Source organism: Brassica napus, chromosome C5 (genome assembly GCF_020379485.1).
Source record: "Brassica napus cultivar Da-Ae chromosome C5, Da-Ae, whole genome shotgun sequence".
In the NCBI taxonomy this organism is placed as follows: Eukaryota; Viridiplantae; Streptophyta; class Magnoliopsida; order Brassicales; family Brassicaceae; genus Brassica; species Brassica napus.
The window spans coordinates 24,295,572-24,354,940 of record NC_063448.1 but is presented as its reverse complement, the minus strand read 5'-3'; the positions used below and the strand labels follow the sequence as shown (position 1 = coordinate 24,354,940).

Sequence of the window (59,369 nt, the reverse complement as noted above, 5' to 3'; positions counted from 1 at the left end):
TAGAAAGTCTCAATAATAAATATTTATATTAAAATATACTATATATTTATGTCAATATCTTTTAAATATAATTATATACCATATAAAATAAATAAAATGTTTATTTTGATTTATTTACCATAAATATATTGTAAATAAACAAGATATATTATTTTGATTTATGTGATTGCTATAATTTCCTATAGATTAATTGATAAACAATTGATTACTCTAGCAAGTGTAAGATTTTATTAATTAATATTGTTTGAAAATCTTACAAGAGATCCATGCAACTAAGATTTATTTAGAAGTTATTGAAATCATCTAGCGAAAACATGGATTGCACAAAATTTTTCTTTCCTAACCCTAACCCCCTTTCTATTCATCACAACACCGACATAGAATATTTGGAAGTGTCTATTGATAATCTGATGTGGTAACTTTTTTTTTTAAGTTCAGCTTTTTTTTTTCTTAAATGAGCTTAGAACAGTTTTTAATGATGAACAAAATGGACCACATACATAATAAAATATGTTTTGGTTTAAAATTTATTGCATACCCAAAATAAATATGAGTCATCATCATTTTTGTTTAAAATTTTGTCACAATAAAAATATATGGTTGGACAAAAAATCTGAATCCAAAAAAACGAACCAAGGCCGATCCAAACCAAAATCTGAATAGTACTGAACTTTAACCAAAATTGGTTATATATCCGAATGGGTTCAAAATTTTGGTATCTAGTGAACCGGAACCGAACCTGATCCAAACAAAAATATTTTAGGTATCCGAATATATCTGAACAAGATTTATATACTTAAATATATTAATTATTTTAAAATTTAATATCTAAAAGAATATACAAAATATATAAGACGTTTTTAAGTTGTCCAAAATACTTGAAAATATATATAAATAGTTATAAGTACATGTTTAAAAAGCTAAATGATACTTATAATACCTAAAATACTTAAAATATCTATTGATTTTATATCCAAATATTTAAACTAAACCAATTTTTATGTTAATTTTAAGTATTTTGGCATACATTATTCAAATTTATATGTTATATATTATTTTTAGATTTAGATTTTGAAAAATTTAAAGTAAATATGAACTTTAATTTTTGAAAAAAATTTAAATAAGTTATTCGAATCCAAACCCGAAACAAACCCGCAAAGATCCGAATCAAACCAAACTCTCAAGAATTCGAATCGAACCAAATGGTACGCGAATGTCTACCTCTAATCAGATGTAAAAAAAATTATTGATAACAAAATATACATAGTTTATAATATTTAAGTACAATATATTTTTAAAAAAAGTCACCCGCGCGCAGGGCGTATGTTATCATCCAGTGTACACCAAGAAACTCAATTCATTATTTTAAATATAGTTTTAATTTACATGACTAATTAAAAAATATTGAAAATAATCATTGGTGGAAACACAATAATCATCCAGTCTCGTTTCGTTTATAAATTTTGTATATTTTTCTCTCTTTTGAATTTTCTAAGCACACTACTGACCAATGTAACGGTTATCTAGCATATCAACAGTGCTTTGTCCCTAGTTTTATAATATACAGTGGAGAAAACATTTTTTTAAGTTGCAGGTTTGGTGAGATGATGAGTTTTAACATGTTAAAGGGGGTGATTGGTGGTGTCTGTAGAAATTGTGGACAGCTTTTTAGATTTCTAGAGCCATATTTTAAAATAATCATGTTTTTATTTCAGAAGCTGTAGACAGACTTTTAATTTCTACGGCTATTTTTAAAAACAATCATGTTTTTATTTTTAAATTGAATCCAAAGCCAAAACATTAAAATAGGAAATATGTTACCTTTAGAAAGAACTTTCTCTAGAGTTTTTATTTAGTGATTTGAAAAAATTTCTACAGCAAAATAAATTAAAACCAAAACTAAAAAATTAAAACCTAAATCTTAGAGCAAAAAATAGAAAGCTACAACTTTAACCAATCAAACCTTAAGTTTTATATTGTGTATCAAAAATGATACTTTATTACATAAAATTATATAGTTATCTAAGGTTTATATTTTTTTTTAAAGATAAACATTGAAATATTATAAAAATTAATCTAATTATATATTTTAAATCAATGTATTTATCTTAATAATTTTGAATTTTGAATTTCACTAAAAGATAAAAATTTAACTTAAGCTGTAAAATTATATATATCCAATTATATATTTTAAATCAATATTTATATTTATCTTTATTTTTTTGGTGTGAAATTTTAACGGTGAGATTTAATGTTGTATCCGTAGAATTTTAGCTGTACAGTTTTTTTTTAAGGAAAAACATGATTGATAAATATTATTTCTACATATTAATTTATCTATCATTAAATATTTTATGAACTGATTAATTATTATATAATTATGAAATTTTTATTTTAAGTAAAAGAATACAATTGTTAAGTATCATATATAATCAACATAAGTAAGTTTTCAAAGCAATAAAATGAAATAAAAGTTAGTTATTGCTGTGGGTTTTAAAATGTAAAGTAAAGTTTGATTGCTTTAATATTTTGGCTGTGGAGAGAAATAGAGCATGTGTGCAGCCATCGGAGCTCTCACCAATAATCACCTGAACCTTGTTAAGATGTCTTTTTATATACTAGGGGCATTGTCCCCGCGCAAGCGCCGAGTTGTAGACATATTTCTTGTTTCATCTCAATATTTGTTAGGGTTATTGTAGCTGTGAATTTTGCGTTTTGGGTTGATCATTGTTTTTTAAGTTTTTTATTGTTATAGGGTTAGAGTTGTGATGATGTACTGTGTATGCACTGTTCTCCACTCATGAAGAACTAAACTGTGTTAGTAATGTGATTGATATAGTTCGTGTTGTTGATTGCTGTGTCACTGAGACTTATTGTTTGTTTGTCTTTTTAATTTGTTACTTGTACAGTTGAGATTACATAAATTATATTAAGGTTGTTGAGAGTACCATTTGTTTCTGGATATTTTTTCACCAGTTTAGTTGTGTAAGTTGTGTGTATTAAGTAATAATTTGTTTTATTCTTATTATGTTGGTTATATGTTTTTTTACTTTTAAACTTGTTGTTTTTACCGGACCTTTAAAACAAATATATGAAGACTTGAAAAATGAGTGACAATTAGTATTTGGGTCTTAATGGGTTTTAAACGAATATATGTATTTCTCATAAGAAGACAATAGCGTTGGCATGTTGACATTGAGCATATAAGCTATTTTTATAAGACAAGAGGAGTGAGCAGGTGGAGATGTTGTTGCCGCTTTTGTGTCTGTTGGGATTGTCTCTTGTATCTCCTAGTGTGGCTGTGTTTGTTTTACTTTTATTTGATGGGTAATATGTAAACAAAAATCATTGTTAGTTGTGTTTATCAGAGTTTGTAACTTACTCTGCTTTTTTGTTTAGGCAATTTCACTGATCTTGGTTGTCGTCTTCGTCTTCTTCGTAAGCATCTGTGAAAGTAAGTTTGTAAATTGTTAAATATTTGGCCGTGTAGTTTATATTTGTTTAGCTGGCTCAATGTATGTGTCGTTGAGTTTTAGTTGAGTTGATTGGTTTGGTATATTTGTTTTGAAGTTTATTTGTAAGAAGAGAGGTGATCATTAATGATTCGTCTTTTTTGGGATTCTAGTTTTTGGTGTTTTGATTGTTTGGGTTATTGTGGTTTCTTTTAATCAGTAAAATAAAGATTTGTGTAAAATTAAATTGATAAGTAAGGGAGATAAATAGACGACCACAAATCTTGGGTATGAAATATTTTTGATTATTGATGTTAGCACAATATAGACAGTAGTATAAAGGGAATTATGTGTTGATTGTTTCTTACGGATCAATGAGGAGACGGATAACGACTCGGGTTATTTCTTTGGTGAGGCCAGTGCCCTGGACAGAATGAATTTTCCCAACCACATCTGTGAGTTTAAATATCAGTTAAGATATCAAAACATAATATAAACCCAGATGCAATATGATAATATACCTGGAAGTTCTAGGTTTGTGTTCGCAATCACTTTGAGATTGTCGAACAGTCTAATCTTGACTGAAGATTTATCTCAGGAGCACCCGTGATGACTTCATCAATAATGGTTAGTGAGATGAAACGAATGAGGAATGAATGATCAGTTATCTTGTACATGCTTGAGCACCTACAAACCTCAACACGATCGACTTTCACAATGGAACCAGCTTTCAAAGATGGCATGTAATGATTAGCACGTCCGACGGGAGTAAACCCATGAATCACGGAATCTGCAAATAATATTATCCAACAAAGAATCATGAAATAAATTAAAACAAATATGTTAAATAAGTGTTATAGATCAAAGATTAACTTACCTTTTCATCAAGGAAGAGAACCGTGATTCCCACAAACTCCCTGTCTTTCTTGAAGTTCAGGGAGTCCCAGAAGCGAGGAAGCCAGAGGCTATGCTCTGACTACTACGACCAAGACGGAGATATTCGAAGGTTGAGTGACGGACGCCGAGACGCCGGTTTAATAAATTGGAGAGGCAGAGAGAAACATTTTCTAGAAGTTGGTTAAATCTAAGAGGAATCAATGAGTTTTGTGGAGATGCAGATTGGGTTCATCAAAGATGAGAATCATATATATAGGGTTTATATAGGGGCTACAAATCAGGAACATTTATGATCAAGCGATTTAAGATGTGGACATGAAGAGTTCACCGGTGAAAAAATAGATTACGAACAGACACCTGGTGCAACTCTGTAACTCAGATTTGTTTGAGACAGTGAAGAAAAGAACTCAAACTCATGTTAAACGACAACAATTTACAATATGAGAAAATTATAATTGTTGCAAACTTGAGCTTTTTTTTTTCATATAACGTGATGAATCTCATTTAAAAATGAAACCCATAACGCACTTGTGGCCCGACCCTCAGAGGAAGCCGAAGAAGCAAAGAGCTTCCGAACTTCATAAATATATATTAGGTTCGACCATCAATGTACAAAGTATCATTTAGCTTAATGGTATAAATATTGGTGTTTATATCTCAATAACTCCGGTTCGAGCCATAGACTTGACATTTTTTCACACTTTTTAAAAGTGGAGCCCACAAAATGCTGACGTGGCGCGCTGAGAAGTGAACAAAAACTCATCTATTATAATATAGATTGCACAGGTGTAATTTTCAAAATCAAATTAAGTCGGTGTATTTTTCAAATTTGAAAACATAAATATGGTATTTTCCTAATTATCCCATTTAAAATTGCTTACAAATTAAACTATTTAATATAATATTATTTAATTAAAATAGAGATAACCGGGGGGGGGGGGGGGGGGCTCAGCACAAGTGGGCGAAGAGACAAAAGTCGGTCATCTCTTTATTGATAGAACCTTCTCTCTTGTCCATACAAAGTCTCGTAATCCATTTCCCTTAATTAAACGAAGATGAATAAGACTATGATGTGTTGTCCCGCAGAATCACAGCCACGTCGTTTCCACCTCCATGGCTACTCCTTTAGTCACCCCTCTCTTCTCTCCGTTAGCTCTTTCTTCATCAAGAAACCGCCATTCATGTCCCAAGACCCTATTCCAATCGAAAAATGGGAAGACTTCCGATTCTAGTGCAACCCAGAAGTTAAATCAAACAAGATTACGTAAAACCGATGGACAGAGAACGAGGTTTCTGCAAATGGGTTCTCGAGAGATGAGCTTCGGTAGAAAACTCTCAACTCAAGCCATGGATGGTGCAGGAACAGAAAACACGTCAGCAACGATCTCTCGTAAGGTGTTTGCGACAACGCACTTGTTGGTGTCGCTTGGGATCATACTTGCGGCAGACCAGTTCTTGAAACAGGCTTTTGTAGCAGCGTCCATCAAGTTCCCTAGCGCTCTGTTCGGGATGTTCTGTATTTTCTCCGTTCTTATGATATTAGATTCCGTTGTTCCCGCTGCTGCGACCGGTATGATGAACTTCTTCGAGCCTGCGTTTCTGTTCATCCAGAGATGGCTTCCTTTGTTCTACGTCCCTTCTCTTGTGGTTCTCCCTCTCTCCTTCAGAGATATTCCGGCGGCTTCAGGCGTCAAAATCTGCTACATTGTAGGTATACAATCACTCTTTTGTTCTTCTTCTGTTCATTCTGTTTTGTTTAGTTAAGAGTTATAAAATGCGCTAGGCGCTTGTTAGGCGACGAACCTTTTAGCGCCTAGCTGTATATGTGGGGGCCTAAAGTGTATCTAATGTGTGATCAAATGCTTGTACAGCTGGTGGATGGTTGGCGTCTCTTTGTGTAGCAGGTTTCACAGCTATAGCAGTGAGAAAAATGGTGAAAACCGAGATGACTGAAGCTGAGCCTATGTCAAAACCTTCACCATTTTCAACACTTGAGCTATGGAGTTGGAGTGGAATCTTTGTTGTGTCGTTTGTTGGTGCTCTGTTTTACCCTACATCACTTGGGACAAGTGCAAGAACTTGTCTCCCTTTCCTTCTTTCTTCAACTGTTCTAGGTTACATTGTGGGATCAGGGTAATATTCAAATCCCATTCTCAAGTCTCTCTCTCTCTTCAGTCAAAAAAAAAAAAAGTCTCTCTCTCTCTTGATTTTATATTCTCATCGTCTTGTCTTTCTTTTTTTTTTTCCAGGTTGCCATCTTCTATCAAGAAAGTTTTCCATCCGATAATCTGCTGCGCGCTATCTTCGGTACTCGCTGCTCTAGCTTTTGGATATGCTTCAGGGTCTGGACTTGATCCTGTTTTAGGTAAAGTCACACAAACAATAGAGAAACCCTTTAAATGACCTAAACCAGAATGTAAAACTATTCTTTAAATGGATGCAGGAAACTACCTAACCAAAGTAGCATCAGATCCTGGTGCTGGTGACATATTAATGGGTTTTCTTGGCTCTGTCATTCTCTCTTTCGCTTTCTCCATGTTTAAACAAAGAAAGGTAAAAAACAGAAGCAAAAAAAACATGTTATGTTTTGCTTTAGGAAGCTGGTAACGATCTGTTTGCTTTGCCTCTTGTCATCTTCAGCTCGTGAAGAGGCACGCAGCTGAGATCTTCACATCTGTGATAGTTTCAACACTATTCTCGCTCTATTCCACTGCTCTTGTTGGACGTTTAGTCGGTTTAGAACCATCTTTAACGGTTTCAATCCTACCTCGCTGCATCACGGTTGCATTGGCCCTTAGCATTGTATCACTCTTTGAAGGTATAAAAATACTATTCCATCTTATTCTTCTCCTGCGCAGAGTACATTAAAGAACATTTCCTAACGACTTTCTTGGAAATTTTCAGGAACCAATTCGTCTCTTACAGCAGCTGTAGTCGTTGTGACTGGTCTGATTGGAGCTAACTTTGTACAAGTTGTTCTTGACAAACTGCGTTTGCGCGACCCAATTGCTCGGGGGATAGCCACTGCTTCAAGGTGACTCCTCTTTCACATTTTGAATCAGAATTAGGCAGAATCTGCGTTCTTTGATAACCATTAGTGCTGTTAAGATAAAAAAACATTAACTTTCTTGTTTCTATGGACAGTGCTCATGGACTTGGAACAGCAGCTTTGTCGGCTAAGGAGCCAGAGGCTCTTCCCTTCTGTGCGATTGCTTATGCGCTCACCGGAATCTTCGGATCCTTATTGTGTTCTGTCCCTGCGGTCAGGCAAAGTTTGCTGGCTGTCGTAGGCTGAGGGGGATGATGATGCGACACACAACTGGGAGTCTCAGAATCTGGCAAGTTACTTTTGTAAATGTTGTGAATTTGTAATGGAAACAAAATTTGTAAAGTTAATATACCAACTTAAAAAAAAATTCCCAATAGGGACTATCCACCTCAGCAAATTAAATTAACCTATGGTACACAAGTTTTATGCCATATCATCACATCATTTGTCTCACGATTAATTGTCAAACGCACGTTAGGATTATCGTTTCCTCTTCTCTTATTTTAGGCTTCTAAACCTCTCCAAAATTTATTCATCGCAGTTTCACTGTTTTCTTCACGATCCTTTTCTCACATCTGAATCTTTTGCCAAACAAACAAAATTATCCAATCATAAACACATAGCCATATTCTCTACCAATTGGCCTTCGCTGTGAATCGGAGTGGAAAGCTGTAGGATTTTGATGTCGTGTTGCCAAAACGGGGCCTGGAGATAAAGACAATTCTTTGGATCAAAATTTTTATGTCGATTTTGACGCATCATCTTATTGCAGATAACTTTTCAAGTAAAATTTCCATTGAATCATGGTTTCCTTTTTTTACAACCAAGCTTCCACATACCGGACAAAAGAAGAGGAAGAGTTTTCAGAGAAGAAAGCTATTTAGGCAGAGAGGAATCACAAAAATAAAGAAGAGACCCGGGAGAGAGCAGAATATAAAGCTGCTACATTGAGAATGAAGCAAGAAAAGGTCTTGCGATGAAACCTGAGAAAGGACCTGATGATACACAAGTTACTTCTCCTTTCTTTGCCACTCATCACTGTAGGAGATGAATTTCATCCCTCCACAAGGCCCATCGAATAACGATCTGTAGCCCAACAAGCCACAAGCTTATCTGGCTTAGCGAGTAAAGCTGTCGGCTCAGTCCGAGAGTGCCTCTAGCCGTCGACTAAGCCGACCAAAAGCGCACAGTCCGAGGGGGATCTACCAAGGCCCATATATTCGGCCTTCTCACCAAAAGGGCCCAGAAGGAGACGGGAGCTAGGGCACGCAAGAAGGAAAGCCTATAAGAAGAGAAGAGAGGGCAACAAAAAGAGGGGAGAGAGACGAGGCGGCTAGATCTAGAGTTTAAGTCATTCCTTTACCCCGAACCGATTTGTATCTTTTCCGGCTCGTTCTTCCAGCTCCGGCTGTTTTCTTTGATCTCTTGTCACTCTTGTAACCCCTTTTACCAGATCTAATAAAACGTCTTTAGTCATCCCATTTTTCGAATTCTTTCAGCCCAATCGACTGAATCCCGTACAAACAATTGGCGCCCACCGTGGGGCCGACTAAAGTAACGTTCTAGATCTACATGGCTCAAGACGACGCCGTCTTCGGCGCTCCAGGCGGAGAGCCAACCCCTACGCCTGAAGCCGCGCCACCCATCTCCGCATATTTCTTACGCCGTCGCCTTTTCAACACTAACCCTACGGCGAGGGGAGGCAACCACATTTCAGACGACTCGGAACCTAATGAAACTCTTCTCGCCGATGCTTCCCCGGCAGGCTCAGATCTCGTAACCATATGCGAGATCGACGAGCTCAAACTCAGCTTCCAGCAAATGAGCGAGAAGATTCATCAGGCTACTAGCGCGGCTCCACAAATCGAGAGCGTACTCGCAGCAACATCGCGCACCCCCTTTACGAGCGCATTTACCAGTGTGCAACTCGGGAAGATAGAGAAGCTGCGCCTACCCGAGTACAAACCCGGAGGAGACCCGGTAGAACACATGGCAGCTTTTAATATCGCGATGGCACGGGCTCGACTCTCCGACGAAGAAAGGGATGCATGCTACTGCCAACTGTTCGTCGAGACTCTCCACGAGCAAGCCCTAACCTGGTTCTCCCAGTTAGAGAAGAACTCGATCGGAAACTTCCGTGACTTATCAACAGCTTTCCTCAAGACGTATATTATGTTCACAAAGCGCAGCGCCACTACCTCCAGCCTGTGGAACCTCAACCAAACCAAAGACCAGAGCCTCCGCGACTACATGTGATAACTCATAATTTAAATAATATTTAGCATTTTATTTAGCTCATTTTAATCATTCTAGGTTGCATTTAAGTCTCAGTATTGCATGTACATGCATAATTGCATAAATATGGGCTAATGTGCACACTTGAGAAGTTTGGGCTGAAATCGTGAGGTTAATCATGCAATTTACAAAGTTATGGGCCGAACTGAGAACTATAAAGAGGCGGGGGACCATTCTGCAAATACTGAGGGTCTGGTATGCACAATTGGAAATTTAGAGGCAGAATCAGAAGGACGTTTCTACAATTTTGATAGTTTTGGGGTCAAATCGTAATTATTCGAAATATTAAGGACCATAAGTGCAAAAACCCCAAATTCCACCATTGCTGCTCCTCGAGCTTTCTCCTGCGACTGAAGAACGACGAGCGCGACGGTGGTGGCGGATACCACGGCCTGGAGATCCGATCACGGCGAGGAGGCGACGACCTGTACATGAGAAGTTTCGATGAGGAGTCTCAACGGTGAAGCTCGACTGTGACGGCGAGAAGCACTCCGGCGCTTCAGGACAAGCTGTCATGGCTCGATCTCAGGCCACAGCGGCGATTCTTACCACAGCTGCGACTTGTTGATGACGACGATGGCGTGTATTGCGGTGGAGAGGGAGAACTCGTGGCTGACCACGACGGAGGAAATGAAGCTCGACGACGCGGGTTGGAGGCTCGCGGGGTCGTGAAACCGCACGCACGAAGAAGAGGGAGCGTCGACGTCTCAACTCGGGGTCGAGAGACGCGGGGAGCCGAACCCGCGCGCACGAATTGTCTGAAGTCGCGACGTCTCGACTCGGGGTGAAGGCCGCGGGTTCCATTACCCGCGCGCATGAAACAGAGCTGCTCGACGGTCCAACGCGGGGAAACCAACTCGGGTTGTCGCCCGTGATTTCTACCCGAGTCGCGTCTTTGCCTTAGTCGAATTTTAATATTTTTAAAAGGCTTTTTAAACTTTTTAATGAAAACCATTAAATTTACCAAAGACATATAAATACTAATGTAATCCCAAAGTGGGGGATATCTTATTTTCTATCTAATCACAAAATAACTTTGAGTTGAAAAATCATATCTTGATCATAAGTTCTTATCTTTATCTTTGCTTGATTATCTTGCTCTCTAATCATGTTTAACCTTGAATCATCCATGGTTTTGGGGTTATTCATATCTATTAGTGAGTAAACTAATCTTGGATTCATGGGCTAGGGTAATTAAGGGTGATTAGAGAAGATCTAGGGTGTTTAGTGTTAGATTTACTTGTTTCCTTGCTTGTTGAGGGTTCTCAATGCTATTTTAGTCATCTTCATACTAAAATAGATCTCTAAGCATTTCATGCCCACAAGGTGTATGATGAAATACCTGAACCAACTCTTCAATGCTTTTAGCTTGCTTTACCTAAGAGATTAGTTGCTAAAGGAGTTAAGATTGCTATTAGACTTGTTCTCCATGTTTGTTTTAGTAACATTCAACCTAAGAGATTAGATGCTTCAGTTGCTTTACCAAAAGAACATTCATCTAGAGATAGAGCTTGTTTAGCTTAGTGTCTAGGCATAAGGAAAGTGTTTGATTGATACCTTGCCACCCTTAGATTGGATCTACATCACCCAAGATCAAATGCCTAGCCCCATGAGTCCTCTTGATTCAAATTGAGAAAGAAAGATCATTACTTTATTGCATTAGCTTATTAGTTCTTAGTTCATACCATCTTAAAACCGAATCGCACTTAGCTTAAGCATGAACTTGCATTCCCTTTGCTTTAGAATCACTTAGGATTGGTTCGACAATCTTTTATACTACATTGATTTGATCTTAGACCCTTGAAAAGTCTTGCATCAACATGGAGAAGTTCAAGGCAGTAGTCTCGAGGATTGAAATCCCGGACGGCATCGCCATTGACGCACTACGGAACACTTTGTGGGTTCGCTCAAAGTTTCGAGAAGACATATACCAAAATCCAACTACGTCGCTCCAAGACGCAATCGCGCGTTCGGATAACTTTATTCGAATGGAAGAAGATACTAATGCAATCCTCCAGCGGCGAAAAACGCCAACACGCGACAAGAACCGCGCCAGCACACTCCTAGGGAAAAAAACGGCCGCAAAGATGGATATATGTATGTCGTCAACGAGAATAACGTGCCGGTCTCAACTCTGGTAGTCCGCGGGGAAGGTTGGAACAAATGGGTCAGAGAGCTCGACTCGTCTGACAAGCCAGTCGATACTGTTTGCACGACACAACCTGCAACAGCAGCAGGTCCAACGGCAGGCTCTTCCAGAACTGTCGATCTCACCAAACATTGCAAATATCACGACGTCAAAGGGCATGATACAACAGAATGCAAGTCGCTCTACGCACACTACCTCTCGTCTCTCGCAAGCGGCGACTTCCAATTCGAACCTCTAAAAGCTAAGCCCAAAAATGGTAAAAGCTGGGGCAAGAATAAAGAAAGAAGAGCCCAGCGCAAAGCTACCGACAAAGGCCGCCAAAACGAAACGCAAAAAGATGAAGATAAAACTTCGAAATATGACGGCGAGGAAGACTCCTCGGCCGACGAATAACATCCAGCTAACCGCAGGCGCATTGAGGTTATACTCTCTCAGCAAATCTTATCATCAGACAACGATAATGACGATACACCTAAACTCGGAGATCTGAGAGATGTTCTGAAACGAAAGCTCGAGTCCGAAGACGACAACAGTTCCAAGCATAGTGATCTCCGGCTAACGCTGGATGCAAAGAAGTCTCGCCGAATCTCAACGGATGACCTTGACCCCAAAGAGCATCAGGAGTGCTCCAACGGTGACCTTTGAGATAAACTCAACGCTGGCGCATGCGATCTTCGCATTCTTCTCAATCGCTCGAAACCCAGACCTCAGAAGACGGTTGGAACAAGCCAAGACGTCAAGCAACACTACGCTGTCGAAAAACGACAACAATGTATCAGCCGACCTACGCGCCTTCTTAGACTCCAAGCGAGTAAAAACGAGACAGCAACTAAATGTCATTATGGGCGGCTCTCGTCCCTGCAGAAATTCTGTTCGCTCCGTCATGGATTACCGCCGGCAAGTTGCGACTTTGCAGAGGTGGCCGATTAGGCCGCCAAGTCACCCACCGATAACTTTCTCGCCTGATGACGCCGAAGGGATTCACATTTCCCACAACGATCCCCTCCTTGTCGTCTTTGGAATTGGGGAGTACGACGTCACCAAGGTCCTTATTGATACAGGGAGCTCCGTCGACCTCATCTTCCGAGGAACCCTGCAAAAGATGGGAGTGGACCTCGACGACATTAAATCGTCCTCCAGAACGTTAACCGGCTTCAATGGATCTTCTGAACCAATACTAGGAACAATCCGCCTTTCGGTACGCGCATGTGGAGTTACTCGGACAGTCAAGTTCGCTGTCGTAAGCACAAAGGCACCTTACCATGCCATACTTGGAACCCCTTGGATACACTCAATGCAAGAAATTCCATCTACTTATCACCAGTGTATCAAGTTTCCCGGTACAGACGGCAAGATCAAAATGTTGCGCGGGGATCATAAGGCCGGTAGGGAATTACTGGTCGCCACCGTCAAGCTCCAACGCTCCTCTCTACCCGTTAACTCTGTCTCTCCTTCGACCTCAAAGGTCTGTTCCCAAAAAGACGAAGTTCTCGAAATACCTATTGACGACACTGACCCTAACCGGACCGCACGAATAGGCGCATATCTATCTGAGGATATGCAGCAATCAGTCCTCAGCTTCCTCAAGAAGAATGTGTCTACGTTCGCGTGGTCCATGGCGGATATGAAAGGAATCGATCCAGCCATAATGACTCACGAGCTAAACGTCGACCCGACCTTCAAACCCATCCGACAAAAGAGACGAAAGCTTGGGCCTGATAGGTCAAAAGCCGTGAACGAAGAGGTTGACCGGTTACTCGGTGCTGGATCAATCGCTGAGGTACGCTACCCTGAGTGGTTAGCAAACCCAGTAGTAGTCAAAAAGAAGAACATGAAGTGGCGCGTTTGCATCGACTTCACTGACTTAAATAAAGCTTGCCCGAAGGACAGCTATCCTCTCCCCAATATCGACCGTTTAGTCGAATCTACAGCCGGAAACGAGATGCTCACGTTTATGGACGCCTTCTCTGGATACAACCAGATCATGATGCACCCTGATGACCGCGAGAAGACGGCCTTTATCACAGATAGGGGAACCTACTGCTATAAGGTTATGCCATTCGGCCTGAAGAACGCATGAGCAACTTACCAACGGCTTGTGAACAAAATGTTCGCAGAAAAGCTGGGCGTCACCATGGAAGTATACATCGACGACATGCTTGTTAAGTTGCTACACGCTGCCGACCACCTCAGCCATCTACAAGATTGCTTCGAAACTCTCAACAAATACGGAATGAAACTAAACCCGGCAAAGTGCACATTCGGAGTTTCTTCAGGAGAATTCCTTGGTTACATAGTAACACAACGAGGAATCGAAGCCAACCCGAAACAGATCTCTGCGGTCCTAAACCTCCCAAGTCCAAAAAATAGTAGAGAGGTCCAACGGCTCACGGGTAGGATTGCTGCACTCAATCGATTCATCTCTAGATCCACCGACAAGTGTCTGCCATTCTACGATCTCCTACGAGGTAACAAGAAGTTTATCTGGAATGAAAAATGCGAGGAGGCATTCGCCTAGCTCAAACAATATCTGACTACGCCGCCTGTACTCGCCAAGCCAGATGTTGGCGACGTTCTATCTCTTTACGTCGCAGTGTCACAAGCAGCAGTCAGCAGTGTTCTGATAAAAGAAGATCGCGGCGAACAAAAGTCAATCTTCTACACAAGCAGGCGCATGACGGGACCGGAAACGCGATACCCGACTCTGGAGAAGATGGCGCTGGCCGTCGTCGAAGCAGCAAGAAAGCTTCGCCCGTACTTCCAGTCACATTCGGTTGAAGTATTAACCGACCAGCCCCTCCGAACAATACTTCAGAATACCAACAGGTCCGGAAGACTAACGAAGTGGGCTATCGAACTCGGCGAACTCGATATCACGTACAAAAACCGAACGACAGCAAAGTCCCAGGTTCTTGCGGATTTTTTAGTCGAACTAGACCTGGAACTGGAGCAAGACCTCGCGCTCCCAAACCCAAACTGGATACTTCATGTCGACGGATCTTCGACCAACAAAGGCGCAGGGGCCGGAGTCCAATTGCAGTCTCCGACAAGAGAACTTATTAGACAGTCTTTTAGCTTCGGTTTTCCGGCTTCGAATAATGAAGCAGAATATGAATCTTTGATCGCCGGACTCCGCTTAGCAAAAGCTGTCAAGGCTAAACGCCTAAGCGCCTACTGCGACTCATAGTTAGTTGCCAGTCAGTTTATCGGCGACTACGACGCCCGCAACGACCGGATGGACGCCTACCTTAAGCTGGTACAAGGTTTAGCAGCAGAGTTCGAGTTCTTCGAACTCACCAAAGTTCCCAGAGGGGAAAACGTCTGTGCCGATGCTCTCGCAGCCCTTGGCAGCAAGCTTCGAGATCAGGTTAAACGAACCATCCCAATACATCGCATTGAGAAACCAAGTATCGATATCTCGACCGACCAAACTGTCAACGTAGCTCCAGTCACCAAGGCCAACACACCAAATTCTGATGGGTTCGGCCCTGACTGGAGAACTGAGTTCATCGACTACCTTAGAAAGGGAGAACTTCTAACTGAGAAGTGGGCTGCTCGCCGACTAAAAACACGCAGTGCCCATTACGTTGTCCTGGACGATGAACTACACCGATGGACCGCGAGTAAAGTACTCCTCAAGTGCATCCACGGCGATGAGACCGAAAGGGTTATGGCTGAGGCACATGAAGGAGCTGGAGGGAACCATTCTGGCGGTCGAGCCTTGACGATCAAAGTGAGAAGCCTAGGCTTCTTATGGCCGACGATGAACGCCGATTGTGATTCCTACGCTAGAAGCTGCGAAAAGTGCCAACGGCATGCACCAAACATCCATTGTCCGACTGAAATGTTACGAACGACGACCGCACCATATCCATTCATGCGATGGGCAATGGACATCATAGGACCTCTTCCCTGTTCCTGCCAGCGACGTTTCGTTCTTGTCCTCACTGATTACTTCACCAAATGGATCGAGGCCGAAGCCTACGCTCAAGTCACAGACAAGGAAGTCCATGGTTTCGTCTGGAAGAACATTATCTGCCGCCACGGTCTACCTTATGAAATTTATACCGATAATGGATCACAGTTCATGTCAGGCAAAGTCAAGGAGTTTTGCAGCAAATGGAACATCCGACTAAGCCCATCCACCCCTCGCTACCCGCAAGGAAATGGCCAATCAGAATCCTCCAACAAGCTCATCATCGACGGCATTAAGAAACGTCTAGACCTGAAAGAGGGTCATTGGGCCGACGAACTCGATGGAGTCCTATGGAGTCACCGCACGACACCAAGAGGATCGACTAAATCGACACCCTTCTCTCTTGCACACGGAGTCGAGGCTATGGCCCCCGCAGAAGTCAACGTTTCAAGCCTCCGACGTTCGAGAAAGCCCCAGTACGTCAAACTCAGTAAGGAGATGCTGTTGGATGCCCTCGACGAGATTGAAGAATGACGGGACCAAGCTCTACTACGGATCCAAAACTATCAGCATCAGATAGAGAGCTATTACAACAAAAAGGTTCGGGCCAGACCTCTCGAACTCGGCGACCTCGTCATGCGCAAAGTGTTCGAAAACACTAAGGAACTGAACGCCGGCAAACTCGGAGCTAGGTGGGAAGGACCTTACAAGATCATCAAAGTCGTCAAACCGGGCGTCTACCGACTTCAAACGTCGCGTGGAGAAGAAGTGCCTCGAGCATGTAACTCAATGCACCTACGTCGTTTCTACTCTTAGAATCGTCATAGTTAAGAAAAAAAAAAAAAAAACCGAGTAGATGCACCTCCGCGGTCACTTCTACTCAACCAAGTAAATGCGCTTTTAACAGCCACTTTTACTCGGGAAAAACAAACTACGAATGGCTTGATCCTCAACCGAGGTACGTAGGCAGCCTTAACCGGTCTAGATGTAACAACACCAAAATCAAAACTTTGTTTCGATCCCAAATCGACCAACGAAGGATCAACTCCCATACCACCAACAGGCAGTATGCGGATATTCACACCCCACCACTCAGCTATGCCCTGATCAGACACTTCGCTGAAGGGCAAAATGGTCGCAAGTCACCTATGCCTCGAACGCATTGACCGACTAAAAAGAGAGAAATCTATACCCTTTTTCCGACCGACGAGTAAAGGATTAGCTACCCAAATACTCGACCGTCACTAGAAACACGGATAAAGAACCTTTCCTCTCTTAAATTCAAAATTCTCGTCCTTCGGAATCGAATAGCATCCTTAGACATTATCTCGTCTGAAATGCGACGAGGATCAACAAAAGCCCTTCTGTGATTTATTTCACTACCAGTTTTGCAAAGGTTAAGAATCAAAAACCTGTCATTTCTAAGCAAACACGCTATGAGATTTTCGGGTAGATTGAGACTTACTCAAGCTTTGTAAAAACTGATAAGAGGCACGCATAAACTTTAAAAGGTCTGCTTAACATAGCAACTCGCCGACAAAGAGATAATGCATCTAAACATACAACAAAAGGGCCCACCAGGGCCACAAACACACTCCAAAAAAGATTTAGTAAATAAAGTACAACATAAACGAAGGCTCAAGCAACGGAACCATCGTCTTCTCCGCTCCCCGTCAAGACGTTCGAAGCAGGGAGATCTTGGGGATCTTCAGCCGCGGGAACAGTCGGGCTCTCAACTGGAGTAGGAAAAGGAGCGAGAGGATTCACTTCTAAAGGTAGGAAACTCGAAGTACTCCTCTCGATCTCGCTTGTCACTTTATCCTCGTTTGGTCTCGGTGACGGCGTCTTCCTACCTTGATCACTTCCCTCCTCCTCGTCTTCTCGCCTCTCAGAAGAAGTATTGGAAACAAGAAGAGGTCCCTCAGAGCCTACTTTCTCGGTTCCCCCTTTCTGAGCTAAGGCATCGTCCACCTCGAGGTTCTCTTTTTCGGGGCTCCTCTCCATAGCCGCAACCTGTTCGATGTGACATCTACCGTCGGCTCCGCGGACTGATCCTCGCCGACTTCGCGTGAAGTAATAAGCTGGGAAGCCGAGTCGGACCCAATCAAGCCGACATTTGACCCGTACGGATCGAGCATTGCCATAAACTCCTCACTAACAAATCTAGAAGGAAGGTTAAGTGGGGACAAAGTAAGGTTGCTCTCGGAGAGCGGGTCGAGGCGAAGTCTGGAGAGCGGGTCGAGGCGACCTCGGCCTCATGAAGCTTCTCCTGCTCTGCAAAGATATCTATCATGCCCTGCGGGATCTCCGTCCCATTGTCCCTTATTACCTCGAGGCATTTTCTCGTCCCTGATGCCTGCCCATACAAGCTCTTGGCTTTCTCGAAGGCGTCGAGACGAGCCAAATAGTCTCTCATTCGACCAAAGCAGCGAGTGGACTTGTCCGCCATAGCAGTTTGGACCCTGACCCTCTCGCAAGTAACTTCCCGGATTCGAGAGTCCCTCATGCGCTGCCTCTCCTTGACTAACGTCTCGACGACTGCGTCCCTCTCTCCCTCGAGTTCCGCCTTCTCCTTCTCAAGGGAAGCAACGTTTCGCTCCAGATGAGTCTTCTCGCGCATCATCTCATTCTTCGCGAGTCGATCGGATTTTAGCTTACCTTCAAGCTCTTCGAATTTAGCTCGAAGAACTTGTTTCTCCTCAGCCGCTTTGTCGCTAGCCTTCTTATTCTCGGCACGTAATCTCTCGATCACGCTCAGCCTGGCCCGCGCAAGTTTTTCCGATGCACCTAGTTGGATCATCGTCTGCTTCAAGGCGCTGTCGTATTTTTCGACGAGATAGTTCATACTCCCGTCGCTCTGCACAATGCCAAAAACAAGGATGGTCCCCCTTAGTCCACAAAGAAGTATTATTTGACTTCGTAAAAAAAGGGGAGAGAGAGAGGAAAGTAGGATACCCGTTTGCTCGCAGAAGCAGCGTCAATGTACTCGTCCTTGAATTATAGATCCCCGATTGGCGGCAACTCCCTCGTCCCACCACGGATCTGGCGCGTCAGCTCCACGCACTGGAGAGGATTGAGCACTAAAGGAGTCTTCTCGTCATACAAGAACTCCACACGATCTGGGAATTCAATTCTCCCCTTCTTCGGCAGAGAGCCTTCACTCCGAGCATCCTTCCTCACCACCAACGAAGGACCGAGTCTCTCACTCGATGGAGACTCATTCCGAGGCTCACCTCCGGAACCGGAGGCTTTTCCTCCACTCCTCGAAGGATCTTCCACCCCTTCTTCCACCGTTTTCTTCTTCACTCTCTTCTTGGGACGTTCCTCAGGCGACTCTCGAGTAGAACCAATCTGAACAGGGGTCTCCATATCGTACGTCCTCCCCAATCACCGCCGAGGTCTCATGTTGTCCAATAGAAGGATCCTCACGAGGTCTCTTCTTCCCGTCCTTCTTCTTCTTCTTCTTTTTTCTTGAGACCTTAGAAGCATCAGCAGAAGACGGGGCCTCCTCCAAAGGAGCATTTTTCTCGAGGGAGCCAGACTGCTCTCCTTCGACGGCACGTTTCTTCGCTTTGCCGGTCGCTTTCCTTTTTGGACTCTGGCCAATGACTCCAAGTTTACGTCTCCCTCGACAAGATCAGGTCTAGCGTCAGAGGCGCCAGCTGAAGACGACTTTGTCAACAACATTTGGAGTTGCCCTTTCAGCAACGCACTCAAGTCTGAAACTCCCTCCATCTCTCTGGCTTTGTTCAAAAGCTTTTGTTGTTTCCGAGTAAATAAGGAAAGGCGAGATTTACGAGGGCCAAGCACAACCGAAAGTCTCGACTCCCAATCAACTGCAGAACAAAAGAGACGGTCAAGACGTGAAGGAAGGTATTAACGAAATAAAAACCAAGGTCAGCATCTCTGAGTACAACGAGGCATTAATAAACTTTTTCTACCAAGCGTTTTATTCCAGAGAACACGATAGTCGTCCCCAGGAGGCTCTGCGAAGGCATATTTGTCGCATTTGACGTAAAAATACGAACGCTGCCAGTCTTTCGTCTTGTTGGGATGCCCGGTCAAGACGTTGTAGTTCGAACGCATCTTCACCGGGAATATCGCGTTCGGTTCTGCCTTTGTGAAAGTCAACTCCTCGAACACTCTCACACTCATCGAAATGTCTATCTCCGCGGCCATCACCATCAGCATGACCGCAGTGCGCAGTGACCCCGTTGAGCAATTGGCAGATCGCAATGTCCCGACGAAACGCATAAGACGTAACGAGCCGGGGAATGGGGAACCATAGTTTCGTCTGGTCCCCGAAATAAGATTTGTAGACACACTGGTAGCCAACCGGAGGCGACCAAGGACGCTGCCCGTTGGAAGGAATAATGTACGTGATGCCGGTGCCTCCATACCGCCTCAGTAAGTCCTTCACCGACTTATGAGAGGAACATGAGTCAAATACGTTCTTCCATGACTGGCCTTCAGCCCGTGGATCACGCAAGGATTCCGGAGGAAGTGGAGAAAGTTCCTCAAAGATCCCGCTAGGATTATATACCGTAGGTCTGCAGTTTATCTGATCGAAGCGAACCCTCGGATAAGATCGTTGTGGAGGCATCAGGGCTCCAGAGTCATCACACTCCGAACTTCTCAAACCACCACTCTGGGCTTCTCGGTCACTGCTCGCGCCTATGTCGGTACGATTGGCGGCTTCCTCGCGAATTTGCCTATGCGACTTGGCGACCAGAAGACGCTGAGATAAACTCATGTCTCCGTATCCCACATGGCGTCACGATGGATCAGATCGAATTCATCTAATGGACTACCATTCGCCGAGAAATCTCCACCTGGGCTCGGGGTGTTAACAATGTCTTTCCCTTTTTCCTCGCGCGATAGTCGACTCTTCGAAGACGGGCTTGTCATTCTGAGGACGACTAAAGACGATGATGAAGGTGCTGACTCACCAAAAGCTAATCTAGAGAGAGAAATTAAATCTAGAGAGAAGGGAGAGAAAGTGGATACCTGAGTGCGTAGAGGAGAATGACGAAAGCGAAGCAAATGAGCCTATTTATAGCAAAAACGAAGGCACATCCCCCAAGAGCAATCATTAGGTCTAAAAGGGCCTAAATGGGCCTCAAAGGCCGCCTTCACGCCCAAAACCTACTCGCGACGGTTCAATTTCTCGCCTAAACCGGTTTCCAAATTGAACCAGCCGAACCAAATCAATCTCTGATTTTTTGGATCTAAACCGGTCCTCACCCAAATCAGCCTCCGGTTAAACTGGGAATACCGATCCAACCACTTCAAAAATGGCACACGACTAAAGTCTATCTTTCCTCGAAGCGACTAAACACGTCCAAGCATGGTCAAAGAGACAAAAGAAAGAGACACTGTCTGTCGATTCCGAGTAAAAACGGCATGCGACTAAAGTCTATCTTTCCTCGAAGCCACTAAACACGTCCAAGCATGGTCAGAGAGACAAAAGAAAGAGACACTGTCTGTCGATTCCGAGTAAAAACGGTATGCGACTAAAAACGCCAAACAAGGTACCTTTCGTGCTAGGAACTCGTTATCCGAACAAACCTGACCCACAAATTCACTGAGACCGCTACGCCGCTCACAAGTGAACTGGGGGGGGGGGACTTATTGTAGGAGATGGATTTCATCCCTCCACAAGGCCCATCGAATAACGATCTCTAGCCCAACAAGCCACGAGCTTATCTGGCTTAGCGAGTAAAGCTGTCGGCTCAGTCCGAGAGTGCCTCTAGCCGTCGACTAAGCCAACCAAAAGCGCACGGTCCGAGGGGGATCTACCAAGGCCCATATATTCGATGGCACACAAGAAGGAAAGCCTATAAGAGGAGAAGAGAGGGGAGAGAGACGAGGCGGCTAGATCTAGAGTTTAAGTCATTCCTTTGCCCCGAACCGATTTGTATCTTTTCCGGCTAGTTCTTCCAGCTCCGGCTGTTTTCTTTGATCTCTTGTCACTCTTGTAACCTCTTTTACCAGATCTAATAAAACGTCTTTAGTCATCCCATTTTCAAATTCTTTCAGCCCAATCGACTGAATCCCGTACAAACAATCACTTATAATTCGCTGACTAAAAGGTCACACTACTACTTATTATATGCAAAGCATATCAATCTATTTTACTTATTTTGTTATAAACAACTTTGAGTGATATAAAAATTTAGTACCTCTGTTAGATTTGGGTTTATCTCGATTTTATATAAAAAATTTAGTACTTCTCGAGATGATGGCTTTTATCCGCCAGAAATCTCTAAATTTTAGGAAATTTATACTCGGTCGAGCGAGTTTAACACGACATTTATACTCGGTCGGAAGGGTTAATCACGACCTTTATACCCGGTCGGAAGGGTTAATATTAATTAGGAGTTAGAGTATTTAGGATCTGACTACCATGTTAGATTCGAGTTTATTATGGGCTTTCAACTTAAAACCAATTGGTGATTAGTAGATTGACCATAACCCTTTATATATTACTTTATATATTACTTAAAGTCCCTTAGAATTTCCGGTGTGGGATATATATCCCTAATAACCTCTTTAAAAATTAAGTTATCTGTTCTTTTGACTTGAGGATATTACACCCTTGATCATCTTGATGCCTTCTCTTATAAGCTTCAGTAAATAGTGGCTCTCAAGTAAGTGTTGCAATATTTAATGGTTTAGATGTCTAATACTACAGTTTTTTCTCCCATATTAAGTCCAATAAATTTGATTTTAACCGTCTCAAAAAATAAATGTTAACCGTATGTTGTATGAGTACTATTTCTTACATCTACAGTGTGGTGCATCTTATCCAAACACTGCTGCTATATACATAAATGTAGACATGATGGAGGAAGTTTGAGGAACTGTACATGTTTTCTTGCGGCATCTTCACAAAGCTCTCAAGTGTAATCAGAGGTTGCTTGGTCCTGACCATATCCAGGTTCTTTCTCGATGTTCTCTAAAAACATCACTTTTGTATGTAATTTGATTTGCTTATTATGTGTACTGTCCCTTTTGTCTCAAAAGCGATTGTTCACCCTCTTTGAGAAGTTTCGAGGGTGCGACGCGATTCTCAGCCAAGAGATGAAAAGCGCAGGAGAAGTGATGAACATAAGTTTTAAATTCCCAAGCGCATTCAGAAAGGGTTTAGTGCAAAAATATGACTAGATGTGTAAGTTAGATGTTTCCTTTGCTTATTTCACGTAGAGGTACTGAATATTGTTTAGTTATGGAAAATCATCGAGTGGCGCAAAGACAAAAAAAAGTTTGATTTTGTTCGCTATTATTGTCCTTAGAATCATGTTCTCAAATTTAAACTCACTGATCAAGTATTAATTTGACCAAAAGAATATGTGATCAGGATGTTAAAACATATCATTGGTTCGTTTACATAATTGTTAATGATTTTAAAGTTTTCAAAATAGACATTTTTAGAAGAAAAAAAAAACAGCAGCAATGCACTACCTTAAAGCCATGATGTTTATTTGCGAAATCAATGATTTACAATATTTTGAGAACTGGTTGCTGATATTATGATTATTCCTTTGTGGAGTGTAGTCAACATATTGTACTGCCCCTGCATGGCATGCTAAAACATAATCGAATGATCCTCTGGTGACTGGAGATAGACCACACTCTTGCACTCCAGTCATTACTCCTAGTTATCAAGGTATTTTCGACCATCCGAATTGATCTGCATATAAATTAATGACACAATTTGATCAAATAAGTTACATATTTAAATATTATACATAAGTTTACAAAGATATATATATATATCAATAGTGACTATTGATTATTTGCTTCTTTTTTCATTGAAACTATAAGCTCTGCACAAGTTTGGATCAACAGTGATTAATAACATATTTTCATGAGAATCCAACAAATATGTCAGATAATTAAGTTCTTAGATTAGAGTGTTAATTAACTTTTATTGATCTGCATCTCCATCATCCTATATATATAAATAATATACATATATATATTATAATCAAAAGACAACCACTTTAAATTTAAGCTTCAAGCATTTTAAATTCAATATAAAATATATATTTTATAAATTAGCCATAATTTATGTATTTTATATATTATAAGTAAATATATTTGTCTGAACCCGAGCGTAGCCCGGGAAAATCCCTAGTAATAATAATAATAATATACCAACTAAGACTTAAAAAAGATTCCTCAAGTTAGCAAATATCGGTCATGGTTAGGTCTGAGCACATTTGTCCAGAAACACATTTGTCCAGAACTGAAGAACCGAATCGAACCAAAAAAATGATATTGAGTTTGAGTTTGGATTCTATCAATTATACGAGTTGATTCTATATCTCTAAAACAAAAAATCGAAACCAAATTTAAACCAAACCGAGAACCGAATGGACACTCAAATTTCTATCGTATAGTTTATTGTACTTAGAAAATAATTTAAAGCAATTATTGGTAAGCCAAAATATTTGAAAACCCAAACTACCCGAATACATTTTATCCGAAATAGTTAAAGTTATTCGAATTATCCAAACTTTTATCCAAAACCCCAAAAAACATGATATTTAACCCGAAAAACGTTTTTGATCTTTTTGATCAGAACTGAACCGAAATCGAATCGAAACAACAAGAGACATTAGTAGGTTCGTAACTTTATTACCCGAACCGAAAAACAAAATAATTGAACTGAAATCGAAACCAAATTTCTAAATAACCGAACAAATCCTAAACCTCTAGAATCTAAAAAACGAATGGAAACCGAAAATGATGCCCAGAACTAGTCATGGTAATGATATACCAATAAAAGCACTGTCTATAGTCATAAAACCAAATCAGCAAAGCTTTGCTTCAGTTTTTAGAATTGACTGCCAAAATAATGAGGGTCATGTTGATTATCAAAACATACATGTCTATATTGTTGGCCAGAACAGCCACGACTTGAAGCAAAATCTTCCCAGGTTTGCTAAAAGAGTCACCCATTAAGCCACCATAAGATCAGATTTTTTTTATTCTTTACTAAACCTAACCAAGGAGTCAACTTATGATCCAAGTGTCAAACGATTATATCATCCGTTCCTTGTTTAATTGACTTGGTATTTAATTACATTTTATTTGGAAAAATGATTATTGACTACATGAAGTATTGGTCGCATATGACTAACCATGCAAACTAAATTAATTTATACTTAGCTACACAAATTATATATTATGTATGACAATATCTCTCAACTTAATGATGTTATGTAGTTAACATCACGAGTTTAATTTCATTCATCCAAAAATTGATGTGGATGTCAGAAACTGTTTAAATCTCTCATTTTTATCAATTAAAGTATGATGTACCTAACAGTAATTTGACTAAATATGAAATTTATATAAGATTTATTTAATTTGGTTTTTAATTATTTTAATCTGTTTTGTTATTAACTCTTAATAAAATTTCTGTAATTCGTTTGATTAATTGTGTAATATATACTACTTATTTGATAAATTTTTTATTATAAAAAATATTTCATGTCAATTTACTGACTCTAACATTTTATTTGTTTGATATAAAATTAATTAAATTAATGAATTATTTTATTTATATTTTCATAAACAAAAATTGCATCCATTAAAAAATGTATCAAATAAGTATATATCGAACAATTAATCAAACGAATTGCATAAATTTTATTAAAATTTCATAAGAAAACAAATTAAAATAATTAAAAAACAATATTAAAACACTACTTATAAAAAATGTTAAAACATATTTATTTTGAAATTATATTTTGTTAAAAATATTCTTACACTTTTAAAACGTGGCTTAAAATATCATTCAGTTAAATTATAATCGGGTTAGTCATATTTTATTTGATAAAATGATATATTTAAACGGTCTCTAACATCTACATTAGTTTTTAGATGAACGAAATTAAACTCGTGATGTTAACTACATAACATCATTAAGTTGAGAGATGTAATCATGCATAACATATACTTCGCGTAGCTAGGTATACATTATTTTTGTTTGCATGTTAGCTATATGATGGCCAATACTTCATGTAGTGAGCAATCAAATTTTTCATTTTATTTAACAAAAATATTTAAAAAGGAAAAGCGTAAATAGGAAAAGAGGATGAGAGGAGCCCAAAAAGCTGCAATAGAAGGTATAATGCAGTAGGGGTGAGCGCAGACAGATCGAGTACTTGCTTTTCTGTGTGTATACTTGTTATTTGGTTTTATTTGAATGAGTAATAAAATTTTGGACTTGTATTTGACTTGTTGAAAATGAGTACTTGTCCAAAAATACGTTACTTGCAAGTTATTTGCTTCATTCGATTACTTACTACTTAAGTACTTGTGAATTATTTGGATATATTTCCAATATTTTTAGAATTACTTGCTAGGTAATATTCTATCAGAAAAGGTTATAAAAGTTACAGGTTACGACTCTTCCGTCAATTCCCGGACGATGGTGTTTTACAGATGGATCATGGAAAGAGGGTGATATTTTCTCTGGTCAGGGTTGGTTCAGTACGTTAGAAGGATTTGAGGGACTGATGGGAGCAAGGAATGTACGGGCCACTCTAACACCATTACATGCAGAGATGGAGGCGCTACTATGGGCTATGGAATGTATGAGAAACTTACGACAATTTCAGGTTACGTTTACAACGGATTGTTCTCAATTGGTGAAGATGGTTTCGGAACCAGAAGAATGGCAAGCTTTTGCAAGTTATTTGGAAGATATCAAAAGTCTGAAAGAGAGTTTCATACGATCAGAGATTATTCATGTACCAAGAACGCAAAATACAAAGGCGGATAACCTAGCACGCAGTGTCAGGACACAAACGTCTTTCGTCGTTCACATGGATCAACATCTCCCAGCGTGGTTTACAGGGTCAATATGAGTCTGTAATGTTGATGACAAAAAAAAAGGTTATAAAAGTTTGTCGTTTTACATATTGGAAAAGATATGAAATTATTTCAAATAAAATATTTGTAACTATTATAAAGAAAAAGGAGTGACAAATTACATAAACATTTCAATATAAAAGTATTCTTTACTTCTTACAACAAAGAAATATATTTATAAGGCTTTCGTTCTTGTGGTCTAGTTATCATTTTTCAGTCATAAAACAAGTAACAAGTAATATCTAGCTGAGTCGGTATCTTTTTGTGATATTTGTTACTTTTCTTGTACTTGCAAAACTCATCGGCTTGATATTTGACTTGACACCGATGAGTATCTATAAAATCGAGGCGAGTACAGGTCAAGTAACAGATATAAAATAAGTAACAAGTATTTGTGCCCAACCCAAGTAATGCTAAAGCAAAAATGAAGGTTGGACGGGCTGCTGGCGAAATTAGCTGCAGCCTTGAAGAATAGTTATATGGTAGGCTACATTATATTATGTATTGAAGTCATCATCATTAGGTGATTCGATTAAGTGGCTCTTTCTTCATTCCAAAACAAAAAGCAAATATACTGCAAAAACTATGTTTTGATGAATATCATTGCGGGTTTTTAAGGAAATTATTTGATCGGAAGAAATGATGATAAAACAGTAACAATATTCTAAAAAATTGAAGTATGCTGCAAAAGTTGTATGCTTTTATTAACGTACTTATTATAGTGATTGGTAAAATGGTGAATAATTTATCCATGTTATGAATAAATCATGTTGATTCAGTACTTGGAGAACTTAGTTTAACGCATAAACTTCGTCTTGATCCTATCAATGTGGATGAAGCTAAGGTGTTAGTTGAGATGAAAGTGGATAAATTTCTCCTAAAGCTTATTTCTCTTGATGATAATAAAAAGGTTGACTATACGTGAGTTCCATCTACGTGTGAGAGGTGTAGTAACTGTTGAATCCTAAATCCAGTAACAAGGGATTTATAGACTAAACAAAGATATAAGTATGATTAATGGGGCCAAAGGTTTCGTTTAATGAAGTGTTTACAAGAAGCCGAAGCGAAGAAATAAAAGAAGAACTTGTAGTCGTAAAGACGAACTCGGGATTCTCTCTACTTTATCTCTCTAGTCTTTCTTTCTCTATTTCGCTGCCTCTTCTTCATTCAATGCTCTTCTCTATTTATACCCGTTTGGATGCGTCTTCACCGCTTCGTAGTGGTTGTGTGTCAGGTAGTTGGTTCGGCACTCATCATTACCCTATCGCTTGCTTAGGTGTTCTGTCTACAATCGGCGGTCGGTGCAGGCTATACGCCTTAGGCTCCTGTTCTTTGCGTGCGCCGCGGATGTTCTTCCTTTGACGTGGGCCTTTGCTGGGCTTGTCCTTTGATGTCCAACTCGCGAATGGGCCGACGGCCCATCCTCCAACAATAGCCCCCCCCCCCCCGAGTCTGGCGTGTGGATGTGCGTCAGGCGTCATTATTGCGGTTTTGAGCGAGTTGGGTAGATAAGTTTGTTTTGAACGCGTGTCGAGCCCGGAGTGGCCCTTTCTTCTTCGTGGAATGGGTCCGATGTAGTGAACCGCCGATATTGGTCACTCAAGAGTCTTTCAGCCACATCGATAGATGTCGAAGCCTGCAATCCTGACGCCCTGCTCTCCCTATTGCCTTCTACTCTTCACTTATTGCTTTGTTTGCTCCGATTCTGTTGCGCTTGCTCCTTTAATAGGTATTCTTCTTCTTCTTACTCTTTGGTTTCGTTGTTTCTTCTCGTCTGCTACGTTTTTATTTTCTACCCCTCATTTCTTTTTTATAATCGTACCGTCGGTATTTCTTCTTTCGTGATGGACGAAAGTCTTGAATCGTTAGTTAGGACCCAAGAAATGGCAGATGTCGAGGATCTCCTTCATACTGTTCCGGCTTCCGGTCCTGTTCTTCCGGAAGAGGTTTCTTCTCTTCAGACGATGGTCCTTGTCCCTCAGGAGGTGGCTTCGTCTACTGTTCAGGAGGCGACTCCCACTACTCAAGCGAAGGTTTCTCCTGTTACTGACTCCGTCGACCGGACTGGTTCTGGAGTTGATCTTCTGTCTTCTCCCCCCGGTGATTCTTCCGGTAATGACTCTGGCGGCGAAAATTATGCTGTTGGCGAGCCGATCGAAGGGAATCAGGGGATCGAGGGGGCTACTCTTCTTACCGAGGATAGCTTGAAGCATATGAGGAGGAAATGTGGATTTTCCCGAGAGATCGAGACACGACTTCTTTCGAACGAGAAGAGGCCGTGGTCGGCGCCGCCGGGTTGGATATGTTTATATAGGCAATAGTTTCTTCAATCGCGGATATGGTTTCCTCTTCCTCGGCTGTTGACTTCTTATTCCACAAAGTGTGATGTGGCTATCTCTCAGATGTCCCCGTCTACCATCCGTAATATGGTGATTTCCCTGGTTCTTGGCGCGGAAGTGGATGTTGATGTCGACGCTGAGTTCTTTGAGATGATTTACCAGATGAATCTTATTACGGGCAAGACGTTATCCGTTAGTATCAAGACTCGCTGTCGCCTTATGGAGGGCCGGGGACTGTCTAAGGCCGATGGTTGGCAGCGGAAGTATTTCTTTGTACGCGTTAGTCCTGCTTCTGTGGCTGATTCTTCTGCGGTTTTTAGGACCGAGTGGAATCCCGAGCCTGGTAGTTTATTTGTTCTCCTCTTTTCTTGTTGTCTTTGCTGCTTGGTTTGTTGATCTTGTGCGCTGTTTTGTTTTAGTGCCTCGTGGGAAATTCCGGCTTCTTCCGTCATGGGCGACCGATCGCTTGAATCATATTCTTCGTCCCGGGAGAATTGCTTGGATTGATTTTACCGTTGAGCGCGTTCGTCGGAGTATTCCTCGTATTACTACCGGTAAGTTCGATGATCGCGACATCTTTTCTTCTTCTCTGTGTTTGTTTCTGATCTTTATCTCCTTCGTGTTTTCTAGCTTCTCGGGTGGTTACTTCCGGTCCTTCAACTGTTGCTGAGCCTTCTAAGACGAGAGGAGGTGCTTCCGCTGGTAAGAAAATGGGGAAAGTTAAGAGGGACATTCCCGTGTATACTAAGGCTATGAGCGAGACGCCTTCTGTTCTTCCGTCGGCGAGTCTGAAAGAGAGTGGTTCGTCTTCAGCCTTGGTTCCGGCTCCGGTTGTTATCCCTCCTACCGATCCTAATGCTGACCCTTCCGTCGCGGCTATTCATTCTTCTCTTGACGAGACGACGGGTGGTGGTGATCACCTATCAATGGTTGGTCTCTCCGATCCTGATGCTCCGACGGTTTCTCCGCCGGCGGCTCCCTCTCTCTTAGGTGCTCTAATTGTCAGAGGTCTTGGGGCCGCAAGTTCTTCTGAGCGGCCTCCGTCTGGAGGTTCTAAGAAAAGGAAGAGGACGTTTGTTTTCGAAGATCCTGATTCTTCTTTGCTTACGCCTGAGGATTGTGCATGGTACTTGCATAGTTTTCGTTTGTCGTCGATTTTTTTGCCGGATCTAGAGGATATGTCCTTTGTTCAGGAGTATGTTGAGTGGGCTTCCTGCGAGGCTCAGGTATTTCGTCTTTCTTTCCTTCTTCTTCTTTTTTATGCCGTTTTATTTATTTTCCTTTTGATGTGTTGTTTTTTTTTTGGCAGTCGAAGATAAAAGGAAATCATCTGGTGGGACTGTTCGAAGGGAAATGCAGGCGTCTGTCTGACGATCTCGAGGAGGAGCGTCGTCTCTTGGCTGAGGAGAAGGAGAGATCGTCCGCCGCTCTTTTGTCTTTGAAAACTTCGGAGGAGAACTCGATCAAACTTGAAGCCGAGAGTCGGGACTTGAGAGCTGAGGTCGGTCGTCTTAAGGGGGACATCACCGAGCGGGACTATCGCGAGAAAAAGTTGCTGTCTCAGAAGTTGGTTTTGGAGGCGGAAGTAGCGCATCTGAAGGAGTCTCGTGCTGAGCTAGCGGAGTCGGAGAGGCGTCGTGTTGAGTCTGCTATGCTTGCTCGTTTTGGTGAGTTTGTGGAGAAGGTGAGGAAGTACTTGTCTTATCGGGATGTAGTTCGTCCCCAGATTTTGATTGAGTCTCAGCTTTCACGGGTTGTTAGCTGCCTTAAATTGTTCATCAAGGAGGGGATTCCTATACCTGCGCCAAAGCTGGCCGAGAACGAGCAGGCTTTGGTGGTGCATACGGCCGCTTTGAATCAGATGGAGGTGGATGACTTGGAGATAAGCGATCTTCCGTCTTTTTCTTTTGACGCTGACTCGGTGATCGATTGTTCGTTTCTCCTTTGTGCTCTTTTTTGTATGTATAAGACTTTTAAGAATGTTTGAAGGAATTTCTTATCTTTGCTTTTGGAATCGTAGTTTGGTTGAGTTTCCTTTTGACTGTTGGAGATTTTTTCTCTTGCTTTGGAAGTTGTGTCCTTCGTTTGCTCTGGAGGTGAGTCTTGTCTTCGTGCGAGTTCGATCTCGGCTTCGCTGTCGGGTCGGGGTTTTTAGGCCCTTCGCCGAGAGCGTTTCTTCTTTAGGCGGAGGGCGGGACTCGGCCCGGCTTATCCCCTGTAAGGTAGGACCGAGATAAGTGCATGAGCAAAGCTCCATATGGCTTATCCGATCACCGACCCGTGCGAGTCTGGCCTTGGCTTTGCTGTCGGGTTGGGGTTTTTAGGCCCTTTGCCGAGAGCGTTTCTTCTTTAGGCGGAGGTCGGGACTCGGCCCGGCTTATCCCCTGTAAGGTAGGACCAAGATAAGTGCATGAGCAAAGCTCGATACGGCTTATCCGATCACCGACCCGTGCGAATCTGGCCTCGGCTTTGCTGTCGGGTCGGGGTTTTTAGGTCCTTCGCCGAGAGCGTTTCTTCTTTGGGCGGAGGGCGGGACTCATCCCGGCTTATCCCCTGTAAGGTAGGACCGAGATAAGTGCATGAGCAAAGCTCGATACAGCTTATCCGATCACCGACCCGTGCGAGTCTGGCCTCGGCTTCGCTGTCGGGTCGGGGTTTTTAGGCCCTTCGCCGAGAGCGTTTCTTCTTTAGTTGGTATTATGGCTGGACCCTTTTCTGTGGGCAGCTTACATACCCCGAGGGGATCAAGCCATACGTAGTTCATATGGAACTCCGTCCATTTTTTTTTTTTTAAGGTCGCGGGCTAAGCGTTTCCATGTGTGATGCCTATTCCGCGAGCTCGGGTTTTGAATTGCTTCAGTCGTTGATGTCGGTGGTTGTTTTCTTCGGGTCGTGCTTGGTTGGCGATGATGGTGATGACGACGATGGCAGCGTTTCTTCTTTAGTTTTCTGGACGGCGTTTTACTTTTCTTTTTGTGACGTTTGTTTTCCTTCGTCTTGGGGGGTGGTGCCTTCTCTTCTGATTATGATGTGCTTGATCTTGGTATCTTTTTCGGACGCTCTCTTTCGCCGTTGAAGTTTTTCTTTTAATTTCTTGTCGTTGTCGTCGGGTTTCCCCTTTCGTTCCCTCGTTTTCCGTTCTGCCACGAAGCACGCTCTGGATGTGCTTTGGCTTCCTTTGATCGTGCAAACCCCATCCGGTAGCGGGATCTTGATGCATTGGTGGTAGGTTGACGGTACCGCTTTCATTGAGTTGATCCAGGGGGTTCCGAAGATTGTGTTGTAGATGTTTGGCTTGTCGATTATTGTAAATCGTACTGCTCGGTGGGTGTTTCCTACGTACTGATATCTTGCATATTCACATTGTTTATCCATTTATTCATGTGCATTTTCATCATATAGATTAGGATTTAGTCATGTCTAGGTTGCATTTTGCATACATATTTCTCTATCAGGTATTGGAGTACCACATGGAGTTCCTGGAGACACTTGGGTGCATTTGGAGCTCAAAGGAGGTGATTAGAGTGATCTTTGGACGAGCACTGCCTGGAGCGACCAGCCCAGAGTGACTATCTCAAGTCACTCCAGCCAGAGCGACCTATCGGAGCGACGCCATGAACTCGCTTGCCCTATACGCTTCGGAGCGACCTCCTAGAGCGACAAGGCGAAGTCGCTCCAGCTCCTAGAGCGACCAGTTCAGAGCGATAAGGCGAAGTCGCTCCAGCTCCTAGAGCGACCTCACCACAGAGACCAGTTCAGAGCGACACAGCCAGATCGCTCGCGAGGAACGACCCGGGAGCGACGTCTTCGGAGCGACACAGCCAGGTCGCTCGCGAAGAAACGACCCGGGAGCGACCTCTCGCAGCAACGTGCCGAGGTCGCTCCACGTCTATTTGTTTGGCCGAATTCATGTTTTCTCAAGGGCCTTTTGGTCATTTCATTATGCACGTTTTTATTTTCTAAACCTATGTTTTAATACTCGGTAAGCCACCAGGAGGAGGAGATTATCTTTTGGATCTATTGAGAAATACACAAAAACTCTCTTGAGAAGTTTATCTCTTGGATTTTGATTGTTATGTTCTTGTGTTCTTGTTGATTTCTTATCTATTTCTCTACATGATTAATCTGAAATCCAATATGGGTTTAAGAGGAATCATGGAGATTAGTGAGTAATCACTTTTTGAATTCATGGGTTAGGGAGATTAAGGGTGATTAGGTTAGTTCTAGGATGTTTTAGTGTAGATCATTCTTGTTCCTTGCAAGTAGAGTATTCATAATGCATCTTCTGAGTTGGCCACTCAAAAATTGATCAATAGACATTTCCCACCCAAAAGGTGTTTGATGAAATGCCTGAGACAACTCTCGTAGGCTTTTAGTATACTTTGCCAAAGACATTTGTTGTTAAAGGTGCTAAGATAGCTAATAGACTTGTTAGTAATGATTGCTTTCATATTATTTAACCAAAGACATTTGATGTTTGAGATATGTTAGCAAATGAGCATTCATCTAGACATAGAGCTTGCTTAGAATTGTGTCTAGGCTTAAGGTTGATAGTTTTGATTGATGATTTGCCATCCTTAGTTCAATACTTGATCACCCAAGGTCTAATCCCTATGCCCATGAGTTCACTTTTCCCTTAGTAAAGAAAGTCATTTCATTTATCATTAATCATTAGTTTAGAAACCTTTTAAATCATTGGTTGCACTTAGATTAAGTGAGTACTTGCATTCTCAGTGCTTTGAAATCCCTCAGAACTGGTTCGACAAACACTATACTACAACATTTACCTTAGGAGCCTTGAAAACTCTTAACATCAAATTGGCGCCGTTGCCAAATTCTGAGTAGATTGAACATTGAGATTTAGTCACTTACTTGAGACTAAGTCATTTTTATTTTCTTTTGTTACTGATTCATCTTCTTCACCTACCTTTAACTTTCAGGTGTATGAACTTGAGGAGCAGGGGTCCATCAAACCTAGTTCCAATAGTAGCAGACATCAGAGCTTTCGAGAGGGAGTGTGCTAGAGCTAGAAGAGAAGAAGAACAACAAGCCCACTTGCAGAGATTGGATATTGATATGGCAGATCCACCGCAAGGGGCAGAACACCAACCGCGGGCAGCTCGACCCATTGGTACTTATGACCGGCCCAACATTCTTGGTCATAGACTAGGAATCCGAGCACCGGCTGTGGCAGCCAACAACTTTGAGGTCAAGTCAGGACTCCTCAACGTGATCGAGAACAACAAATATCATGGCTTGGCTTTAGAGGACCCATTCGATCACTTGGACAGGTTCGACAGCTACTGTGGGTTGTCAAAAACCAATGGTGTGTCAGAGGATGCCTTAAAGCTGAAGTTATTCCCTTTCTCTTTGGGGGATAAGGCACGTCAGTGGGAGAAGTCTCTACCCAGCGACTCTATCACTACTTGGGATGAGTGCAAGAGAGCATTCTTGGAGAAATTCTTCTCATCCTCAAGAACTGCTAAGCTGAGAAATGAGATCTCCAGTTTCCAACAGAAGAACTTGGAAGGCTTCAGTGAAGCCTGGGAGAGATTCAAGGGCTACCAAGCTCAATGCCCACACCATGGTTTCTCTAAGGAGAGCTTACTGAGCACATTCTATCGTGGTGCTCTTCCTAAGTACAGGGCCAGACTGGATACAACTAGCAATGGGTTCTTCTTGGGGAGAACTGAGGAAGATGCAGAGGAGCTGGTTAACAACATGGTAAAGAGTGATGCAGTTTACAGTGGAGACCACGACAGAAACAGTCGAACAGATGATAAGCAGACGAGGAAGGAGTTGAAAGCTCTACAGGATAAGATAGACATCCTCCTTGCTGATAAAGCCACACAAGAGGAGCTGCACTTTGTTGGTAACCCAAGCCAAGAGACACCACCTGTTGTCCATGAGGTTGAGGGTTTGGAAGGTCAGGAAGAGCTGTGTTTCATCAACAACAATGGTAGCTGGTACAAAAAAGAGCCCAACTTTCAGTACAACAACTACCAACAGAAATCCTATCCCAACAACCAACAGAGTGGTTATCCGCCTCGAAACAACCAGCAAGGCAGCTATCAACCTCAGCAAAACCCCTCATCTGGTTCCTCTGCTCCTCAAGAGAGCAGCACTGACACCCTGCTGAAACAAATCTTGGAGTCTCAGACTAGAAGTGAGAAGCATGTTGGTTATGAGTTGAAGAACCTTCATTCCAAGATTGATGGGAGCTACAATGAGCTCAACAACAAGTTCTCACATCTTGCTTCTACAGTCAAAAATTTAGAGAATCAGTTTGCTTCCATGAACACTCACCAGACTCGCCAGCAAGGATCTCTACCTGGAAAATCTGACCAAAACCCCAAGGAGGCCAAAGCTATCACCCTTAGGAGTGGTAAGCAGTTACCTCCTACAACCCTCACCAGGGATGCTACGAAACTAGGTGAGGAGGTGGCCATAAACTTAGATGATGAAGTGGTGATTGTTGATGAGAAAATCAATGATGAAATCTTGGAGAAGATTGTGGAAGCCAAGAGTAAAGGAAAGGTTGGGGAAGAGAAGAAAACAGTGAAGGATGGTGAAGTTCTTGCTCCAGCAAGTGAGAATTCTTTTGTTCCTCCTCCCTATGAACCCAAACTACCATTCCCTGGTAGATTCAAGAGACAGCTGCTAGAGAAGTACAAGGCTTTGTTTGAGAAACAAATGAGTGAAGCTCAGGTTGCAATGCCCATCATCGATGCTTTCATGTTGATTCCTCAATACAACAAGTTCCTGAAAGATGTTGTAGCTGCAAAGAAGAAGGAAATGGAAAGCATGATGATTCTTACCCATGAGTGCAGTGCCATCATCCAAAGGCTTGATGTTCCAGAGAAGTTAGAGGATCCAGGATGCTTTACACTACCTTGTGCTCTTGGACCTATGGTATTTGAGAAATGTCTCTGCGATTTGGGAGCTAGTGTCAGCGTGATGCCTTTGTCTGTTGCAAAGAAGCTTGGATTCACTCAGTACAAGAAGTGTAAACTCTCTCTGGTGTTAGCTGATCGTTCAGTGAAGTACCCTGTGGGCATCTTAGAGGACCTACCTGTGAAGATTGGAAGGTATGAGATACCTACAGATTTTGTGGTGCTTGAGATGGGTGAGGAGGCTCAGGACCCATTGATTTTGGAAGGCCATTCTTAGCTACAGCAGGAGCAATTGTTAAGGTGAAAGAGGGCACGATTGATCTCCATTTGGGTAAAGGGCATGTTCTCCACTTTGACATCAAGGAGAAAATGAAGAAACCAACTGTGTTCGGGCAAGCCTTCTACATTGAAGAGATGGGCACTCTTGCTGATGAGCACCTTGAAGAGTTACCACCTGAGGACGACGAGGAGGGAGCATCTCCCTCTACTCAGTCTCCATAGAAGGTAACCCACTACTTTCCCTTGTATATACCATTTCGTTTTTGCATATTAGTTTTCTCTTTTTGGGTATCTCTCTCTCTCCTTGACAACACAGAGACTGTGTCATTTAAGTTTGGGGGAGGTACCAAGTATTTGATCACGTTTGCTTTGATGATTTTGAGTCTCATGCATTGCATTATACATATATATTTGCATAAAAAAAATATTCATTTAGTTTGCATCATTTGCATTTCTAGGAGAGTCTAGAGCATATAGGTTGCATTTACTTGCATTGGGAGCAATGATTTGAAATGCCTTGTAAAGAACATTAGTTTGCACCTGAGTAGCTTATGCACCTCTCAAAAACACTTGTATGCTTCGAGCCTTGAAGACTCTTCCTGAAACTTGTTGATTGCTGAAACTTAGTCTTTGAAGCCAACTACAACCTTATTTGAACTGAACGAACTTAATGCTTCTTGCTCATGGTCCCTTGTGTACTGAGTCATGGCTATACACACTTGAGTTGTCACATCCTTTATGCCAATCTTATTTTGACAAACTCTAGTGGTAGACCACTCCCAAAACCTTTCCCTTCTTTTAAGCTTTCATTGTTTGATGAGTGAGGCCTTCTTCGGAAAGTCTTACATGTGCATAATGTTGAGAGTATCGGGAACGACAATGCTTGATCTTCATTCTTGCTAGATTGGGCACTCTATTGTCTAGCTATAGGTGGGGGGTGAGAGTTGTGATTATGATTTGGGAGCAATGAAAAAGGAAAAGAAATGACTCTTTGTGTTTAAGTGAATTGTCTTATTGGGATAAGTAGAAAAACCTCTAGCTCAAGTTATGAAAAGTCTTGGCCCCCATCTAAAAAAAAAAAAAAAAAAAAAAAAAAAGAAATAAAATATGAAAAGAAAAGAACAAGAAAGAAAAAGGGGCTAACAAAGTTGTTAGGAGCTAAGTAATGTTTTGAGGTTGTGAAAAATCCCTTGTAGATTTCAAAGAGAAGGAGTTAATGTTGTTAGGATCTTTTGGTGAGAGATGTGAGTTGGGTTTGACATTTGGGAATGATTGTGTAATTGTATGTTTGGGAAAAGGGTAGAACAATGGAGATTGAGCATTGTATGCATGAGTTGATCCCTTTCTTAGATATATTATGTGCAATGTCAAGTCTACTTGTTTCGAGAGTAAACCACCTTAAAGATCATATGTTTTGAACCTCTTGAATCATTTGAATAAAAGCCTTCCCTTACTCAACCAAATGATTTGGACCAATTGACCATTTGCAAGAATTCACTTGTTGCTATGCTTAATGAACTTGAGAGTTGGCTGATTTGCATGTGTGAATGCATGATGATGAGTGTAGGGATGAAAAGAGTTCAGATAGGCCTAGAGAAGCTAGAGTATAATAAGAGATGGTGTACTAATGCTGAATTTAAATGTTGATTTGAGTGCTTTGTGTGTTTCTTTTGGCTATGAGCTCCCACCTTCAAACCTCTCTCCCTATGAGTTCTAGAAAGTTCACTTGAGGACAAGTAAAATAATAAGTTTGAGGGAGTTGATATCTTGCATATTCACATTGTTTATCCATTTATTCATGTGCATTTTCATCATATAGATTAGGATTTAGTCATGTCTAGGTTGCATTTTGCATACATATGTCTCTATCAGGTATTGGAGTACCACATGGAGTTCCTGGAGACACTTGGGTGCATTTGGAGCTCAAAGGAGGTGATTAGAGTGATCTTTGGACGAGCACTGCCTGGAGCGACCAGCCCAGAGCGACTATCTCAAGTCACTCCAGCCAGAGCGACCTATCGGAGCGACGCCATGAACTCGCTCGCCCTATACGCTTCGGAGCGACCTCCTAGAGCGACAAGGCGAAGTCGCTCCAGCTCCTAGAGCGACCAGTTCAGAGCGATAAGGCGAAGTCGCTCCAGCTCCTAGAGCGACCTCACCACAGCGACCAGTTCAGAGCGACACAGCCAGGTCGCTCGCGAGGAACGACCCGGGAGCGACGTCTTCGGAGCGACACAGCCAGGTCGCTCGCGAAGAAACGACCCGAGAGCGACCTCTCGCAGCGACGTGCCGAGGTCGCTCCACGTCTATTTGTTTGGCCGAATTCATGTTTTCTCAAGGGCCTTTTGGTCATTTCATTATGCACGTTTTTATTTTCTAAACCTATGTTTTTAATACTCGGTAAGACACCAGGAGGAGGAGATTATCTTTTGGATCTATTGAGAAATACACAAAAACTCTCTTGAGAAGTTTATCTCTTGGATTTTGATTGTTATGTTCTTGTGTTCTTGTTGATTTCTTATCTATTTCTCTACATGATTAATCTGAAATCCAATATGGGTTTAAGAGGAATCATGGAGATTAGTGAGTAATCACTTTTTGAATTCATGGGTTAGGGAGATTAAGGGTGATTAGGTTAGTTCTAGGATGTTTTAGTGTAAATCATTCTTGTTCCTTGCTAGTAGAGTATTCATAATGCATCTTCTGAGTTGGCCACTCAAAAGTTGATCAATAGACATTTCCCACCCAAAAGGTGTTTGATGAAATGCCTGAGACAACTCTCCTAGGCTTTTAGTATACTTTGCCAAAGACATTTGTTGTTAAAGGTGCTAAGATAGCTAATAGACTTGTTAGTAATGATTGCTTTCATATTATTCAACCAAAGACATTTGATGTTTGAGATATGTTAGCAAATGAGCATTCATCAAGACATAGAGCTTGCTTAGAATTGTGTCTAGGCTTAAGGTTGATAGTTTGATTGATCATTTGCCATCCTTAGTTCAATACTTGATCACCCAAAGTCTAATCCCTATGCCCATGAGTTCTCTTTTCCCTTAGTAAAGAAAGTCATTTCATTTATCATTAATCATTAGTTTAGAAACCTTTTAAATCATTGGTTGCACTTAGATTAAGTGAGTACTTGCATTCTCAGTGCTTTGAAATCTCTCAGAACTGGTTCGACAAACACTATACTACAACATTTGCCTTAGGAGCCTTGAAAAATCTTAACATCACGTACACTGGGACTTTGACTGTTCCTTCTGATATGGTGGTGTCTCCTGCAAAGCTGACTAAGGGACTCCTTTCGGGTTTTATGCGGCTTTCGTCTATGCCCATCTTCCTTAGGGCATCTTTGAAAATTACGTCGACGGAGCTCCCGGTGTCTATCAGGATTCGAGGTACTTCGAAATCGGTAATGGTTAACGCGATGACCAGGGGGTCGTTGTGTGGGGAGTCTAGTCCTATGCTATCTCTGTTGCTGAACTTCACCGGGGGATGTTTGATTTGGTTGTAGGTGGTGTCGTCCTTGGGCGCGCCTGATCCTTCGGTGGTTACGGCTATTCTCGCTGCTTGAGGGGTTCCTCTCATGATGATGTTGATTCGTCTTCGCGGTGGAGGTGGGAGGTTGTCTTCTGGCCGTTCTTCTGGGCGCTCTCTTTTTGGAGATTTCATCTCTATGCAGTTTTCGTTTTTGACCTCACGCTCCATGCGGATCGGCTCTCTTCTTGGCGGCATTCTACGGCGGTCATCCCTTCGGTTATCGTCGGTCCTGGTTCTTTCACCGTCTGGGGGTTTGATTTCGCCTCTTTGATACTTCCCAAGTACGTATTCTTGCAAGTGCCTGCATTCCATCATTGAATGCCCGTTCCTCTTGTGAAATTCGCAGTACCTTGTTAAATCGTTCTCTCGGGACCATTTGTTCCAGGCTTGTTTTGGTGGTCTCTGCACGTCACTGACGTGGAAGCTCAGGGCCTTTCGATCACCTTCTTCTTTCTTTCGTTCTGTCTCCGATCGACTTCGTGACTCGCGGCATTCTTCTTTCGGTTCATCTTTGGTTACGACCGTCCTTGTTGCTGCGTATTTCTTAGCCATTGCCTGCTTGTCTTCGTCTAGTTCAATAAACAAGTTTGACCTGTGAAGCGCATCTTGGAGTGTTTGTGTTTTGTTTATCTTGAGGTCTTTGCGCAGCTTCGATTCGTACCACAGGGCGTTGATCAAGGCCGTTGTGGCTATCTTGTCCGGTACTTTGACACAAGACACGATCTTTTTGAATCTTCCGATGAAGCTTCTGAGGGATTCGGTTCGTTCCTGGGACAGAGTGTAAAGATATGCTTCTGTTGCTCCGTCCTCGATATATATCGAGTAGTGTTTAAGGAAAGCCGTGGACAGTTGTTGGTAGCTGTCGATCGAACCGGATTCGAGCCTTGAGAACCAGCTGAGGGCCTGTCCGCTGAGATTTTCTACGAAGAGCTGACAGTATCCGGCGTCTTTCTCGTCTGGGGTGAAGTTGGTTCGTTCCATGGCTATGGTGAAAGCGATCATGTACTGACGGGGGTCTGAGTTTCCGTCGTAGGTCGGGAATCTTATTTTTCCTATGTGTTGTGTCGGCTTATTGTAGATCCTGGAGGTGAACGGGAGTTTTGGGTTTCTTTTAGTACACGGTCTATTTCTGGTGCCGCACTCGTGGCCTGATGTACACGAGAATTCATGTCTTTCAGGGTCGCTTGCAGTTCCTTTATTGCTTTGTCTCGGTCCGCGTCCTCCGGGTTGCTTTGGCCTTGGTCGGGAGCGGGTGTTTCTTGTCTTTGTATCGGCGTGTCTGAATCTCCGAAGAGGTCTCTTTGGATTTGTGCTGCTAATCCTGCGGGTATGCGCTTGGCGCTTCGTAAGTTGGCTATCTCCTCCTCCTGACCCTGGGTTGATTCGGGGCCTTGATTGTCGGCTCCTATTTTCGCGCGGGTGAGATCGTTTACCTTTTCTAGTAAGGTTCGCAGCATCATTGCTAGGTCGGCGTTCGGCGTATTCCATGTGTCTGTGTTCGAGGGTTCCTTTGGGTAAATGGTCATTTGCGCCGGAGGTGCTGCACTCGCCGTTGGTTCGACAGGGTGACTTGTGCGTGCCGTGGAGGGCGTCGTCGAGGAGGCGTTTTTTGCCGTTGATAGCATAGCGTCAATGGCTGCGTTGGTCGGAGGGCGAGCGCTTCCCGGATTTGTTTGGCTGCTTTTTCCTACTTCAGATGAGCCGTCGGTTGCTGTGCTCGAGGGCTGTCGTTCGCCGGCTTTTGGGGTCGGTCCCCCGGATGTGGAGGACATTTCAGTGTTCGTTTGTTTTGCTGACTTTGTGCGTTAGAAACCTTTCAGTCCCACGGTGGGCGCCAATTGTTGAATCCTAAATCCAGTAACAAGAGATTTATAGACTAAACAAAGATATAAGTATGATTAATGGGGCCAAAAGTTTCGTTTAATGAAGTGTTTACAAGAAGCCGAAGCGAAAAAATAAAAGAAGAACTCGTAGTCGTAAAGACGAACTCGGGATTCTCTCTACTTTATCTCTCTAGTCTTTCTTTCTCTATTTTGCTGCCTCTTCTTCATTCAATGTTCTTCTCTATTTATACCCGTTTGGATGCGTCTTAACCGCTTCGTAGTGGTTGTGTGTCAGGTAGTTGGTTCGGCACTCATCAATTACCTTATCGCTTGCTTAGGTGTTCTGTCTACAATCGGCAGTCGGTGCAGGCTATACGCCTTAGGCTCCTGTTCTTTGCGTGCGCCGCAGATGTTCTTCCTTCGACGTGGACCTTTGCTAGGCTTGTCCTTTGGTGTCCAACTCGCGAATGGGCCGGCGGCCCATCCTCCAACAGTAACTTAGACCATAAAGCAAAGAGATGTTTCCTCCCTCATAAGCCTCCACGTGATTCAGCTTTGCCATCAAATGCATAAACTATTAGTGTTGAGATTCCGGTTGTAGGTATTGATCTTATCTTACAACAGAGTGATAATGCTACCTCGTCACCACCCTACCCTTCAAAGGATCTAAAGGCCAATGAAAACTTCTTCTTTACCACTTCTGAATCTAATGCCCATGTGTCTCAAGATCATACCAAAGAGATGTAAGGTCTCCAATCCGAATCTAACATCAATCTTGCCTTGTAGCCGGTTTTGGAGGTTGATCCTCAGCTTCCTTTGGCTCCTTCGGATGCTACTATGAACAGCCATGGTACAAGTGAATAAAGGTTCACAACTATCTACTTTTCTTTTCATTTTCAGGAGGAGAATCATGTTGGTTCGATCATCTCATTTAACACTCTCCCGCTACATCATCCATTATAGAATTTTCTCCATCAAGCAATATTAACAATGAGGTCCATGAAACATTGGTCCTTGATCCGTTAACCACAATTCCTCAAGCTAGTATATTTGAGAGTCTTTCTCGCTTCACAGTATTAGGAGTTGTGGATGAAGTTGAAATAGAGTAATCTAGCTCACTCAGCTTGACAAGAGGTAGGAGGGAGATAAAACCTCTTATAAATACCAAGCCATAGAATGGAAGATGGTCTGAGGGAGAAGAAAATATAGCCGATGTGGTCGTGGTTATTATTAGTAGATATTTTATTTTATTGCATTGTTGGCTCTTCTAATCTCTACCTTTATTGTTTCATAGGTTTGGGATTGGGTCTTTCATGAAATTATTTCATGCAAATTTTACCAAACTAATACTTTTCGTCTTATCACGTAATAGTTTATGTTTCTAATTTGAAAATTTTTAGTCAAAAACAGTAAATGTTTATATATAAAATTATCATATAAAATTATATGATATATAATTTTTATTTTATAAATATTATTTATTATATATTTAATTTTTAGTTCTTTTGTTATTGAAAGTTATATATAGTAAATTTTATTTTAAATTTGAAATATTATTCTTTTAAAAATTAGAAATATTAATTATAAATTTTAGTTTTAAAATTATAAATTTAATAAATTGAATATAAATATAATTTTTGATATTATTAACTAAAATTAATAAATTATATAAAATAATTTTTAATTTTTATATATAAATGATAATGTTTTATCAAAAGTTTCATATAAAAACATTGAATAAAGATTATCTGGAGAACATTTTTGCAGCTTCTAAATGCTACTATAAATGGTTTAGTAGTTGATTGAATAATTAGTAATATTATGTTTTTACAAATGCTTTCCATTGAAGACCACATAAGGCGATAATTATCAACAGCAGAGGAAGAAGCTAAATGAAATGGTGCGACGTAGGATCATTCTTTAGTGCTACACTTTAGGGTCCATGTTCTTGTTGATCCTAGATATCAGTTAACAAAAAAAAAATGAAGTTTCTGTTTTGGAACTGTGTTTAATGTTAAGAATTGTTCTTTTATTTTTGGTTTCAGGGTCAAGGGCTTGGTAAAGCTCTTGTGAAAAGCTAGTAAGGGCTCTTCTTCAAAAATATATTGGTAATATATATCTCCTTTTGCAGATAGCCAAGGTGATAAAAATATTTAGATGTATTTCCTTTTTGAAGAAAATATATTTAGATATTTTTTCCCTTGAATGTTTCATGCAGTTGTGGATTTCTCTCTGATCCAGAAGGCATCAAAGGCAAGTTTTTACCAGTGCACTTCTGTAACTCGAAATCAATATGTATCTATGTTAGATACATACTAAAATACATGAGTATGATCAACAGGAAGAAACCTTTAATTCATTCTTTTGCTTAAAGGTTGATTTTCGGTTTTAATCTACTTTTATCAATAGATAAAAGCATTGTACTAACTTAATTGTTATTGCTCTGCTAATAAATTTTCTACATTACATGCTTTTCTTTTTATATCTCCACACAAATAACAAACATGCAACACCGTCCTTTTTTTTTTTGGTAATCGCAACACCGTCCTTTTCTCCATGAAAATCCGCGGAAACAAAGCATAAAGAAAGAAAGAAGAAGAAACAACCAATGGGTTTATCGACGCGTTCTGTTTTGCTTATTTGTTTTAGGCTTTAGAAGCTTCTGTAGGAGCATTGGCTTTGTTGGCAATGAGCTGCTCATAGAGATCTCTGATTTTCAATCCTACAATGGTCTGGAAAAGACCAGTTCCGTTGTTGCTACCAGGGAAGTCAGCATGTTTGAGCATTTGTTGAGTCACTTCACCGTAGAATTTGGTTGAGAGGTTGCTCAGATGGCTCTCCACGTAAATCAGCTCGTCCAGTCTATCGAATTGCCCATCCATCTCCACAACAGAAACCTGAAAGAAAGAACAAAAATGTTCAAACCAAGATCTAAAGAAACTTAAAACTCATTCTGTAACCTAAAGAGACAAATGAATGCACCTCATTGTCGAAGTAGGAATCAGGTTGGTAGTTGAACTTGATGCCAGGGTAGGAGCAGGTGAGTTTGCGACCACAAGGGATCCACGAGATGGTTGAACCTTCATCGAATAGGTAAACCGGGCTGAAGTACTTAACACCTTCTTTCATTATCAATCTCACTCTCAACACTTTGCCTTCATTGTCATCTGGAATCAACTGGGTTGGAAGCACTTCTATCACCGCATCCGCGTACTGCTTTTGTGGGTCTGTACAAGCCATTCATAGATTGTTAAACCAGATAAGTTAATATTGTAGGGAAATAGAAACCATAAACTATAATTATACCAATGAATGCATCGAAATCGGGCTTTCGCGCTTCGATACTTGCTTTGATGCTCTCTAAACTGTGACCTCTCTCAGCCATGTCCCTCTGTTATCATCAAACCGTTAAAAAAGTCCATATCAACGGTAACGATCGAGTGAAATGAAATATGTATATAGATAAAGAAACACACCTGGATTTTCCAAGCGAATTTGACCTCATTGCTAATGTCTAGGTAGATACTGAAGTCCAACAAGTCTCTTACTCTCTCATCAAACCTTCACAAGTAGATAAAACATTATTATAAAATATTGTAATGACTAATGACCGAAACTATATACTTAAATATTCGAATAAAACTTTTAATTCTTGTCAAACTGCAAGACTTTCATGCGAAGGTTTTTTAACCCTCATACTGATTCGTATATAATATTTATTAAGTCTAAGATTCTTAATCATCCAAATTCCGACAAGAAAAGAGACTTCCAAACTCGAAACTGATACGTTTTGTATAGGTAAAACTTACATTGGATGAAGACCTTCAATGACGAGAATCTTGGGAGGCTGAATAAGCTCAGGTGCGTCAAGAAGTCCAGTGACGTGATTATAAATAGGTTTCTCGACGGCTATGCCACTCTTGAGAGCTTTGACTTGCTCATACATGAGGTCAAAGTCATTGGCGCGTGGGTCCAAAGCAGTGACTCCTTTCTCTTTGCGACCGGTCCTGTCCAAAGAATGGTAATCGTCGAGACAGATCACAGTGGTCATGTCACTGATGAGTGTGTTGGAGTCAGGGTTCCCTCCTTTTGGTGGCTCAGCGGCTCCACCGAAGACACTGGTTAGCCTCCGCATGAAAGTACTTTTGCCGCATCCAGAGTCGGCAGCGAGTCCGATCACGACGGTTTGTTGTGCGGCGCAAGTGATGATGGTGTTGAATCTACGGTTGGTTTGACGACGGTAGAAGAAGACTTGTTTTGAGGAGGAAGAAGGGGAAGAGGTTAAGAAATGAGTTGAGTTAAGAGCTTGTGTTGAGTAGATTGTTGAGACAGCCATTGTTGCTTGATGTTTGGTTCCTCTTCCTCTTCTTCTCCGCCAAAGCACTCTGTTTTAAGTGATGAGGATTAGGATAGAATGAGAGACTGTGGGTAACGATTTTTGATTTTATGGGTTATTGTGTGGTGACATAAAGATGTTATTTTCTTGAAATAAAAATAAAATGAGGAATGAGAGGAGGAAAATGAGTTAAAGGAAATAATGGCAATTTGTAAAGAAGAAAATGAGTTTTGTTGCGACTGGATGTGGTTGTGTAATGAGTGGCTCATTTTTTGATTTTCTGAATTAAACTATAGTTTGTGATGTTGTTTTAGATAAGTCTTTAGTTTATCTGTTAAGATAATTGTTGATAAGTAAACCATTTCTAGCCTCAAAAAACAAGCAACATCTATCTTTACTTCATGGTTCTTTTTCTATGTCTTAAGTTTAGATTTGCATAATGACATTTGTTTTTGATTAAATGATTAAAAGATTATTGGATATTTGAAGTTTCGGAGAGTGGAGTTGTGATGAAGTGATAAAACTAGAACGAGAGACACATGGTGGTAATTTACTTGTTTTTTAGGTTTAGGATATTTGTATTGACACGTGGGAAACGCTAATTGGAAAAAAGCGGATTAGGAGTTTACGGTCTGAAGTAGAATGAGAGAGTGTATTCTGTGGGTCCATTAACACATCCCCTATATCCCCTTAACCTTCAAATCTGAATGGTCTTCCGTTTTTTCATTTAGCATTAGTCCAAAGATCTTCTCCTCGGGCCCTTAACAAAGGTCTTTTAAGCATTGAACCACCATTTAGCAAAGACCGTTCTATAACGAGAATTGAAACCACCACATTTTCAATATGCATGCATTTCACCGTGCCTTGTAATATCGAGTACGAACATTATAAAGGGTCAACTAAATAAACAAAATAGGAGAGTTAAGCAAATGTAAAATACCATTCAACCATGTGTTTTTTTTTTTTTTTTTTTTGCAAATAGCATGCAGACTGAAACGAGTGACAAGCAGTAGTTAATGGTTCTACTTCTATGGTTTTGTCTTAATGTTTCACTTCGTCTAGAAAATATAACAATATAAACACATTAGAAAGTGCTTCTAAAAACCAACTAAAGTTATACTATGTAAAAAGTCTACATTCACATTCAAAATCAATCATTTCATGACATTTCAGAAGTTTTCAGTTATAGTTCTTGCTGATTTACAAAAACTGCATCAAAAAGCTTTAAGAAATCATAAATATTTGCTTTAAAACGAACTATCTAAACAAAAAAAGTCGATATAAAAATGATTTGAACGTAATTTTAACAAAATATATTATTCCGAGCAACAATTTTAAAGTACTGGTTGAATGTGATTGTTAAAAGGAAAGAGAAAATGAGTCATATCTTAATTATTTGATCTTTGAAAGCTATAATGTTGGACTCGTTGAAGCCCTACTAATACTATGTTACAGAGGTTGATTACGTATCCACCTTTGAAACATCATGAAGCTCTCATATGGTTTATACTCTGCAGTGTGCCCGCCTCCCTGCAAATTAAACCAATTACAAAAACTTTTATCAATTCTAACGTGTAACGACGATAACAAAACATGAGATGAAAAACCAAAAACAAAATCACTTACTTTGATAGTGGCAAACGTCATGTTGTTGACGTAACTCCTTGTGTATCCAATAACTTGATTGTTAACAAACCATGGCCTCCATTGATCAATGATCGAATAGTTTAGAGATCTAATCCAAGCTACGGTTCCAACATAAGGCACCATCATATCATGATCGCCACTGTAAACCAATGACCTATATAACCCTTTTCTGCTATTGTTCATATGGTACGGTAGACTACTCTTTATGTCTTTCTCATAAGCCATATCCCAATCGCATCTCATCCATTTCCCTATACTTCCCTAAAAAAATTACATACATGCATTGATTGATAAAATATTATATCGTTGGTTAGTTAATAACATGCATGTATTATGTATGTATGAATGAAAAATGACATACTTTCTCCACATGAAGCGCTTTGCGTACATCTTCATCATTAGCCCAGTATGTAGCTAGAACATAACGGTACATCTGCACAATTCATCTCAGTGGTTTATAACAACATGATTTCCACTGCATAACTAAACCAAACCTTTTCTTTATTTTTTTCTTGGCTTACATAGCAACCAGGTGTTGGAAGATAAAGATCTGATTGAACAAGTCTTTCGAGACTTCTTCCAGCATTCTCTATTGAAAATGGATTTGGTGAAGCCAAATCACACAATGGTATCAGAATAGAACCTTCATTTATCCTTGATACACACTGTCATCAATCATCATAATCAGGAATGCAAAAAGAATTAAACTAGTCTTGGTTTATTCACATTTTTATACTTTGTTTACCTTATCGTAGTCTTCCACCAATTTCAAGCATTGTGTATTAGTGTGGTCTATGTTTACATAGTTTCCTTTGCAGCTTAACTTAAGCGACTGAAAACAAGAGTTACAAGAAACTAGTTTAATGAAAGTACATACATTAGGGTATAGAAGAGACTAGGTAAGACTTCTACATATTATATACCTCAAAGAGTTCATCAGAGATCAGTCCCATTCCATGTGCATATGGAATCTTGGCGTTATGATCTTTATCAAGTTCTGTTGACGGATTCCCAAGAACATAGCCCTGTTGGTAAAAATGATGCTTTCAAACAAGGTTTACATATCTATAAAGTTATGAATCATAATTTATAATGTGAAGATAAAGATCGTGAACCTTAAGATTCATCGGTCTGTTGCTATTTTCATTTCCTGCGTAACCGTAATGTGTAAGAGCGTAATAAGTGGCTAAGTAAAATAATATCCAAAGAAGATCAGAAGATGGATAATGGAAAAAAACAACAAAATCAAACCTATTGAGATCTGTTGAACAATGGCTGGCACAACTATACCAGCGTAAGAATCTCCACCGACATAGAGAGGATTTGAGACAAACTCTGGATGCTCCACTAGCCACTGCAACAACAGCAGCAACAATAATGATTGAAAAGATTATGATATACTTTTACTCAAGAGACATATGTTTATGCAATATTGGAACCTTTTGGAGAAACTCATAGGTCTGTTTTGCTTCTCCTGTGTCACTAGGCTTATCAGCAAGAGGGGTTGTTGAGTAAGAGAAGCCAGTCCCAACAGGTTGGTCCAAGAATATTATGCTTGCTACCTAAAATATAATCACCAAATCAAAAAAATCATGAAACCAGCAAAAAAAAAAAACAAGAATCGTAAACTCTAATCTAAGATAGGATAGGTGATGGATTTACCTTTGTCCAGGAATAGGAAGTAGAGACAAGAGAAGGCAAACCTCCATTGTAGTCTTCAGTCTTGAAAGTCAACGGTCCTGCACTTAAACCAATAAGGCTAACACGAGTAGAATGAATTAAAGTCAACTCTTAAAAGTTTTTTTCCCTCTTCAAACTACCAATCTCGAAAGCAAGAGCAGAGAGAGCAGTGCAGGCAGGTCCTCCTGTTAACCAAATAAGAAGAGGGTCTTCTTCAGGCTTGTTCTCTGATTTGATGAAATAGTAGAAAAGTTTGACTTTCTCTTCTTCACCAACTACCATATAGCTTTTCATAAGAAAGATGCAAATATATTAACTCAGTTGGGTTGTTTTATTGTTTAGTCATGAATATAGAAAAGCAGAGGAACAAGAAGAGAAAACAGACCCAGTTTCAAGGTGGAAAGGAAGAGGACCTTCAAAACCGGGAAGATGGCTGATAACAGAAGCTGTATCAACACCATGTTGAGTCAAGAGGAGGAGTTGAAGCAGGAGAAGCAACTTCATTTTCCATGCTTTAGACATTCTTGATTTCATTTCAGGAAACAAAACAGACTAAAGAAGGATGGTTTTCTCATTCCTGCGGACAATATATATATCCGAACTCAAGAGAACAAACTGAGCTACTGTGTTCCGGTTTGGTGTCGATTAAACCGATATAATGGTTCAGCTAAGACACATGAAAACTGAAAAGATTGGTTTCCCCTGCTTAGCATGACCCTACCCAAGGATCACTGATAGACCATGGATTTTACCCACTTTTAGCCATGGTCTATAAGTGTTTTAATATATATTTACTACCATATAGAGTCTATTTAGAGTATTTACAGGTTCAGGGACGATTTCGAGGAATGTAGTGATTTTGGTGTCTTTTTTAGAGCCTTTTGAGTGCAGAGCTGCACAGACGTGTCAGATTTCTAGCTATGTAGGGAGACCTTTCCACCGTTAGATTAATCTCATCTCTTGTCAAAAGATATAGCTTTGCGTTAGCTTTCCAATGCCACTGGTTTTAGGTCAATCAGCATCCTGTAGCAGAGGTTATGCTCGTTTTACTGACGAGTAGTCAGTCTGCCTCGCAAGAGGAAGCTGTCGAGGAGATGAAAGACTGTCGATCGATAACACAGCATTGGTGTCGATCGACAGTGATGCCAGAACGTGGGCCAAGCATATGTCAAGACCGTTTGAAGCCCAGAAGCACACCAAGTTACCAAAATACCCATGGATGACCAGAAACCATATTTATGTATTTCTAAGCCATTTTTGACGGCAACAAGCTTTCTATTATCCTATTCTATTGTTTTCTCTTAGGTTTAGAGAGAGATTGATTGGAACTCCATTGGTTTTATTATTGATTTCTTATCTATTATATTATTCAGACTATGATTTGTGTTATGGCTTGCATGTGTGAGTAATTAATCTTGTTAGGTTTAGGGATTTCTTGAGCTTAATGTCAAACAGATAATCAATTAGGAATTAGGTTTAGGGATTTCTTGAGCTTAATGTCAAACAGATAATCAATTAGGATTGCTAGATTATCTATAGATCCTACACCAGGGTGATTTGTAATACTAGGATCTGGAATAATTAGAATAGGACGATAGTGTGACTAATTGTTTGAACCTAGAATCATAGGATAGTTGAGAGGCACGAAAGTGCTTTCAATTAACGGAACCCGAACTCTGCTGGATTAGATACCTAGGCGCATACGAGAGTTGGTCTAGGAATCTAGTTGAACTAAATCGATTAGGTCGTTAATGCTTGTCTAAGGAAGCATCGATCGACGCTTTGGCCATAGCATCGATCGACGCTCGCTCCAAGTCAACAAGCGACAACTGAGAGTGGACTTAGACATCTGATTAGCAATTGCATGTGAAAGCTGGATTGCTTACTTATTAAAATCGATTTCTAGAATTGAATCTATAAACCATTAGCATCCTTGAATTGAAGTTTTGAATCTCTTGATTGATAAATCCCTAGGTCTTGCTATTTCTCCTAATTGTTTACAACCTCAATCAACCAATCGAACAACTACTTTGTTCACCTTGCTTTCATTGATTTAATGCTTTATAAACTGTTTGTCTAGCTTAATCTTGATTTCTATAGTCTATTGTGTGCTCTAGCTCTCTGTGAATTCAATCCCTAAGTACTACAATTGAATCTCTTATTTAAGAGAGTAAAATCACTCCTTAGGGTAATTTGAGTGATATCAAATTTGGCGGCATTGCCGGGGAGCTTTGATCGCCAATAGACTTGATTAATAGGTTTAGTCTAGGTTTTATTTACTGTCATAGTTACTTACATAAAAAAATTTCTTGTCTTTCAGGTACATGCCTATCAGTACCAGAAGCAGCAAGGAGGAATTACTTTTCTTCTCAGACCCAACACGTTTGGAATGCTCGATCTGCAAAGAGAAACGCACATCATCGATCGACACTACCTCTACTACGTCGCTCGACACTACCTCTACTACGTCGATCGACACCACCTCTACTATGTCGATCGACACTCTTGACAGAGCAACGATCGACAGTTCAATTCGAACATCGATCGATCGACAATCAGAATCGACAATCAGAACTTCCAGTCCTCAGAATCGATTGACAATCAGATTTCAGCATCGGATGACTCTCAGGCTTCAGAATCGATCGACACGAAGCCTTTAGCATCGGTCGACACCCTCCGACTTTCAGAACAGCCCGAGACTGAAAAGTCTAAGTCTGGGGAAGGACCAAGAATAGAAAGAAGAAAAAGAAAAGGAATGTAGATGCAGATTTCTTGCCACTAGTACCTTTGCAATGTCAAGAGAGAAGTCTTGAGTATAGAGTGCGCTGCAGAGGAGGTTCTGAACCTTTTACCAAGGTTAGAGTGCTATGTGATCCAGAGCTGAGAGAGAAAGGAGAAGTTTCTGCAAGATCTTTTATCAACTGCATCAACAAGATGAAAAGGAGAGACACTGAGACTTGTTCTGGAGCAAGTTCACATCCTCATCCAGATCAAATCAGATATCCAAAAGTCAAGCTAATGACTAAAAATAAGCGCTGAGTGGGAGGCAATCCACTGTTAGGTAATTTCTTTCAATTTTGTTTAGATTGTTACTGATTAAATTTTTTATTAATTGCAGGTCAAAAAAAAAAGTTCGAGGAAGACGAGTTTGCACGAGGATCGACGATGGCTGTGCAGCATCGATCGACAGAGCATCACTAGCATTGATCGATCGCCACTTAACTGTGTCGATCGACAGAGCTTCAAGAGTATTGATCGCCACTTAACTGTGTTTGTCGACACTCACATCAAAATCAGGTATACTGTTTTCCTTGTTAAATATTGTCCTTATGATTTATTTCTCCACCGAAATTAGACTGTATACACTGGAGATAGTGTTGTTTAAGTCTGGGGGAGGTTATACTAATATTGTGTTTTAGTTAGCTATTTAGAAAAAAGAAGAAGAAAAGATCCGATGAGACGATTGCCCAACATATCGATTTATGAGAGCATGTCGATATCGATCAACAGTACATTACTTGCAGCGACCGATGGGAACTCCTTTCCATCGATCGACACTTAATCCGGTCAGGTATATCGTTCTAACTTGTTAAATTGAATAGTTATGATTTATTTATCACCATAGCTCCGACTAGATGTACACTGGGGGCAGTATAATTTAAGTCTGGGGGGGAAGTTTACTGATATTAGTGTGTTCATGAGTCTTATCAAAATGTTTTCAAAAGAGTTTTATTGAGTCAAGAAGGAGATAATGAACTTATTAGATTTTTGCTTGTTATCTAACCACTCTTTAGCACCATTCTAGACTTACTGATTGCAAATAGTACTAAAGATACTAAAGTGGATCAACCTGTCAACTATTCACACTTGCTGAGATTGTTTGAAGGAACCAAAGCTGACCTCCAATACTAAACCTGACACAACTGCTTGTCTTGGGGCTTGGTATACATGTGATTGGATTCTTCAAACAAGTCTGGAAGGTAAAGCCTTGTGTAGATTTATCACATTTTCTCTCTCTATTTCGACCCTAGATTTATAGGTAGAGATATTTATTTTCAAAGAAAAAAAAAATGAAAAAGAAAAAAAAAAAAAAAAAAAAAAAAAATATATATATATATATATATATAATAGGTGTTAGTTAGGTGGAATCCGAATAGGACTTGGTGGCTACAACCATTAAGGCTTGCTTCATAAGGATTCCAACAAAAAGAATTCAAACGGGACTTGGTGGCGGCAATCATCAAGGTTCGATTCACATGAATTCTTGGATATAGGTCTAAAAGAAGTGAACATGACTTGGTGGCAACCACCATTAAGGCTTGATTCATGGAAGCATGTCCAATCTTGGTCAATGATCCTGCAATGGAAGCAGACTTTGACTAAAGAGAGAAATTAGTAGAGAGAAAAAATAGGAATTAACTTTTACCTGCAGATCCATATACTTGTTTGAAAATCCTTGCATCTTGTGATCGATACTCCCAAGGTAAAGCCTGCAATTTTATTTATGTTAAGAAATGAGGTTGGTTGAGGGGAATGTCAGACAGGATTTGCTAGGTTGTTGGCTAGGTGAATTTGGTTGCTAAGCTAGAATATGGTATAATGTGCTTTTGTGATTAGGACTTCTTAGATGTGGATTGCAATATTGCAGAGGTGATGATTCTAAGTTTTAAATCATGTGAGTCCCTGTTGTTTTCAAATCTCTTTCAAAGAGACTGCCCGTCTGTTTTGCTTGAGGACAAGCAAAAGGGTAAGTCTGGGGGAGTTGATAGACCATGGATTTTACCCAATTTTAGCCATGGTCTATAAGTGTTTTAATATATATTTACTACTATATAGTGTCTATTTAGAGTATTTACAGGTTCAGGGACGATTTGGAGGAATGTGGTGATATTGGTGTCTTTTGGAGCCTTTTGAGTGCAGAGCTGCATAGACGTTTCAGATTTCTAGCTATCTACGGAGAATTTTTCACCGTTAGATTGAGTTCATATTTCGACACAAGATATAGCTTTGCGTTAGCTTTCCAATGCCACCGGTTTTAGGTCAATCAGCATCCTATAGCAGATTTTATGCTCGTTTTACTGAAGAGCGGTCAGTCTGCCTCGCAAGAGGAAGCTGTCGAGGAGATGAAGGACTGTCGATCGATAACACAGCATTGGTGTCGATCGACAGTGATGCCAGAACGTGGGCCAAGCATATTTGAAGACCGTTTGAAGCCCAGAAGCCACTCCAAGTTACCAAAATACCCATGGACGACCATAAACCCTATTTATGTATTTCTAAGCCACTGTTGACGGCAACAAGCTTTCTATTATCCTATTCTATTGTTTCTCTTAGGTTTAGAGAGAAGATCAATTCTCCTTCAGAGATTGATTGAAACTCCATTGGTTTTATCATTGATTTCTTATCTATTATATTATTCAGACTATGATTTGTGTTATTGCTTGCATGTCTGAGTAATTCATCTTGTTAGGTTTAGGGATTTCATGAGCTTAATGTCAAACAGATAATCAATTAGGATTGCTAGATTATTTATAGATCTCTACACCAGGGTGATTTGTAATACTAGGATCTGGAATAATTAGAATAGCACGATAGTGTGACTAATTGTTTGAACCTAGAATCATAGGATAGTTGAGAGGCACGAAAATGAAATCAATTAACGGAACCCGAACTTTGCTGGATTAGATACCTAGACGCATATGAGAATTGGTCTAGGAATCTAGTTGAACTAAATCGATTAGGTCGTTAATGCTTGTCTAAGGAAGCATCGATCGACGCTCAGGCCATAGCATGGATCGACACTCGCTCCAAGTCAACAAGCGACAGCTGAGACTAGACTTAGACATCTGATTAGCAATTGCATGTGAAAGCTGGATTGCTTACTTATTAAAATAAAGTTCAAGAATTGAATCTATAAACCATTAGCATCTTTGAATTGAAGTTTTGAATCTCTTGATTGATAAATCCTTAGGTCTAGCTATTTCTCCTAATTGTTTACAACCTCAATCAACTAATTGAACAACTATTTTGTTCACCTTGTTTTCATTGATTTACTTCTTTATAAACTGTTTGCCTAGCTTAATCTTGATTTCTATAGTCTATTGTGTGCTCTAGCTCTCTGTGGATTCGATCCCTAAGTACCATAATTGAACTTTTTATTTGAGAGAGTAAAATCACTCCCTAGAGTACTTTGAGTGATATCAATGATACACGCAAATCGAGTAATTATCTTGACTTTTGTGTTCCAAAAAAAAAGGAAAAAAGGTTTTCCCTTGCCTTGCGCAGTCGAATTAGTCTCTGTCTGTTAGGTATTGATTTAGCCGATTAAACCATTCGATTTAGGATTTGAGGTACATTTTTCTCTCTCTCGTATCCCCTGCTCCAAGTAATTGGAACTGAGCGGTTTGATGGAGTGGTGGTCCCAGTTGAGGTAACATATCCTTTGGTCCCTGCTACGTGCTCCCACTGCAAAGAGCTTAGTCATGTAAGATAAAGAGGTGCGAAGAATCGCAAAACTTAATCGGTTGGCCTTTAACCAGGTTCATCGTTTTTTTCTGGTTTAACCAGAAACCAATTATCCTCTCTCCTCTTTCGAACTATTATTACTAGGGATCGTTATCCGCGCCAAGGCGCGGACTTTTTGCATTTTAATCTTTTTTTGCCTCTTGCTTACTAATCTAGCATTCAGTTTTTCAATGCATTTTATCTTCACCCTCTCCTCTTGTCTTGTTTACATTTGTTTTCACGTTCTGTCGTTTGATTTGTCTTAGTTTTGGCTTGTGTAATAACTTAACCCTGCTCATTCTTCTTTCATTCTTTATTGATTGATATTTTTATCTCGCTTAGCTCTGTGTTGCCACTAATTTGCTCGAATCATTTTTCATCATCTGCTTCGTATCTTTTTCATATTCATTAACTATTGTCTCCAATCTCTTTAAATCCTAAAAATCCTACGTGTTCTTTTGTTTATTAAATCACATATTAAATATTGTTGAAACTGTTTATTTATTCTAATAAATCCTTACGTTTATAACTAAGATAATATGGATAAAAAACTGATTATAATTTAGTTGAAATTAAAGTCTAAAATAGAAGTTATTAAACTTGCAATCCTTATTTTTGTCATCGAAGATAGCTTTAGTCAAATCAATTATATTGATTTAGAAAACCCATTAGCTATTCCAATCCCAAACAACCAAAAAACAGACGCATTTGTTATTGACGATGCGACGGGTTTCCTTTAATATATACATAATTGCTTGTCACAACTGTTAATAAACCCAACTGGTATAATGTGCTTTTGAGATTAGGACTTCTTAGATGTGGATTGCAATATTGTAGAGGTGGTGATTCTAAGTTTTAAATCATGTGAGTCCCTGTTGGTTTCAAACCTCTTTCAGAGAGACTGCCCGTCTGTTTTGCTTGAGGACAAGCAAAAGGATAAGTCTGGGGGAGTTGATAGACCATGGATTTTACCCACTTTTAGCCATGGTCTATAAGTGTTTTAATATATATTTACTACTATATAGAGTCTATTTAGAGTATTTACAAGTTCAGAGACGATTTGGAGGAATGTGGTGATTTTGGTGTCTTTTGGAGCCTTTTGAGTGCAGAGCTGCACAGACGTGTTAGATGTCTAGCTATGGATGGAGACCTTCCCACCGTTAAATTGAGCTCATCTTTTGACACAAGATAGAGCTTTGCGTTAGCTTTCCAATGCCACCGGTTTAGGTCAATCAGCATCCTGTATCAGAGGTTATGCCTGTTTTACTGAAGAGTGGTCAGCCTGTCTCGCAAGAGGAAGCTGTCGAGGAGATAATGGATTGTCGATCGATAACACAGCATTGGTGTCGATCGACAGTGATGTCAGAACGTGGGCCAAGCATATTTCAAGACCGTTTGAAGCCCAGAAGCCACATCAAGTTACCAAAATAACCATGGACGACCAGAAACCATATTTATGTATTTCTAAGCCATTGTTGACGGCAACAAGCTTTCTATTATCCTATTCTATTGTTTTCTCTTAGGTTTAGAGAGAAGATCAATTCTCCTTCACAGATTGATTGGAACTCCATTGGGTTTATCATTGATTTCTTATCTATTATATTATTCAGACTATTATTTGTGTTTTTGCTTGCATGTCCGAGTAGTTCATCTTTTTAGGGTTAGGGATTTCATGAGCTTAATTTCAAAAAGATAATCAGTTAGGATTGCTAGATTATCTATAGATCTCTACACCAGGGTGATTTGTAAAACTAGGATCTTGAATAATTAGAATAGCACGATAGTGTGACTAATTGTTTGAACCTAGAATGAGAGGCACGAAAGTGTAATCAATTAATGGAACCCGAACTCTGCTGGATTAGATATCTAGGCGCATACGAGAGTTGGTCTAGGAATAGGAATATAGTTGAACTAAATCAATTAGGTCGTTAATGCTTGTCTTAGGAAGCATCGATCGACGCTCAGGCCAAAGCATCGATCGACGCTCCTTCCAAGTCAACAAGCGACAGCTGAGACTGGACTTAGACATCTGATTAGCAATTGCATGCGAAAGCTGGATTGCTTACTTATTAAAATCAAGTTCTAGAATTGAATCTATAAACCATTAGCATCCTTGAATTGAAGTTTTGAATCTCTTGATTGATAAATCCCTTGGTCTAGCTATTTCTCCTAATTTTTTTCAACCTCAATCAACCAATCGAACAACTACTTTGTTCACCTTGCTTTCATTGATTTACTACTTTATAAACTGTTTGCCTAACTTAATCTTGATTTCTATAGTCTATTGTGTGCCCTAGCTCTCTGTGGATTCGATCCCTAAGTACTACAATTGAACCTCTTATTTGAGAGAGTAAAATCACTCCTTAGGGTAATTTGAGTGATATCAAATTTGGCACCGTTGCCGGGGAGCTTTAATCGCCAATAGACTTGATTAATAGTTTTAGTCTAGATTTTATTTACTGTCATAGTTACTTACATAAAAAAATTTCTTGTCTTTCAGGTACATGCCTATTAGTACCAGAAGCAGCAAGGAGGAATTAATTTTCTTCTCAGACCCAACACGTTTGGAACACTCGATCCGCAAAGAGAAACGCACATCATCGATCAACACTACCTCTACTACGTCGATCGACACCACCTCTACTACGTCGATCGACACTTGTGACAGAGCAACGATCGACAGTTCAATTCGAACAACGATCGATACCAATCCGCGAGCAGACATGGTCGCGACACTTGTGCTATAGAGGGATGAGAATGGAAACCTGCATGACCCTGGAGGTCATCTGTGTAATGCAGCAGGTCATCTGTGTAATGCAGCAGGTCAGAGGATAGATGGACAAGGGACTGCAATCCTTGAGCCATCTGCTGCCACCGAGGATGCTAAAGTTCATCTTCAGAGATCTTTAGCAGATTTGACCAGGCCTAGTCAGTTCTACATCAACATGTCTGCGATTCAACCTCTACAAATCCAGGAATTTGAAATACGCCCCACACACTTCTCTCATGTGGGTCAGCACCCTTATCACGGTCAACCTAATGAAAATCCCTCGGATCATATTGAGACACTCGAGGACTTTGTGTCTGGCATCTAGAAGGATTAAGCAACCAAAGACTACATCATCTGCAAGCTGTTCAAATATTCTCTCTCTGGGAATGCTAAAAAGTGACTGAGATGCCTACCACCAGGATCTCTCACTACATGGAATGATATCAGGACTGCGTTTATGACTGAATTTTTAGATGATGCAAGGGCTGAAGAGATGAGAGATAAAATTTGGACATTCTCTCTGGGACCTACAGAAGCTTTCAAAAGCTCTTGGGAGAGGTTTAGGATATACCAAAGGGACTGTCCACATCATGGTTTTATGGAGATTCAGCTGTTGAAGAAGTTCTGCAAGGGTATTGATGTGCGATATAATATGATGCTGGATGCTGCAAGCGAAGGAAATTTCGAGACAAGAACCCCAGAGGAAGCTAAGAGACTTATTGAGAACTTCATGTCTAGCAAGAGTTCCAAAAATCTGGATATGCACAGGATAAAATCAGCTGCAATGGATAGTGACAAGATGTTTGAGGCTGAGATTGGTTTTGTACATGAAGTCTCGTTGGTAGAACATGTTGTAGAGAAGGATGAAGATCAGGGCTTCATAGAAAAGATGGAATCTATGATAGAGAAGGTC

The 59,369-nt window shown here is 40.7% G+C and overlaps 5 protein-coding genes and 1 non-coding gene across 6 annotated transcripts; 2 read left to right on the top strand and 4 right to left on the bottom strand.

Annotated features, from left to right (window-relative positions):
• Positions 1 to 5,304: 5,304 nt before the first annotated feature.
• On the top strand, positions 5,305 to 7,785 carry LOC106437477 (plastidal glycolate/glycerate translocator 1, chloroplastic). Its single transcript, XM_013878372.3, has 7 exons — positions 5,305 to 6,060; positions 6,221 to 6,482; positions 6,599 to 6,714; positions 6,793 to 6,902; positions 6,990 to 7,167; positions 7,254 to 7,383; positions 7,494 to 7,785. The coding sequence occupies exons 1-7, from the start codon at positions 5,463 to 5,465 to the stop codon at positions 7,642 to 7,644; spliced, it is 1,545 nt and encodes a 514-aa protein (XP_013733826.1). The 5' UTR covers positions 5,305 to 5,462; the 3' UTR covers positions 7,645 to 7,785.
• Positions 7,786 to 29,071: 21,286 nt separating this feature from the next.
• LOC106441641 lies at positions 29,072 to 30,971 on the top strand. Its single transcript, XM_013883434.2, has 4 exons — positions 29,072 to 29,327; positions 29,404 to 29,538; positions 29,615 to 30,210; positions 30,294 to 30,971. The coding sequence occupies exons 1-4, from the start codon at positions 29,072 to 29,074 to the stop codon at positions 30,969 to 30,971; spliced, it is 1,665 nt and encodes a 554-aa protein (XP_013738888.2).
• A 283-nt stretch (positions 30,972 to 31,254) lies between these two features.
• LOC106441640 lies at positions 31,255 to 40,677 on the bottom strand. The gene is made up of 2 exons (XM_013883433.1): positions 39,361 to 40,677; positions 31,255 to 31,368 (listed from the first exon to the last, which is right to left on the bottom strand). The coding sequence occupies exons 1-2, from the start codon at positions 40,675 to 40,677 to the stop codon at positions 31,255 to 31,257; spliced, it is 1,431 nt and encodes a 476-aa protein (XP_013738887.1).
• LOC125588255 lies at positions 34,469 to 34,575 on the bottom strand. The gene has a single exon (XR_007324642.1). It is a non-coding gene; the product is annotated as a small nucleolar RNA R71 (small nucleolar RNA).
• Positions 40,678 to 43,937: 3,260 nt separating the features above from the next.
• Positions 43,938 to 46,208, bottom strand: LOC106435161 (phosphoribulokinase, chloroplastic). Its single transcript, XM_048759084.1, has 5 exons — positions 45,329 to 46,208; positions 44,996 to 45,080; positions 44,826 to 44,910; positions 44,502 to 44,746; positions 43,938 to 44,416 (listed from the first exon to the last, which is right to left on the bottom strand). The coding sequence occupies exons 1-5, from the start codon at positions 45,853 to 45,855 to the stop codon at positions 44,165 to 44,167; spliced, it is 1,194 nt and encodes a 397-aa protein (XP_048615041.1). The 5' UTR covers positions 45,856 to 46,208; the 3' UTR covers positions 43,938 to 44,164.
• A 945-nt stretch (positions 46,209 to 47,153) lies between these two features.
• LOC106443338 (serine carboxypeptidase-like 18) lies at positions 47,154 to 49,935 on the bottom strand. The gene is made up of 12 exons (XM_013884906.3): positions 49,568 to 49,935; positions 49,323 to 49,468; positions 49,165 to 49,241; positions 48,942 to 49,064; positions 48,754 to 48,856; positions 48,618 to 48,652; positions 48,426 to 48,527; positions 48,248 to 48,334; positions 48,024 to 48,167; positions 47,864 to 47,935; positions 47,482 to 47,763; positions 47,154 to 47,385 (listed from the first exon to the last, which is right to left on the bottom strand). The coding sequence occupies exons 1-12, from the start codon at positions 49,714 to 49,716 to the stop codon at positions 47,305 to 47,307; spliced, it is 1,401 nt and encodes a 466-aa protein (XP_013740360.2). The 5' UTR covers positions 49,717 to 49,935; the 3' UTR covers positions 47,154 to 47,304.
• Positions 49,936 to 59,369: the final 9,434 nt, after the last annotated feature.

Excerpts from the sequence above, each read along its gene's own strand:
- LOC106441640 (XM_013883433.1), bottom strand. The coding sequence starts at position 40,677 with ATGGAACGAACCAACTTCACCCCAGACGAGAAAGACGCCGGATACTGT. Across the intron at positions 31,369-39,360 it reads GATTTTTCAAGGCTCCTAAG|GGGATAAGCCGGGCCGAGTC; the intron begins GCAAATGTTGTA and ends CCTACCTTACAG.
- LOC106443338 (XM_013884906.3), bottom strand. The coding sequence starts at position 49,716 with ATGAAATCAAGAATGTCTAAAGCATGGAAAATGAAGTTGCTTCTCCTG. Across the intron at positions 48,857-48,941 it reads CCTATGAGTTTCTCCAAAAG|TGGCTAGTGGAGCATCCAGA; the intron begins GTTCCAATATTG and ends CTGTTGTTGCAG. Across the intron at positions 48,168-48,247 it reads TGGTGGAAGACTACGATAAG|TGTGTATCAAGGATAAATGA; the intron begins GTAAACAAAGTA and ends GATTGATGACAG.
- LOC106437477 (XM_013878372.3), top strand. The coding sequence starts at position 5,463 with ATGGCTACTCCTTTAGTCACCCCTCTCTTCTCTCCGTTAGCTCTTTCT. Across the intron at positions 6,483-6,598 it reads GGTTACATTGTGGGATCAGG|GTTGCCATCTTCTATCAAGA; the intron begins GTAATATTCAAA and ends TTTTTTTTCCAG. Across the intron at positions 6,715-6,792 it reads TGGACTTGATCCTGTTTTAG|GAAACTACCTAACCAAAGTA; the intron begins GTAAAGTCACAC and ends AAATGGATGCAG.
- LOC106435161 (XM_048759084.1), bottom strand. The coding sequence starts at position 45,855 with ATGGCTGTCTCAACAATCTACTCAACACAAGCTCTTAACTCAACTCAT. Across the intron at positions 44,747-44,825 it reads CGATTTCGATGCATTCATTG|ACCCACAAAAGCAGTACGCG; the intron begins GTATAATTATAG and ends TGGCTTGTACAG. Across the intron at positions 44,417-44,501 it reads ATTCCTACTTCGACAATGAG|GTTTCTGTTGTGGAGATGGA; the intron begins GTGCATTCATTT and ends TCTTTCTTTCAG.
- LOC106441641 (XM_013883434.2), top strand. The coding sequence starts at position 29,072 with ATGGTGATTTCCCTGGTTCTTGGCGCGGAAGTGGATGTTGATGTCGAC. Across the intron at positions 29,539-29,614 it reads TATTCCTCGTATTACTACCG|CTTCTCGGGTGGTTACTTCC; the intron begins GTAAGTTCGATG and ends CGTGTTTTCTAG. Across the intron at positions 30,211-30,293 it reads GGGCTTCCTGCGAGGCTCAG|TCGAAGATAAAAGGAAATCA; the intron begins GTATTTCGTCTT and ends TTTTTTTGGCAG.